General features: G+C 46.4%; 2 protein-coding genes across 2 annotated transcripts; one reads left to right on the forward strand and one right to left on the reverse strand.

Moving 5' to 3' along the window:
* Window positions 1-1,731: 1,731 nt before the first annotated feature.
* Window positions 1,732-8,110, forward strand: LOC121443023 (signal recognition particle 19 kDa protein). The gene is made up of 5 exons (XM_041644707.1): window positions 1,732-1,873; window positions 2,243-2,318; window positions 4,923-4,994; window positions 5,083-5,194; window positions 7,663-8,110. The coding sequence occupies exons 1-5, from the start codon at window positions 1,833-1,835 to the stop codon at window positions 7,794-7,796; spliced, it is 435 nt and encodes a 144-aa protein (XP_041500641.1). The 5' UTR covers window positions 1,732-1,832; the 3' UTR covers window positions 7,797-8,110.
* Window positions 8,111-13,094: 4,984 nt separating this feature from the next.
* Window positions 13,095-40,447, reverse strand: LOC121443039 (receptor expression-enhancing protein 5). The gene is made up of 5 exons (XM_041644726.1): window positions 40,222-40,447; window positions 39,475-39,568; window positions 25,286-25,424; window positions 16,101-16,269; window positions 13,095-14,501 (listed from the first exon to the last, which is right to left on the reverse strand). The coding sequence occupies exons 1-5, from the start codon at window positions 40,337-40,339 to the stop codon at window positions 14,452-14,454; spliced, it is 570 nt and encodes a 189-aa protein (XP_041500660.1). The 5' UTR covers window positions 40,340-40,447; the 3' UTR covers window positions 13,095-14,451.
* Between the last annotated feature and the right edge of the window lie 18,091 nt (window positions 40,448-58,538).

A 58,538-nucleotide genomic window follows, 5' to 3' on the forward strand; every position in this document is an offset into this window, starting at 1 on the left:
AAGATTACCACAGTATTTGCATCCCTTGGAAGGAAATAAAAACATCCCTTTTGTCTAAAGTGCTTTTATCACTTGAGATTCTCTCAAGTTTCTTAAGTCCTCTAAACAACAGGCTGTCTTAGTTAGGGTCACTATTGCTGTACTGAAACACCATGACCAAAGCAGTGAGGGCAGGAACCTGGAGTCAGAAGCTGTTGCAGAGGCCATGGACAGATACTGTTTATTGGCTTGCTCGGCCCACTTTCTTACAGAATCTAGAACCACCAGCCCAGGGATGGCCCCACCTATAATGTGCTGGGTCCTCCCCCACCAGTCTTTAATTAAGAAAATGCCCTGCAGCCCCGCTCTATTTCTCAGTTGAGGCTCCCTCTCAGACAACTTTAGCTTGTGCCCAGCACACAAGATCTGTTTAGAATATCAGCTCACAAAATGTGAGAGCTAGAAAAATAAGTCTTGAGAACTGTGATAGGAATGGCCTCCAGAACAGACCTACTGCAGTGAAAACCTGCTGCTCCTGACACCAAGATAAAAATGGGTATGGCCCTCATTTGGTGCTGCCTGCTCCCCACTGAAGTCTCGCTTCAGTGAGTGAGTGAGTGGCGAGTGATAGGTTACACACTGAGCTATCTCTATGGAGGAGGCGAGGTCTGTAAGACAAGGATTGTCTGAATCTCCTGGGGGCCCTTAGAAAGCACTGGGAAACCAGGGACCACGACACAGCCACATCGAAGCATCAGTTAAATACAAAGTAACAACTGAAACAATCAGAACAGTGAATAAAAAGGTAAATAATTGTGCATCTCAGTCCAAATTCTCCTGTCTTATTTAGGGCTCTTGTGCTTTGAGGGGAACCATGACCACAGCAACTCTTATGAAGGAAAACACTTCATCGGGTGGCTTACAGTTCAGAGGTTCAGTCCGTTATCATCATGGCAGCCTACAGACAGACATGGTGCTGGAGAAGGAGCTGAGAATTTTGCATCTTGATATGCAGAATATCAAGACACTGGGTGTATCTTGAGCACAGGAGACCTCAGAGCCCACCCACAGTGAAACCCTTCCTCCATAAAGCCACACCTCCTAATAGTACCGCATCCAATGAGTTTATGGGGGCAAATCACATTCAAACTACCATACTCAAGATGAAATGCTTGGTAATTTTAATCTTGTGCTTTTAGTCTTACACTAAAATTTAAATTATTTCTACCCAAACTGGGAAACAAGGGTTAGAAGTGAAGTATAAAAGCTTATAGATCCCTAAGGATTTCTCCACAGGTGACAGTGGAAGAACACTGGGGGGAGGAAAACACTGGCGAGATGGGCATTTTCCTGTGCACAACTCACTGGGTCATCAAAACAAAAAGACAGGAAAGAAAGGGGGGAACTAACTGGGAAGAGGAAGGCCATTCAGGAGTAGGAGAGAGACCAGAAGGTACTGGGGAGTTACTATCTAGATATGTGTATATGAAATTATCAGTAAAACACATTGTTTTGTGTAATTAATACATAGATATGCTAGTAAAACATTGAATTATTTCAACTTCACCGACTCCCCTTGGTGAACGGTCCGCTCTACCCGGTGGGCAGCCGGCGGAGGTCACTCCTGAGTGCCAAGGGTCCGGTCCCCAGCCACCCTGCACTCTTCTCGCGAGAAGACAGCCGCTCAAGCCACGTCACTCCGCGCCGGAACCAATTTATGAGGGACAACCCGCAGCCGGCCGCTTTGTGGGTAGGACTTCCGCCGGAAGGGCGGTCGGCCGGCGAGCTCCGAGTCAACTTCCGGCTGGTGAGCTGGGCTTCGGGCTGGCGGGGCCGTGGGGACGCCCGTGGAGATGGCTTGCGCTACCGCGCGGTCCCCAGCCGACCAGGACAGGTGGGTCCCCAGGAAGGCTGGCCGCCGGGCTGAGGCTTTCTCCCCCGCCGAACCCCGTGCACCGCGCTTCGCTGCTGCTGCGGCCGGCTGTGGCTGCCGTTAGAAAAAGTCAGGCCGTGACGATCGCTGCTGCGCTAGGGTCGCTTTCAGAGAGGCTCGCTGGTGTCTGCTGAGTTTTTCTGCTGAGTTTTTCCGTGTCGTGTAAGAGCGCGTCCCAGCCTCGGGAAATCTTGACGGGCGCTGTGTCAACTCACAGTCGCCGCCTTGTTCTGTGTTGAATAGATAATGTCTCTGCGATGACAATGAAGTTGTCCGCTTTAAATGACCACTTAAGTTACCAGCTGTGCTTTTTTGTGTGTTTTGTGGCAGGTTTATTTGTATCTACCCCGCTTATTTAAATAATAAGAAGACCATAGCGGAGGGGAGGCGGATTCCCATAAGTAAGGTGAGTGGGTGACGTCGGCATATGAAGGCTTGGGGGAGGTCGCCTCGTTACGGCCACGACTGCCCTTTGAGAATGAAGAGCACAGTAGCCAAGATTTGAAGCGCCTCCCATAACATTGGTGAGACCTAAAAGGCACGAAAGACACTTGCAAAACGAAATGGGATTCTTAATGACCTGTTTGTAAATGAAAGGAGGCAAGATTATGCCAGTCTTCTCAATAACAGCACAATGTGCTTGTTGCAGACTCAGGGTTTTAACGTGAGTTAAAATAAGAATAAAGGTTTGTACTAAGTGCAGCTTTGTTGAGTTTTGTCTTTTTTTTTCTTTAGAGTATGAAATCACTTTCAAGTTAGTACTTTTGGAAAGTAGATGTGGGGATGGGGTGTAGCTCCATGGTAGACCCATTAGTCCATCATGTGGAAGCCCCGCTAAGTGAGGGCAGGAGTAGGCAGGTTGTTGGAGTTATAGTTCTAATTTGGAGCTGATCTGCTAATTTAAGCTTAGAAAAATGTTCAGTGCTAAATGAGAGATCTCAGATTTTATTTTATTTTATTTATAAGACAGGGTTTCTCTGTGTAACAGTCCTAGCTGTCCTGGAACTCACTCTGTAGACCAGGCTGGCCTCGAACTCACAGAGGTCAGTGTGCCTCTGCCTCCTGAGTGCTAGGATTAAAAGCATGAACCACCACCACCTGACTTTTAGAGTCCTTAAGTTTTATAATCAAATGAGGTCTGAAGCAAAGAATTAGCTACTTTTATATGAATATGTCTTATGTGACTGTTACTTCGAAGAGAAAAATCCACCTTGCCTCTTCCCAGGCACTGTTGAGATAATACACATCTCGGCACTGTGACAGACTTTTGATAACCGCTTCCAGATGCTCTTCAAAAATTTCATTTTTTAAAAGAAAATTCATTGGTGTGTAGCTAACAAACTTAACGAAAGTCTGTACGTGCATAAATTGAATAGTTTTCATACAGGGAGCAGAGCTAGTTACAGCACCCATATTTAAGATACAGTATGCCTGGCCGGATGGTGGTGGTACATCCCAATACTTGGGAGGCAGAGGCAGGCAGATGAGTTGGAGACCAGCCTGGTCTACAGAGTGAGTTCCAGGACAGGCTCCAAAGCTACACAGAGAAACCCTGTCTCAGAAAAAAAAAAAAAAAGAAAGAAAAGTGAGTTTGCCAGAAGATTCCTTCTGTCTGTCTCCTCCCTGTTCTCACTAATGAAAGGGAACGTTGTTCCGATTTCCAACATAGGTTACCTTGGGCTGGTTCTTCATTTTCTATGTATGGTGTTATTCACTGTGTACCTTTTTATCTTTTTCACAGATCTTTATAAAGTTATGAAATTCATTCATACTGTTACTGGAATTTTTCATGTTTTGTTGCTTGGGAATGAATGGATGACCTCAAATAGGCCAAGCAAGTGCTCTGTTGCTAAGCAACACCCCAGTGTCGTTTAACTCTTAATTGCTCCAAGCATGAGTTTCTTAGCTGCAGCACCATTGACAGTTTTTGTATTTTAAAGATGTATTCTGTTTCTGTTGTTGTGTATATATGTAAGTGTCTATGTGTGGGAATGTGCACGTGTGAAGGCCAGAAGAGGGCAGCAGATCCCTTGGAGGTGGGGTGTGACTTCCTGATACTTGTGCTAGGGACTGGACTTGGGTCCTCTGCAAGAGCAGCATAAGCCCTCAACTGCTGAGCCATCTCTCCAACCCCTGTTGACATTTCTGAGTCGGATAATTGTTGTAGGCTACTGTCTGTGCATTTTAAGGTGCATGATAGCATCCCTGGCCTCTTCCTGCTAGATAACAATTGCCTTTCTTGAGTTGTCTTGAAGCAAAACTGTCTCCCAACATGACTAAATGTTCCTGGAGTAGAAGGTGTATAAACTTTCCCTGCTACAATGTATCTCTTTGCAGAACTGCAGATCCCACACTCCTTCTGTTTCTAGTTTGAGGCTCTTACAGATAGTGCTGTGGACTAAAGAGATGACTCAGCAGTTGAGAACACTTACTGCTTTTGCAAAGTACCTGTTCCCAGCACCCACATGGTGCCTCACAACCCTCTGTAAGTCCAGTTCCAGGGGATCCATGGACTCTATGGGTACTGTACAAATGTAGTGCACAGACATGCACATAAAATAAGTAAATACTAAAAATAAGCAGGACGAATATATACTATGATTATGCTTATATAGTATGAGCTTGCCTTTTGCACTTCTGTTGAATATATGCCTGAATTGCAGGGCCATAGGGAATTGTATGTTCAGCTTTAGGAGGTAACAGTCGGTGTTGTAGAATGCTTGTATGTGTTCCCTTCAACCAGCAGTTTGCTGTGTTCAGAATATCATACTAGGTGCTAGGAGATACACTGATAGTATCCTTTCCCTTACATATTTTATGTTGGAAGAGAAAGAAACACACACCTATGTTGTTCCCGAGGATTTTTAAAATAAAATAAGTGGACTTAATAAAAATGGACAGTAGGGTTTGGTCTGTGTTTGGGTCATAATATTAGAAATGATTTACACAACCATATAGTAATATTCACGTAAAACTCAGCTGTTGAGTGTTTTTGTTTTTAACTGTTCAGGCTGTAGAAAACCCTACCGCTACTGAGATTCAGGATGTATGCTCAGCAGTTGGACTGAACGCATTTCTGGAGGTAGGATGTAAGTCTCTCCTCACTGTTTTATACTTACCTCCCTGATATAATAACTCTCTGAAAGTCTATTTTCTTTTGTTGGTGTTAGAAAAACAAAATGTACTCCAGAGAATGGAACCGTGATGTTCAGTACAGAGGCAGAGTCCGGGTTCAACTCAAACAGGAAGATGGCAGCCTCTGTCTTGTGCAGTTCCCTTCACGTAAGCTTTCAGAACGAATGACTAGGGCTCTGGGGTAGTTATACCACACATTGTAGCCCCAGCACTTAGGAAGTTGAGGCAAGATTGCGGCAAGGTCAGTGCCTGTGTGGGCTATAGAATGAGTTCAAGACCAACCTGAGCAACTTTGTAAGGCCTCGTCCCAAAGTAGAAAACTTAAGAAATCGAGAGATGAAGCCAAGCAGTAGATTGCCTGGCATACACAGGGTCCTGGGCTCAAGCCCCATACAGCAAACAAGTAAATGGAATCTAAGGAGCAATATTGAAGAAAACAGTCATGTTCATAGTGTGGTACCACTCATGTCAATTTAAATATTAATACTACTCTTTACTGATGAATATATGCAATAATACTTATTGATAGAAGTGCTTCTTGAAAATGGACTGGAAGGGCTGGAGAGATGGCTCAGTGGTTAAGAGCACTGGCTGCTCTTCCAGAGGTCCTGAGTTCAATTCTCTGCAACCACATGGAGGCTCACAACCATCTGTAATGAGATTGGCGCCCTCTTCTGGCGTGTGGGCATACATGGAGGCAGAATGTTGTATATATAAGAGATAAATAAATCTTTGAAAAAAATATTTTTAAGAAAAATAAAATGGACTGGAAGCTAAAATACCCATTTTTAAGACAGTAGTTACCTAGTGGCAAGGAGTAGAGATCAAGGGACTAAGAGAACACTGAGGGCTGGGAGAGGACTAGAGGGTGAAGGTATTTGACCTGTGCCAATCCCTGTAGCCCATGTGAAGGTGAAAGAAGGAACAGACTCCACAGTTACCCTCTGATGTGTTTGCCTACACACATATCAGATGCGTGAATACATACACAGGATGATGGTTTTAGTTCAAGAACAGAGAATAATATCATCTTTAATATTTTCAATTTTTAATGTATATATTTTAATTTAAAGCTGTTCACTCTGTTTTTTCCTTTATTTTAAACTCTTCAATTTTAATTTAATTAACTTATTTATTTTGGTTTCTTGAGACAGGGGCCTTGGCTTTCCTGGCGCTCATTTTATCGACTGGGCTATCCTCAAATTCACAGAAATATGCCTGCCTAGAGGGGTGTTAAAGGCATACACTACCGGCCAGGCAGTGGTGGTGCACGCCTTTAATCCCAGCACTCGGGAGGCAGAGGCAGGTGGATCTCTGTGAGTTCGAGGCCATCCCAGTCTACTAGAGCTAGTTCCAGGACAGTCTCCAAAGCTCCAGAGAAACCCTGTCTCAAAAAACCAAAATAAGGCATACACTGCCACCACCTGGCTAAATTCTTCAATTTTATTAAAGTAAAAATGATTACATCGTCAGGCTAAATTGACAGTGTAATTGTTTGTTTTTAATGAAATGGATTGGTTCTTAAGTATCACTTGCTACCAAAAACTTCAGATTCTAATTCAAGATAGGCTGGGAAAAGTGCCTCGGTGGTGAAAACTCAGCTAGCAGCACACAAATGTGGACGGAGGCTGCTTGTTCATTTACAAGCCGCCCAGACCCAAAATAATCACTCAGAAACTATATTAATTACAACACTGCTTGTCCTGTTAGCTTATGCATATTTCTAGCTAACTCTTGAACATCTCTTATCAACCCATCTCTATTAATCTGTGCATTGCCATGAGTCGTGGCCTACCCGCAAGGTTCCAGCATCTGTCTCCTCCGGTGGTGGCTACGTGGTGTCTCACTGACTCCACCCACTTTCTCCTCTACCTCTGCTTGGTATTCCTGCCTTACTTTATTCTGCTCTGTGATAGGCCCAAAAGAGCTTCTTTATTAACCATAATAAAACATATTCACAGCATACAGAGAGGAATCCCATACCACACAGAAATGCTTTCTGGTTTGCGTTTCTCCTCAGCATTTTCCCTTACTGCCTCAAAGGACCAAAACTTGATACACACACACACCACACACATAAAACCTTTTGATTTGAAAAGCAGCTAAAAATGTTGAAAGATAATACTTATAATAAGACAGTAAAGAGACATCAAAGCTGTGTAGGTTGGTATGTTGAAGCAAAAAACACAGCTCGTAGTTCGAGCAGGAGTGTGTGTGTATGTGCGTGTGAGAGAGAGAGAGAAATCTGGGCCTAACAACGAGGCTCATTGTTGCTTACTGTTTTTTCAGGCTAAGAGCCCTATGTTTCAGTGAAAGGTATATTGATGCTCTATTTTTGCTGTGTTTAGTTTGTTGAGGTTCATGCCAGTTGCTGGTGCCAAGACAATAACTCTTGGTTCAGACTTAGTGTTGGAGATGGAAGTGCTCACTGAAGCCTCCAGTGTTGCTCCTGCTCTTACACCCTGCTCAGGAGGTGCCCCTTGAGCAGACCACAGTCCTCGGCAGTTTGATTTTTAAAATAACTGTCCAGTTTCTAACCCGGTGATGTTCAAGTCAGTGACATGTTATGTCTTATTTCCAAGATTGTTGCACTAAACCTCACTTCTGGTTTTTAGGTAAGTCAGTGATGCTGTATGTAGCAGAAATGATACCCAAGCTAAAAACAAGGACACAAAAAACAGGAGGTGCTGACCCAAGTCTTCAGCAAGGAGAGGGCAGTAAAAAGGGGAAAGGGAAGAAGAAGAAGTGAAGTGTGAAGGCAAAGCACACGTCCTACTGAGACACGGGCATCTCTGTGTCTGCGGGAACAGCTTTTGTGTCGTTTAACTGAACTGTGAACAAGTATGTCTCCCATCTTCATCACCAGAGCTAACAATGAGATAAGTTTACATCAAAAGTTTGCATCTAGCTTTTATACTGTAAAAAGAAAAGATTGTGTGTGTAGAAGAAAGAAGAATATTTTTAACAGATAATGACTGTCCCATAAGTTACTTGAAATCCTGTATCTGTCCTCTCTGTAAACATATATTTCAGGTAAATAAGTTTAATAAAATTTGAAATACACATTTTGTTCACTTTTTAAGTTAATGAAATAAAAAATTAAACTGACTTTTGTAGCTTTCACTTACGAGGCAGTTAATACCAGCAGCGGAGGTGAATGAGAACAGAACTAGCTGAGGTGTGGCCGGTGTAAGTGAAGCAGAGGACGGTCAGGAGGGCAGTGGAAGCTGCACCCTTAGCCTGCTCTTCCGCCAGAAGTTCTCTTGGAAGCTCTAAGCTTGCTTATCTGTCAGTCTTAGGGCCATTGGCTCTGGGCCGGAGAGAGCTTAAGGGGCAAAGGGCTTGCTACACAAACACAAAGACCTGGATTTAAATCCTGATACCCACACAAAAGCCAGGTACAGTGTTGTGGGTAAAAGACAGGCAGATCCCAAAGCTGAGTTACAGGTTCAATGAGAGACCCTGCCTCAAAATAATACGGGGAGTGAGAGAGGAAGACACTTGATGTCATCCACTGGCCACCTCACATACATGTGCATGAACACACATCACATACAAAACATGTCAAAACCAATGTGACATCACCTGCTATAATCTAACATCCTAGAGGTCGAGGCAGGAGGACCAGAAATTCAAAACTGCTCTCAGCTACATACATACTCAGTTCTGGGTCAGCCTGGACTACATGAGAAATGGTCTCCAAACAAATCAGACATTGTTTCCACCAGAGTTCTCAAAATGACCTGCACTTGAGCACCTGGAAGTGCACTTTCTTTGAGGAAACTAACTCGGAATGTGATGTGGGAGTCCCCTCTGTGTGCTGTGATTACCATTAATGAATAAAGAAACTGCTTTGGACCTGTAGCAGGGCAGAACTTAGCTAGGTGGGAAAAACTAAGCTGAATGCTGGGAGAAAGGAGGCAGAGTCAGGGAGAAGCCATGGAGCCACAGCCCAAGACAGATGTGCTGAAATTTTGCTGATAGGCCACAACCTCGTGGTGATGCACAGATTAAAGGAGATGGGTTAAACTAAGATGTAAGAGTTAGCCAATAAGAGGCTGGAGTTAAGGGCCAAGCAGTGATTTAAATAACACAGTTTTTGTGTGATTATTTTGGGGCTGAGCAGCCAGGAATGAACAAACAGCCTCCAACAACCGGAATGCATTTCAAAGCACTTGGTGTAGTGGTGGCTGGAGCTGTTGTGGCACCTGTCCTCTGCTCTGCTGCCCTCTTGAACTCTGGCTGTGGTGAGTACCAGCAGGAGGCCTCACTGAAAGCCCACCCTAAAGACATGTAGGGAGTTAGGGGGTGCTCATGGGTCCCACCCCTCCCAGAGGATGTCAGCAGTGGCTGGGGTGGGGCAGTGGTAGTGGTAATGTTTCCTTCTGCAGTGTAGTCAATCATCAGTTACCCATGCTCCTGTAAGGAACCTGTTGTGATGATTTGAGTAAGAATGCTTTGCATGGACTCATCTATTTGAATGCTGAGTCATCAGGAAGTGGCACTACTTGTAAAGGATTAGAATATGTGGCCTTGGAGGAAGTACATCACTGCGGGCTTCAAAGGCCCAAGGCAGGCCCAGTGTCTCTTCCTGCTACCTGCAGATCCAGACAGAATTCTCAGCTACTTCTCCAGCACCATGTCTGCATGTGTGTCAACATACTCCCACCCATGATGTCACAACTAAGCCTCTAAACTATAAGCAAGCCTCAATTAAATGCTTTCCCTTCTAAAAGCTGCTTTGGTCATAGCCAGATGATGGTTTAAATTAATTTAAATTAAACTAAAGGTTTAAATTAAATTAAAGGGTGCAAGCCTTTAATCCCAGCACTTAGGAGGCAGAAGCAGGCGGATCTCTGTGACTTCAAGGCCAGCCTGACCAGGACAGAGTTCCAGGACAGGCTCCAAAGCTACAGAGAAACCCTGTCTCGAAAATCAAAAAAAAAAAAAAAAACAACTTGCCTTGGTCACAATGTCCCTCTCAGCAGCAGGATCCTGGCTAAGACACTAAGCTCACCAAACAGACTTGAGTGAAATCATTATTGCGGACTGTTAGTTTTGCCTGGGGTGAATAGATGTGTGCTCATCTCCCCAAGAAAACCTCACATAATGTTTGCTGCCCGATGTGGAGCACGACAGAGCTACGGATGAGTCTGGGGGTGCATTGTCTCCACTGTTAGTGAAGAGCCGTGCAGCTGAGGTTATCTGAAGGTGGGATGCTCACAGGGTTAATCCCAATATTGTCATCTTTTCAGCATTAGCAGTGGCATTGCCCCTGCCCCAGGAAAGGCATGCAGCTAAGCATTGCCCCTGCCCCTGGAAAGGCATGCAGCTAAGCATTGCCCCTGCCCCAGGAAAGGCATGTAGCTAAGCAACCCTTACGAAGGTCGAATGTCCCTGAGAAGAATCCCAGGGCAGCAAAAGAAAAACACCTCCTCGATGAATGGGGCCCACCCGGTGAGCACAGAGATGCCCCCAAATAGCTAATGTCTAAAGAATATTTTACAGGGCTGGAGAGATGGCTCAGCAGTTATGAGGACTTGCTACCCTTGCAGAAGACCCAGGTTTGAATCCCAGCACCCACATGGCAGCTCACAACCTCCTTAACTCCAGTGCCATGGTATGCAACAGGTATGGCCTCTGTGGGCATCAAGCACATATATGGTGCATAGACACACATGCAGGCACTCACACGAATTTTTAAAGAAAACATACATATCTCACAGTCCTTGAAAGCAGTGTATGTGGGACAGGATCTTAAGCAGGCTAAGATGTCAGTCAGCACTGTGGCCTGTGCTCTGGGCAATAAGACATGCAACTGAGGCTGAGGTATTCCTAGAAAAAGAATTACCTGTATACAGGAGGAACAGACATGTGCAGAGACAGACACGCAGATGTTAGTGTCCACACTGGCCTCTGAGTTGGCCAGAAAAGTGAAAGGGAAAAAAACGAGATGGAGGCATTGACTTGCTCTGCCTCACAGTGGGGTGCACATGGGAAAGTACAAACTAGGTCTTCTGTGTCAGGTGTCCCTTCCTGGAGCCCAAAACTCAGAATCAGGAAGCAGAGAGGGAGTAGAGGGACAGGAGACAGCCCGGGTCTGACCATACACACAGAGGAAGGGACAATAGAGGGACAGGAGACAGCCCAGGTCTGACCGTACACACAGAGGAAGGGACAATAGAGGGACAGGAGACAGCCCAGGTCTGACCGTACACACAGAGGAAGGGACAGGAGACAGCCCAGGTCTGACCGTACACACAGAGGAAGGGACAGGAGACAGCCCAGGTCTGACCGTACACACAGAGGAAGGGACAATAGAGGGACAGGAGACAGCCCGGGTCTGACCGTACACACAGAGGAAGGGACAGGAGACAGCCCAGGTCTGACCGTACACACAGAGGAAGGGACAATAGAGGGACAGAAGACAGCCCGGGTCTGACCGTACACACAGAGGAAGGGACAGGAGACAGCCCGGGTCTGACCGTACACACAGAGGAAGGGACAATAGAGGGACAGGAGACAGCCCGGGTCTGACCATACACACAGAGGAAGGGACAGGAGACAGCCCGGGTCTGACCGTACACACAGAGGAAGGGACAATAGAGGGACAGGAGACAGCCCGGGTCTGACCATACACACAGAGGAAGGGACAGGAGACAGCCTGGGTCTGACCGTACACACAGAGGAGGGAACAGTCCATGGTACATCATGAAGGACACTATGAGAGAAAGAAGTTTGCCTTCAAACTGGCTGGTTTGGGAAAGACTTAACTGTTGGGTACAAGGACTCAGGAAGCCCACGTGGGCCAGAAACAAGCTGAGGCTAAAGGTAACCTTGAACTGACCCCGCCCGCCCCCTTCTTCCTCTTCTACAGGATTAGGATTACAGGCCCGAGTGCCACCAGTCTGGTGTACGTGGTACTGGGGACCAAGCCCAGGCCTAATGCACACTAGCCCAGCATTCTACCAACTGAGCTACACCCAGCAGAAAAACTAAAAGAATGTTTTTATTATTGTGTGTGTGTGTGTGTGTGTGTGTGTATGTGCGTGTATGAGCACGTGGGACATATATATGGAAAGAATGACGTGTGTGTGTGTGCGTGTATGAGCACGTGGGACATGTGTATGGAAAGAATGACGTGTGTGTGTGTGTGTGTGTGTGTATGAGCACGTGGGACATGTGTATGGAAAGAATGACTTGTGTGTGTGTGCGCGTGTATGAGCACGTGGGACGTGTATGGAAAGAATGACTTGCAAGAACCAATGCTCTCCTTCCACCGTGTGGGTCCTGGAGATCAAACTCAGGTTGTCAGGGTTGACAGCAAGTACTTCTACCCACTGAGCTATCCTGCCAGCTCCAGGAAAGACTTTTCATTGTTTCATATTTTATTTACTTGTATGAATGTCCCGTGATGTCCCGTGGGGCAGACTGCAGTGAGTGACGTCCCGTGGGGCAGACTGCAGTGAGTGACGTCCCGTGGGGCAGACTGCAGTGAGTGACGTCCTGTGGGTGCAAACTGCAGTGAGTTGTTGTCTCCCAATCCACACTAATCACGGGTAGATGTGACCGGGTGAACTGCTGTCTTTAGGAGCCTACCTTTCACACACCAGCCTCTACAGAAGTACAAATCGAGGCGTGGGGTTAATAAAATTCAATTTTCATTCAACTATTAGATTTTACTTTATTTTGTGGGAGTTTTTTTTTTTCCTAACCCAGATTTTAGCAAAATTTCAAGTAAATATGGTGAACGAACACAGACTGTGGCTAGTTAGTTATGGGAGGATGGTCACTCTGAAACAGCGTGGCACTGCAAGACGTCCTGAGGTCAGAGAGGGCTCTGTATGTAAGGGCGTTGGCCGCCAGCCCTGACAGCCTGAGCCGGCCCCACCACTTGGTTGAAGGAGAGAGACAACGTCTGTAAACTGTTCTCTGACCTCCGCAAGTGCACTGTGGCTTGTACGCCTGCACCACACATCTCTCTCTCACACACACACACACACACACACACACACACACGAGTATAATAAAAACGTCTTTAAGATACTTTGAGACCAGATAAACATAATCTTTATTAGAGTGTATTGTCGTAATTCTTCTCTAATTCTTACTTTGTCACAGCTATACACGCACAGGAAAGAACAGTCCACACAGGTCAGGACTCTCAAGCTTCAGGCAACAGGGAGTCTGGGAACACAGAGGAAGGGACGGCACACGCAAGTCTGTCTGGTGGAGCACACCAGGAGGACAGGCTATAATCACGTTCTGCAGGTGTGGACAGGGGGCTCTTTCCCCAGAACAGCAGCGATGCTCATCTGAATGACTGAGGCGGGAAATAACCGCTGCACTGTCTGGAATATTTAGTAGGAATTCCGTAACTTTACATGCCTTTGAATATCATTCAGATGCAAACAAATGCTTTGCCTCCAGCCAGACACAAGCTCACACCATTCTCGGTTCTCCAAGTCATGCTGTTATTCTATTTGGGAAAGACGGGCAAGCAGAAGTCAACTCGGACCTTCTCCCATGGACATCACTTGCGCTGCGGGAAGCAGTAACAGGGTTTCTGCAGCAGAAGTGGGCATGTCTGGGAGGTACCTTGAGTTGGTTTTAACAGAATATGGAGAGGAGAGACTAAGACACTTGCTGCCCAGTTTTTAAGGTGAAACAGGAATGGTTGACATTTCAGCATCAAAACCGGACAAATGTACAGCAGGTGAGATGGTATCACCATTTCTGCAGGGAACCGGAGTTGATCACCACTGTGTGCGAGTATTTCCCTAGTGCGGCACCTGCTCGACAGACTGTCCGGAACAATCACGGCCACCTTCCTTGCTGCATCACGCCTTACTGTGCTCGTCCGCGTGTTACTCGGCTGCAGCATGACCTGGACGCTCACACATGAGAGCAGGTGCCTCACAGGTTACAGGGCCTCTCCCTCTCAAGCACTAAGCATGTTCTAGCCAAGCAATAACATTCCCCTGTATATATGCACAAATATATATACACAAATACACTAAAAACACAGAGCTATATAAAACCATACACCACACAAAGCAGAATCAGTAATTTCCTAGTTGTCAGTACCAGAAAACGCATGCAGGTGAGCCCTGCAGAGCAAAGCTTACGGACATCGATTCCAGTCTGTTTGTAGTTCCTGGAGTACAGTGGCATGTCTTCCTACTCAGCAAAATACTTAAAAATGTTTAGATATTGTCCACTGTGTTAGATGTAAATGAAAATGCTCCCTACATGTATGACAATAAAAGCAAAACAGCTTACAACACATTCCATTTTTAATACATCAAAAAGTTTCCAAGGCAACATAGTCATCGCCTATGCCACTGTCCCCAGTGTGCCGCAGAGCGCTGGGAGTGACAGCGGGTGGGGCCATCAGCCAGGGCTCAGGTGCTCTTCTTCTCGTCACCCAGTAGGTTCACCGTAGCTTTCTTAACTGTGGGAGAAAGAGAATCGTATCACAGGCTTTTCCGGTGTGAGTTCCACGCTTCCCTGGCTACTAGAGAACGCGGGAGACTAGGATGGGCACACACGGAGGCTCGTGACCAAGGCTAAGAGGGCTTCCAGGAAATGGACAGAGTGCCTCTTTAGAGCACAAGTCCTCAAGACTTAAGCAGACTTCTTGAAGGTCATCCAGCCTCAATGCTCGTATGACATCATCCCCTGTCCTGTCTCCTTCAGCGATGGAGAAGCAGGAGAGACTGTCATGGTGATCACAGGAGGAGAGAGGGCCCACACCAGCACTGGAAACACCTAGACTTGCTGACTGTGCCACTACTGCCCCCAGGACAGGACATGGCGGGTGAGGTGGAGGTGGGCAGAGTCTTCTGGAAGCTCCAGTGAGACTCCACAGAAGGCAGCCATTTTTGATGGAGCCAGAGTCTCCTCATGACAGCAAGGAATCATGAAGCTGTCATCTCCGGCCAGGTCAGGACACCCTAACTACAGGGCTGATTTCCTTCCTTCAGTGCCCCACCCCACCCCAGAGCTGAGGACTGACCCACCCAGAGCCTTGCCCTTGCTAGGCAAACTCTACTCCTGAGCTAAGTTCCCAACCCCTTCCGTCCACTCTTAATGCAGCGGGCACAGACGGCCCTGCCCTTCCGCTCAGCCTCCTCCAGCAGCCCCTCTCACACACAGCCTAAGCCAATGCCCCGCCCATGGCCCCGTGGGCGGCCCCCATCTGCCCCTGCCAGCCTCTCTGACCCTGATCTTGCTATCTTTCCATGTTTTCTTCATTGCTTCCACTTCCATCCAAGCTTTTTCACAAGCAGTTCCTAGACAAACAATCTACCCTCGGGTTCCCTATGCTACCATTTCAGGTCTGACTCAGGACAGCCTTTGTGACAGCTGATCTTAATTTTCAACTTGACACACCTGGGAAGAAGGAACCTGGCTGTGGAACCGCCTCTAGCAGATTAACCTGTGGACATGTCTCTGGGTACTTTCTTGATTCCTAATTGATCCAAGAGAGCCCCACCCACTGTCATAAAGAAAGGTAGCGCTCCACACAGCCTGGAAGCAGGCCAGCAGGCAGCACTGCTCCCTGACTTCTGCAGCCAGCTCCTGCCTGGGCATCCCTCAGCGATGGATTGTAACCTGTTCAGATAAAACAGACCTTTCCTTTCCCAAGCTGGTTTCTGACCCAAGGTTTTATCATTGCAACAGAAAACCAAATTAGCACAGCCACTTGGTGATGGTTCCCTGCTTTCTCTAGTTTAAAAAGCTGCTCACCTAGCTTCCGCCTCCCAGATGCTGAGGACCAGCCATGTATGGCCACACCCAGCAGCAGAAATGATAAGAACGGCACACTAAACAGGTCAACCTGAACTGATTGCACAGATATAGCTAACTGTAGACGAGACTCTAAAACATCTGCCTGCAGGGGCCGAGCCATTTTTCTAATGTGGTGACTGAAGCTACATGTGTCACTGAGGAAGCAGAGGAATCAGAGAGGACAAGGTGGCCAAAAGTCTGCTGTGTGAGCCTGGGGCAGCACATTTCCACACTGCACCAAGTTGTCCCTAAGCCTCACCTTCTTTAGTGATGGCATCTGCGGTCTCTTTGGCTTTGTCTTTCACGTCCTTCACCACGTTGTCTACCTGGGACTCGTGCTTCAGGAAGACAGGACGGATGATGCGCCGGTAGAGCAGCTCGGCCCCGTTAGACGGGCTCGGGGCCATGCACCACAACAGGAAGCCACACTGTGGGGAGCAGAGCACTGGTGAGAGGGGACCTGGGCACTCTGGGACCACACTCACGGGGACCTGGGCATGCTGGGACCACACTCACGGGGACATGGGCACGCTGGGACCACACTCACGGGGACCTGGGCACGCTGGGACCACACTCACGGGGACCTGGGCACGCTGGGACCACACTCACGGGGACCTGGGCACTCTGGGACCACACTCACGGGGACCTGGGCACTCTGGGACCACACTCACCGGGACCTGGGCACTCTGGGACCACACTCACGGGGACCTGGGCACGTTGGGACCACACTCACGGGGACCTGGGCACTCTGGGACCACACTCACGGGGACCTGGGCACCCTGGACCACACTCACGGGGACCTGAGCACCCTGGACCACACTCACGGGGACCTGGGCACTCTGGGACCACACTCACGGGGACCTGGGCACCCTGGACCACACTCACGGGGACCTGGGCACTCTGGGACCACACTCACGGGGACCTGGGCACTCTGGGACCACACTCACGGTCCCACCACTCTGACATCTCCACTGCATCTCCAGATTTTCTGAGGGCTAACTGGAGGCTTTTCTTAGACGGAGAAAAACCACAACCACTAATGAAGCAGCATGAGAAACACAAAGAGACTGTCTCAAAAGAGAAGGAAGAGGAAAAGAAGGGGCTGGGGATACAGCTCAGGTGCTACAGTGCAAGCCTGGCACAGTCAAAACCTTGGTTCAATTCCTAGCACTGCAAAACCTAGGCATGGTGGTATCAGTCCATAATTCCAGCACTCCACATGGGCAGAGCCAGAGAATGAGATGTTCAAGGCATCCTCAGCTACACAGGGAAGTTAATGCTAACTTCCTGGGATATGTGAGACCATGTCTAAAAGAAATAAATAGAAAAATGAAACAAATAAGAATGGGCGATAGAATTACTGGAAAATAAGGGATATATGAGTAGGTCATAATAAAACCCATCATGCTTTAAAATTTGTGTATTGCATACGATTTGAAACACGGTGCATGTGTGTGAGTGCAGTGCACTGTGGAGGGCAAAGGTCAGCATTCAGGAATCAGTTCCCTCCCTCTACGGTGGGTCTGTGAGTCAAGTTCAGGCTGTCAGGCTTGCACAGCACTGTAAGCCACTGCACCATCTTATCAGCTGAAATCCTTTCTCCTAACATGAGTACCTGCTAATAAAAACCAGTACACGGAGGCAAGAGGGCTTGCTGCACAGTGTGAGGGCCTGAGTGTAGATCCCCAGCACCACGTAAGGCTGGTGTGCGTGTGCGTGCGTGCGTGCGTGCGTGCGTGCGTGCGTGTGTGTGTCTGTGTGTGTGAACACATGCAGGTGAGCACACACCCTACACACAGATGCACACACACTCAGCAGCAAGCTGAGGACCACTTCTAACATACAAGTTTGAGGTCAGTGTGGAATATCCTTTTCCACTGTGAATATATGTCACTGTGACTGGTTTACTAAAGAAGCTGACTGGCCAATAGCTGGGCAAGAGAGACTGGGTGGGAGAGCCAGACTGAGAGAATTCTGGGAAGAAGGGCGGAGTCAGAAGAGTCACGAGGAGATGCAGAGGAAGCAAGACCTGCTGGAGGAGAGGTAAAGCCACAAGCTAAGTGGCAAGACATAGATTAAGCAAAATGGGTTAATTTAAGTTATAAGAGCTATTTAGTAATAAGTCTGAGCTATTGGCTGGGCATTTATAATTAATAATGAGTCTCCATGTTGGTTATTTGAGAACTGGTAGGCAGGAAAGAAAAGTCTGTCTACCCAACGTGGGGCAATGTAGATCCACATAAAACCTGATAAAGCTTTTTTTTTTTTTTTTTTTTTAAAAAAAGGATTCTGACTAGGATCTATTCCTGGTGCATGAGCTAGCTTGTTGGAGCCCACTCCCTATGGTGGGATGCCATGCTAAGCCTGAATGCAGGGGAAGGGGGGCTTGGTCCTGCCAGAACTTAAATGGGCCAGACTTTGTTGACTCCCCAAGGGAGCCCTTACTCATAGGGAGGAGTGAATGGGGGGGGGCAGGCTATGGGGGAGGTAAGGGGAAGCAGGAGGAGGGGTGAGAGGGAGGGAGGGAGAACTGTGGTTGGAATGTAAAATGAAATTTAAAAATAAACTTTAAAAAGGATTCTAAACACACAAAAGTTGAGTTAAGTGTGGCTTCTCAGTAACTGCCTTTTCTCAGTAGGTTCTCTTTGCTAGTGGCAAGTAGAGGCAAGGCTGCTTTAAGAGATGGCTTCCTGGCTCACTGCTAGCAGCAAACACAGGCAAGGCTCTTTGAAGAGGCCCTGCTACTGAACACGTAAGTGGGTTTATAAGCAAGAAGGCAGTGAGCTACTTGGTGGAAGTGTGGACCCAACAGCTTCCCAGAGCTGGGATGGTAAACGTGGCTCCTGCTGATACCTCCACCATGAAGCTAAGCTCTCAAGAAACCAGTGGGGGGGGGGGGCAGCCTCCAATGCCCTGTGCTAAGCTGATCCATGTCATTGATTAACAAAGGAGTTTAAGATTTGCCTTATGCGATCAAAAATCAATACAGATGCTCGGTATAAACAGACCCAGACAGAAAAAAGTCTCTGAACAGGTTATAGTATGTATATATGTGTGTGTGTGTTTGTTTGTGTGTGTGTGTGTGTGTGTGTGCGCTTCAGAAAGAAAAGAGAAAAAATATATATAGTCATAGGTTTAAAAAATAATAATAAAGTCCTTAAAAAGGAATAAAGTAATATAAAAGCCACAAAAAGATAAAAAATATACAGAACCTGAATACTGTATGTTATTGTGTTGTCTTTGGATCTTTTGACTGCTGAGGGAGAAATAGCAACCACTAAGACACACTGGGTTATGAAAACTGCTGGATTAAACCAACCTATATATTTTAAAAATGTCTTGACTTCAAAATGGAAGTCAAAAGATATGTTACTGTGTGGAAAACGTTATGCTTTTATTTCCACAGAAAACGAAAGGCTGTGAATTCATTCTAAGTTAAAGATGATCAGGTTTGATCAAGGGAGACCCCCTGAAAATCCTGGCTCCAAACATAAAGAAATAAACCTAGAAGAACTACAAGATACGTGATGTATTATTTTACCTGCTCAAACATAAAACAAAAAATCATCTTTGGGCCGGGCGGTGGTGGCGCACGCCTTTAATCCCAGCACTCGGGAGGCAGAGGCAGGCGGATCTGTGTGAGTTCGAGACCAGCCTGGTCTACAAGAGCTAGTTCCAGGACAGGCTCCAAAACCACAGAGAAACCCTGTCTCGAAAAACAAAACAAAAAAAAAAAATCATCTTTGGCTGACTTGTGTACAACACACAGTCTATACTTATATTAATATAGATATGTATGTTACCTTTAAAAGTTTATGTATTTTCAGAACAAGGGGCCAGACACCACTCAAAATGGATGGCCCAGGTAGTCCAGCATCCAGAGCAGCTTCAAGGCCGCTGGCTGAGATGACCCTTACAGAATACTCCAGTCAGGACTTAACAATCATCCTGATTTTCTCAAGGTTCCCCAAAGATTCTGATGCCCAAACATTAAGTATTCTAGAAATGTATGCCCATATTCCCAAAAGATGGACTATGGATTTTTATTATCATTTAATTTTCAAGAATAAATTATTCATGGAGAAACAGTCACTTCAAAAGAAGGCATCAAGGTGAAGTCCAAATGATTCAGCAGATTAATTAAGACTCACAAGAGGTCTGTCTCATGAGTTTAGGCAACTCAGCATGTTTGAGTCCTTTTTCTGTTCTGTAGGGTTTTAGGAAAATCATGATCTTTTAAAATGTTTTTCCTTACATTTATTCATTTACTTCATGTGTACAAATGCTTTGCCTGCGAATATGTATCGTGACATATGTGCATCCAGTGCCCACAGAGGTCAGCTCCCTCGGGAACTGGAGTTATGGAACCACCTTGTGGTTGAGGGGCACCATGTGGTGCTGGGAATTGAACCTGGGTCCTCTGGAGGAGCAGCCAGTGCTCTTAGCTGCTGAGCCATCTCTCCAGCTCCGTGATGTTTTTCTCAGCTGGCAGGAGAGCAGGCGCCAAAGTTCTCACTATTAGTGGAGCTCTGAAATGCCGTCCACCCACAGAGACACCACTTGTGGGAAATCAGCCAGGCAGATTCTCTTTTCTGCATGAATTAAGGCAAGGCTAACAGATGGGACCAGAGTCAAATGTCTCCAGTTCTGTCTTCCATGCGATCACTCCGTAGAATATACAACCAGTTATCCACTTGGTATTTCCTGGTGCCCTCTAGTTACTGTAAAATAATTACCACTCTCTACCTACATTCTCGGCATTTCCAGTTCTCATATTAAAAATTAGGTTAATTACTGTTCAACTCTCCAGGCAATACTCAGCCATCAGCTTTCTAAACTCCACCTTAATTTATGTAACTATTTTCACACAGACATGATCTCTCCTCTGAGTGCCGGCTGCTAATTCCCCCAGAGGACCCACACAAGCCCACTCTTACCCACAGTTCAGACGAAGAGCATAGATTGCTCTTGCTGGACCGCTGTGACATCAGCACTGCCACAATGAATCCATACACAAGTCAGACAAGTCTGTCTGGCTGCAACGCCATTCATCCAAAAGCAGGGATACACACTGACAGTCAAGGACCATCCTGGCAAGAACTTAAAGCTAATGCCAGAGAAAATATATTTCAAGGGCTGGAGATGCATCTCACATACAGTACTTGTCTAAAATGCACCAGGCCCAGGGTTCAATTGCAGCAACAGGGAGGGGTGGGGTGGGGAGGAAGAAGAGGAGGAAGAGGGAAGGAGAAGGAAGGAGAAGGAAGGGGAAGGCAGGAGAGGAGATAGAGAGAAGGAGAAGGCAGGGGAGGGGAGAGGGAGAGAGACGGATTTTATGTATCAACTTTTCCTACTACGCTACAATGAACTTGTCAGAAACTTAAGTCCACCATTTATGTTCTGATGATATGAAAGTAGAAGAGAATGAAGCAGGGAAAATAATGCTTAAAATATAATAAAAATGTGCAAACAATGGCTTTATGTAAATTTGTATGATTAAGGAAGGAAGATTTTGGAAAACCTTTCAATACAGCCACAGAAAGGTGACAGGCTAAATTTAAAATCAATTGTTCAATAAATAAATAATTAAATAAAAATTTCAAACTGTGCACAATAATTTGAGGTCACCTGAACAACACAAGGGAAACCCTGTCTTTTGGAAAAAGTTAAAAAAAAAAAAGATTGCTCTTCCTGAGTCATAAATAAAATGAAAAAGAGCAGGGAAGGGGTAAGATCTGCCTGCTTTCAGGTCCTACTAAAGTATCCTATTTTCATTTCTGGTCCTCTGAGGAAAAGCAACTCAGGGAGCCAAAGGGTATGTGTAAGCTGACAGGTGCATCACAGGGAGACGGCAAGGCAGAAACTCATGCGGCAACTGAAGCAGACACCAGGGGGAGCGCTTGCCGGCTCACTCAGGCTCAAGCTCAGCTTCTAAAACAGCTCAGCACCACCTACCCAGGGAAGGGTACCACCCACAGGTCGGCTGGGCTCTCTGACAGCAATTAGCAATCAAAATAATCCCCCAGCCAGGAGGTGGTGGCACAGGTCTTTAATCCCAGCACTCAGGGAGGTAGAGGCAGGTGGATCTCTGTGAGTTCAAGACCATCCTGGTCTGCAGAGTGAGTTCCAGGACTGCCAGAGATACACAGAGAAACCCTGTCTCAAAAACACCAAAAAAAAAGAAAAGGAAGGAAGGAAGGAAGGAAGGAGAAAAAAGAAAGCAAGAAAGAAAGAAAGAGAAAAAGAAAAAATATCCCCCAAAGGCATGCCCACAGGCTAACCAACTGAAACCCACCTCTTTGGTCACTCTAGACGGTCAAGTCAACAAGGACAGAAAGTTAAAATGAGAAGTGCTGGGTCCGGGGAGAGACGGTGCAGTACATAAAGCATTGATGTGGGAGCGGGGTGGGCTATAAGCCCTGTGCCTGGCAGGTGGAGGCAGAGCAAGCTGGCTAGCCAGACTAGCAGAAGGGATGCGCTATGGGGTCAAGAGCCTCTGCCTCAGTGAATGAGATAGAAAGCAATGGAGGAAAACACCGGCACCAACTCTGTCCTCCACACACTGTGCCCATATATGTGAACATGGACACACACACACACACACACAGACACACACACACCAAAAGGAGATGTTATCATGTTCTTCCACAACAAAAGAAAAAGCATCCTTCTGCAACCATCATGCGCTGTGAACATTTCCCTGGGGCATCATTATGACAGCGTCATTTTCAATTCAACAGAAACTCTCAAATGTCTGTTCTAATGACAGCACTGCTCGCTGCAGTACGTTACATGTCCAATTCCTGTACACTCATCCTCACCAGGTATTTTCAATTTCTACTGTCTGCCAGGCCAGGCTTGGGGGCACACACCAATGTTTTCTCACAGCGAAGCCACAAGAGAGTTGTCAAAACAAAAATCTTGTCAATCTAGTGAACAAAATATTTAATTTTAACTCCATGTGTTGGTTGGTTTTTGTCAACTACACAAACCTGGGAAGAGGGAATCTTTTCATTTTAATTATTTTTTATTTTTACATGTCTGAGTGTTTGCCTGTATGCATGTCTATGCACCATGTGTGTGTCTGGTGCTGGTGGAGGCCTGGAGTTATAAACGGTTATGACCTGGCACATCGGTGCTGGGAATTGAACCCAGGTCCTCTGCAAGAACAGTCAGTGTTCTTATCTCTTCAGAAGAGGGAATCTTAACTGAGAAGATACCCCCACCAGATTGATCTCTGGATAAGTCTGTGGGGCATTCTGATAACTAATGGATGCGGGCGGGCCCAGCTTGTCTAAGAAAGCAAGCTGAGCAAGCCAGGAACCAGCCCCTCTTCTCCACGTCTCTGCTTCAGCTGCGGCCTCCAGGCTCCTGCCTGACCTCCCTCCAGATGGACTGACTGGCAGCTGTAGGGGAAATAAAACCTTTCCTCTCCAGGTTGCTTCAGCCAGTGTTTTAACTAAGAGCGCCCATGTCCCACGTCACGGGGAGGCTTCCAGGACACTCACAGTCACCTTTTCTTTTTAATTAAATATCTATATAGAAGTTCTGACTGGTTCTTTCTTCATTTACAGAAAGTCTAACATATTTTATGATCAGTTCCTCATTTGATACAAATGTTGTAAGTAGATCCTCCTGGTCTGTCAGAATTCTGACAGCTTTACACCTGTTCTCATAGAAACTCAGTTCTTAAAATGATTATTTAGTCAAATTTATCAAATCTTTTTCTGTGATTTTTGCATTTCTTCTTGTTTCTGAACTTTGAAGTTTAAAAAGCAAAGCAAAACAAAACAAAAACCCTCCTTCCTACATTTTCAGATTTTAGCACAGGAGGCTATCTCTGTGAGGCTCTGAGGAAAACAGGGAGTGGGGGCACTCACCAATCAAAAGTCAGGATTTCCCCACTCCTCAGGCTCTGCCAGAGACAACTCCCAGGCATCTTTGAGGGTGCAGAGGGGCAGCTGGAGGGGGAGTCATTCATTTGCTGTTTCCTCGGCTGCCTCAGTCTCCCCAGGCTAGCTCTGACTGGCCCACCCCAACTCCAGCATAAATGGGTGTGGCCTTTATTCCACGGCTGGACAGAGTTTATGAATCCCTTGGAGGAAAATTGGTTTTCAGACCAAAATAATAAGATACTTGATGAGTACACTGTTTCTAAGGAAAAACAACATAATCAATCACAGACTCTGTCAGGAGCAAACCCACAAGGGAATGATGCAAAATTCACAACAGACCGTGCAAGCCTAGCGGCCAGAGCGCGGCTGCTGACCATGCCCTCTGACCTCACAAGTGCACACTCACACACACTCACGCAGTCAAATAAAATCAAAGTAAGAGCCTAGCAAAAATAGGCTTGAAAATTATGAGAGCTGAAATAAAAATCCCAACACATGCATTAACTGCAGAGCGGCTGTAACTATGTGCCAATGTTATTTTATGTATGAGAGTTCAGCTTATGTGTGCCCGGTCCCCATGGAGGCCACAAGAGGCATCAGGTCCCCTGGAATTATAGGCTGTTGTGAGCAGCTCTGTGCGTGCTGGGAATGGAGGCTGGATCTTCTGCAAGTGCTCTCGCCCCCTCAGCCAGCTCTCCAGCTCCGACAATGGTTGTTTCTTAAGCAAAATGCAGATTTTTTTTCAAAGACTCTCAGAACGACTTGAACCTTTAAACTATGTCATGTATGCTGAGCAGTAAAATGCCTACAATGGAACGGGAAAGAGGCTAGCCTGGAGTCCCCAGAACTGGACACACCGTGACCTTCTCCAGCCTACAAAGTCTGCGCTCTCGGAACATCACACCCACTGACTGGACGACACCCGGGGATCCATCGAGGACAGCTTGCCATCCAGTGGAAAACCACCACCGTATCCACGAAGTCGACAACCTTCTCCCTCTCATTCACCTTTGGGCAAGCCAGAAGCCTATGGAGATCCAGTTATGAGTCTCCGTTTCCTGTCCTTTCCCCCAAATGTTGGCAGCCTGGGTTAGTCCTGTGCCAAATAGGTTTGGCAGGGCTGAGATGACTACCACAGCAGCCGAAGTTACCAAGATGACTTTCCCAACCAACTGGACATTTTCTTCCCCAAGTCTATTATGAGAATTACATGTTTTCCCCCCAAATCGTGACTCCTATTCAGCACCAGGAACACTAAAAACATGTTGACGCTTCTTTCTTTGGGTGGTACACGTCACAGCGCTTTCTTCCTCTTCTGCAATCACCAAACACAGCTTTGGACACAAACTGCCTAGCTCTTCCAAGGCCTTAAGTGGGGAGACATGAATCCTGCCTCCTTGGCTGTAATGGGGGACAAGAGCCACTGGGATCCAACATCTAAGCCCCTGCTCCTACTATTCCAGGTGTAAGGGCCCTGAAATGGAGTCTGAGAGAGAGAGGGCCAGGGAGGCACAGATGTGGAGGGACAGCCGTTTAGAGGCCAGGGTACCTTCAGCATGTAGTAGAAGGGGAACCAGGACAGGAAGAGGTCAGAGAAGAACTCGGCAATGCTGAACACACCATATACCACCCAGTACGTCAGCCACTGGGTGTCATCATCTTTGTTGGGACTCTCGATGGCTTTCATCCTGAAAAGCAGCACAAAAGAAAACACACTGTCAATTAGTGAGATCCATTATTGCCCCACAGCCCGCTCTCCAACATCAGGCAAATGCATGAACTGTGGCAAACCAACTCCAGCTCTCGGGAGGTAGAGGCAGGGAGATCTCTCTGAGTTCCAGGCCAGCCAGGGCTACATGACAAGACCCTGTCAAAAACAATAAAAAAATATATAAAACCTTGATAATAACCCATGGGATACCTTTTTTTGTTTTGTCTTTTAAAGAAAGAAACTGTAGCGTAGAGAAGAGAAACAGCACTGCTACAAGTAGCACAGCTGGGTTTACACCCAGGACCACCTCCGAAGCCAGTGCTTACTTCACTAGAGCAAGCCATTTTCTTAACTACGAGACCAATCCACCAGACTGGACAGACCTAGCACAACGTCTGGAGCACAGTGGACAGGTAATCTTTACCAGTTAGTGCATGTACAATGGGCGGGCTGCACCCTCGGCTTTGGAAGGTACCACTGAGATCTTATCCTGTACTAGAAAACTGGTCACAGTGCAAAAAGAGTAGAGAAAAGGTCACGGTCTCAAAGTCAAAATCCCCGGAAGACCACGCTATCCTCCTGCCTGCTTACTTGGGCAGGGGAGGGTTCCACCAGACATGACAGGATGGTGTTCTGAGTTGGTGTTCCAGTCTGCTGGAAACCACAAACCTAGAAGACAACCATCTACGCCCACCCAGAGGAGCTAGGTCTAGTTCCTTCTTGAGATCTATTGTTCAGCCTCTGGAAGGCAGAGGGCAGCCGCGTGCCCTCAGCTGCACAGGAGCTGGGAGTGACGCCACACACCTGCCACACCGGCACTTGGAAGGTGAGGGCACGAGAATCTGTTTCAAGCCAGACTATTGTTCCCAAAGATAATAAGAGGCGGAGAAGATGGCTCCGTGGGTAAAGCGCGAGCGGGGCCTGCGTCCAGATCCCCAGCACCATGCACAGCGGATTTGGTAATGTGCGTCTGACCCCACACTGCTCTAGCAGATGGGAGACAAACACCCACCCTCAGTAGCCCACCGGCCACCTAGCCTGGTGGACACCATGGCAAACAGGAGACCCTGCCACAAACAAGGAGGAAGGCAAGGACTGACACCTGATATTGTCCTCAGACCACTACAGAAGTGCCACCCCCCAACACATACACCAAAGATGACGGAGTCGTATCAAAATGCATTCCAATTCAATTGAAAGATTATAGAATCTCCACACAACACATTTTAAAGGGGGAATGGCCTGTTAAACACATCTTAAATATTCAGAAGCTTTTAAAAAGGACAGCAAAGATGTCCAACATACACTGCTGAGTATAAAACATTCTAATTTTGTGTGAAAACAAGACAGCAAACAAATAAAAGATGTGTTACGTGTGCTGACAGTACAGGTACCCAGAAAGATTCAGAGTACAAAGTGAGTCCTGACACTGGAGTGATAGACTTTCACTTCCTTAAGCCTCTGAGATGAGCGTGAGGAATGGGGCAGAGGAGACTCCATGCGGAAAGCTCTGAGCTCCACACAGTACCACTGCCTCCTAGGAGGCCATGCTCTCTGGAGCTTCACTAGAACAAACACTAAAGTGAACACACTCACTTAACTTCTCTCTTGAGGAACTACTAATAGATTTCCTTACAAACAGTCTTCTCTAACAACGACACGACCTGTGCTGTAGGGATTAAAAGCCTTCGATATTATACACACAGAGAAACAGAAGAGGCGCAAAGCCTATCAGATGAAATGGACTCCTCTGAACTTTCTACTTAATGAGCTGCCAAATATTAACTACACTCAGTCAGGATAGCAGGGGACTCTGAACAAGAGTCAACGGAAACAAAAACTAAGGAAACAAATGGATTTAAGCTCTTTCTGTTGCTCCTCCAGACGATGGTCTGCATCAAGACCAAGCTTCTTCCTTCTGGCTGTCAGAAACTCGCTCAGGTAGGTGAGGGCAAAGGTCTGAGAAGCCATGGCTGTGGAAGCTGCTGGCACCCTGGCATCCTGCTCCCAACCAGGAACTGGAGAGAGGAAGCCAAGTCTGTAAGGATACACTGTGGGTGCCAAAGTGAACTTGGTTATCACCAAGGGCGAGGGGAGATTCCTGAGCTGACAGATTCTACTGGGGCTCAGTAGGCCCCAAAAGCCAGCAGAACCTGAGAGCTTTCCCATCTCTCTAAAGAAAGTGTCGTCCAACAATCTGCTGGGAGCCCGGGACTAAGGCACGCAGGAATCAGTCTTCCTACTCCACGTGTCCTGTAACACAAACACGGACGTACTGCTCTGAAGAAGCAGTGCCCTAAGAAAAACGAGAGCCTGCAGAGCATGCTTAACTTCTGGCCATGAGAATGAAGGGTGCCAAAGAATGCCAGCAGGAACAGATTACCACGATGCAGGCCGTCCTCGCTGAGAGCTTCTACTGAGTCGGGTCCGGTCAAAGTAAGTCTTCCCCAGTAGCAAAGAAATGATCAGTCCCCACCCAGAAAAAGAAGGGAAGAAAGTGGATTTAAAATCCAAACCTTGTCACTCCAAGTTAGTTAGACTCTGCCTGGGGGCGACCTGTTCCTCTGAACCAAGGCAGAAAGAACCACAAGCCACACAGACTCACCATACTGAAGAATAAAACATCCCCACTCTTTCCAACTGTGAATAACGGTGGTTTTTAGCATATGGTTTAAGCACAGGGGAAAATGACAAGAAATAACAAAAATGAGTATGGGGAAAAGGAAAGGGAGAAAATAGTATTTGGAAACACTTGTAATTCGTAGCTTGTCTCAAAGTTTCATGAAGTAAAGTTGGGAAATCCAAAGTATGACAAAATCAGTTTTCCCCTGTAAGCTATAAAAAGAACGACCCTGAATTCAGCCATTACAGTCTCTACACACAGGAACAGGGAGTTGTATCAGTGAAAGCCGGAGGCCAGCAAGATGGCTCGGCTGGTGAAGCCAGCCAACTAACTCAGTTGCATAGGTGCAATGCACTATCAGACCGCTAGCCACTGCATCCAGCACCCTCCGGGAACAAGAGAAAGTGCCACAAAACAAGGTGGAAGAGGGGAGGGCTGCAGAGCTGGCTCAGCGGCCAAAAGTCTTTACTGCCCTCGCAGAGGGGCTGCACTCAGGTGGTTCACACCTCCAGAGTGCTCAGACACCTGCGTTCACACACACCACCCACAGATACTCTCATATGGACACAAGCTTGTGCACACATATAACTTAAAACATGAAAGATTAACTTTTAAAAAGTCAAAGGGGTAAACAGACGACAGACATGTCCTCTGACCTCCACATGTGTTCATTTGCCCTCTCCACACCCTCACCGAATACAAATAATTTCCTTTAAATTGGGCTGTTTGCCAAAGGGTAGCACAGCTGGTGATCATCAGCTCCACGTTAGCCTCTGTTGTCTCACACACCGTTACATAGTTCAGTTACAATTCAGTAAAATGAGTAAGTCTATCTCCAAAGCACAGACTTTACCATTGCGGTCAATCACGCCCATCCTTAGGATCTGAACCAGTCGACTGCATTAGCAAACTGACAGGTACGTCGGCTAAGCATAAACAGGACGAGGCTGTAATGCTCAGAGAAGCAAGGAAACCGGCACCTGTGGAGGGAGGTAGTGCTAGGCTCCACAGAACACACTTTGGAGTTCAAGGTCAATCCTCAGACACTTGAATACAAAGAATACGGATCACAATGTCTGTCACGCTTCTGGTCACCGCAGACACGAGCATTCCTGACACAGCAACACAGTTTTCCCATCACCAGTGCTTCACATACGAAGGCATTTTAGGAGGCTGACAGTGGCTCAGTGGTTAAGAGCATTGGCTGCTACTACAGAGGATTCAGGTTTGATCCTAGCACCTACGTGACCACTCAAGACAGTTTTGGGGACCTGGCACCCTCTTCTGGTTTCTGTGGACACCAAGCACACACATTGCATACATACATACATGCGAGCAAAATACCAATACACATAAAATAAGAATAGTTTTCTTTAAAAAAAGATATTTTAAAGTATATGAACTATTTTGCTCCTATGTAAATAAGGGAAATGTTCTCCTTCTTCCTAGAAAAACAAGAAGATAAAGAACTATGGTGGCCACAAGCTTCACCGTTTTGGGGGTAGGGAGGCACAGGGTCTCTCTAAATAGCCTTTGTCCTTATCCTGCCTGTCTTGAAACTTGCTTTGTAGACCAGGATGGCCTCTAGCTCAGAGAGATCTGCCTGCCTCCAAGGTATCCCAAGTGCTGGTACTAAAACACATGCTACCACTGCCTAGGTCTCCTTTTGCTGCTGTTTGCTGCTTTGTTTTCAGTGAAGAATATGTGTTTTCAAAACAAGAGATATGACCAAGAGAGCAAGAAAGGCTGATAGCAGAATGAGTCAATCAAATTAATTCACTTATTTACTATTTATACCATGTGCCACAAACCAAACAAAAGAACATAAATGAGATGGGTAGTGTTTAGTGGGTTTCTTAACTGTGGAGAAACTATTTTCCCAGTTAACTATACAAAAACAATGAAAAATGGAACTTGTTCCTTTAATCTTTATTTTTAAAATTCTTACTACTTATTTGCTTGTGGGGTGTGGTGTTGTTTACTACGGTGCACATGTGAGGGTCGGAACACAGAGAGCCTGTTCTCTCCTCCCACCATGTGGGCTGCAGAGACTGAGCTCCGGTCACCAGACTCGGTGGCAGGCGCCTTTATCTGCTGAGCCGTCGTATCTGCCCTCCTTTACTCTAATATTTTCTTAAAGGATCCAAGAGCCAACTTACTAATGACAAGCACACTGTGTAAATACGTCCACAGGTAAATCACACCAGGACAACCACTGTCAATAAAACCAAAGGCTGTGGAGCTAAGTATCTCTGTCAAGTATGGTGTCATAAAGTTTAAGTTCAGCCAAGGGGGATGGTACATATCTAAAATTCCAGGACAGGAGAACGGAGGCAGAGGGGTAATGAGTTCCAGACCGGACAGAGTTGCTTATTGAGACTGGTGTCAAAAGCCAGGTGCTGGGGTGTCGTCAACAGTAGAGTGTACGCATAGCGTGAGGCCCTGGCAGCGTCTCCAGAGCCTTGATAAATTAAAGCTACATGACAGGTAACCGAGAGTACTCTAGCACGTTCACGAAACACAGAAAATGCCTCCATGTGTAGGTATATGGGGCTGGAGGCACCTTACCTGAGAGATAGAGGACATTCTGCATAGTGTGTTCAGAGCTGATTTCATACAAAAGCTAACACCAGAGCTCAGTTTCCTTCACTGCATAAGGTCACTGCATGAATCCACAGGCCACATGAAAGGCCACACGGGAAGCATCTAACTAAGATCCAGATTAGGGAGCCACGCTCCATGGGGTCACACACCAGTTCCCACCCATGAACTGCTGTTGGGAGCTGTGAACCCCTGATCCTGAATTGCTTGTAAACAACTTGTTTTCCTCTGCTCTGAGACAGCCTGCAGCTGCTCTAAGCATGAGACCCTGATGGCAGGAGAGTGGTTTCTGGTGGGTTTGGCTGGAGCGTGGCTATCAGCTAAGGATCCCTATATAAGCTGCCCCTGAACACAATAAAAGGGGCATTCTTGGGGAATTCAAGGATGACCCGTATCTCTGTGAGTCTTTTGTGCGTTTCAATCTCCAGCCCCTTGCCCAGTTCACGAACTGTATGGTAATGTATGGAGCGCAGATGGGCGTGGTGCACTACAAACTGCAAAGTCTTGAGCCAGTTACTGTCACTTCTGCCCTCTGTCTGTAAAGGTGGGAATTACCATAGTATTTACATAACAGGATTGATATAAACATTAAATGAACTGTACTGTGAAGGCCTTAGACAGAGATATATGTAATTTTCAGCTAAATAAAACGCTACACAAATGTCCAGCAGCTCTGTGAAGATAAAACTCTCAGGGCTGAAGAGATGGCTCTGCAGTTAAGAGCTCTTACTGCTCTTGCAGAGGACCAGAGTCCAATTTCCAGCACCCTGGGATGGCTCACAACTGCCTGTAACTCCAGCTTCGGGTGGCCCAACGCCTCTGGCCTCTTCGGGTACCCACGGATGTTCACGTCTCCCCACATGGACTCACAATTTAAAATAATAAATCTCTCTCCTTCTCTCCCTCTCTCCCTCCATGTGTGTTTGTGCCCATCCCTGGGCTATCATTTCTCCTTCCTCAACTCCTTTATTTTTCTCTGGGGTGTGCAGGGTCTCAGGCTGGCCTCAGCATAACCTTGAACTCCTGATATTCCACCCTCACTTTCTAAGTGCTGGGGTTACAGGTGTGTGTTCCCCGTGCCTGACCAGAGAATGCCATTTCAAACTAAAAGGAATGTGCATTAGCTCAGTGGTACCAGGCTTTAGTAGCACGGCCATGTTCAACCCCTACACGACAGAAAAGAAAACTAAAACATACAAAACACTGAAGGAAGGTGATGCACATCTGACCTCTAACGCGGCAGCTCTAGGAAGGAAGCAGCCTGAGTTTTCTAAGCACGTATGAAACGAAGGGGAGAAAGACACAGATGCCTGTGCAGAATTTTAGACCAAAAGCTTTGTGCGTAGGACAGAAGACCAGCCCTCTCCACTTCTCCTCACTGCGGGGCAATAATAAAAATAGAAAATCAAGTCATTAGACTTTGCCTCACGATTCCACCTGTACAGAGAAGCAGGGTCAGACTCAAGCCCCTGGCTGAACTAGCATGGTACCAGCAACACTGCCTAAAGGTCCTCACAGGTCTCAGGCATGGGCTTGCGTAGGAAGGTGCAGACCACTCACTGCTGGTCTCAGGGCCTCTTGAGTATGCGCTGTCATTAAAGGCAGAGCTGCACTGAGTCACAAAAGCCACAAAGTGTATGACCCGCCTATGAAACGCTCAAGGCAGACCCACAGGAACACATTAGCTAAGGGTTCCTAGGAACTGAGCGGGGAGACATGGGAATGACTGTTAATGATTTCCTTTCAGGGGTGACAAAAATATTTCAAATTAGACAGTAGGGATGTTTCTACAGGTTGTGGACATGTTGGGCATGAAGTGTACATTGGCCTATGAGAGAAGATGTGGGTCCGTCCTTACAAGTTCTATTGTTGTCTGTTGTGGCAGAGGGAGGAGACGCAGGTGTACCTGCCAACAGTTCCTGGAAACAAAACAGGCTGGAATTCGCTTTCAGACTGCCTGTCCAGGTGGCCAAAGTGTCCAGAAGCATAGAGGTTAGGGAGCTCAAAGAAACTGCACAAAGAAAAGCAGAATGGCCCCAGGGAAGGAGGCCTGGGAGGAGGCCCTGTCTCCCCTCATCACTGTTTCCAGCCCCCCCCCCCACACTCGCTGAGTCCTGACCTGGGGCCAGATGCACCTGAGCCTCACCCATGAAGTTCTCAAGGGGGTGAGTAATGGAAAAAGGCAGGCAGCCAAATGAGCTTTTCCAAATTTCACTTCCACACCCTGCAATCTCTAGGCCCAATACTGACCTTTAGATGCAATCTCTGTGCCCCTTCCTTTAATGGGCACAAGGGGAGGAAACAGCAAGAACAAAGCTGAAAGGCGAGGAAAGAAGGAAATAAATTCTGGCAGACCTTTAGCCAGATCACCTATCCCTTCCAGAGGTCTCAGCAGCCATTTCCACTTTACCTGAGAGCTTCTATCACGTGACCCGTTATTCACACCCTCTCTGATGCAATCAGGAAAAATACAACCATCTGGAGCAGAAGGCGCACGCCATTCACCGCCAGCTTTGCCCTCGGCAGACCTACCCCCCTTTGGAATCTCCCTCAGCACTCTTCCCTGTCACACAGCCAGGCTGCTGCAGCCTCGGGCCGTGGCTCCCTCCACTGCCTCTGCCAGGCTGGCTCCAGCTCATTCCTAAATCCTAAATAGCATTGCAGATAAACTTCCAAAGAGCCCTTCCTGTGACTCTCTACCACACAGCTGCCTGCCTCTTTTCTTCTGAGAGCTCGCCATTTGGCCACTACTTTACCTAATTCTTGCCTGCTCCCCGCGGCAGTGTCCATGCAAATGGGAGTGTGTGTCTCTCTCGTTCCCTGCCGTATCTAAAGGGCACCAGCACCTGGCATGTGGCTGACGTTGACATCTGCTAAGCAGATGAACCTCAGTTTTGAAAAATAACTGTCTGGGGAACGAAGAGACCGGTAAGGGGAACAGAGAGTGACTGGGTGAAGGTGACCACTGGGGCCTGAAGCTCGGTACCCCACAAACTGGTTTGATGGAACCTAATACCCAATGTGACAATTCTAAGAGATGAGACCTTTAGAAGATGATTAGGTTTAAATGCTCTGCTCGATGTGAGCGGCTCGAGGAAGCTCATTCGCCTCTTGTGCCACATGACTATGCCACAAGCTGGTGCCATTTCCGAAGCAGATAACAGCTATCAGATGACCAAATCAGCTGGCAGCTTGGTCTTGGAATTCTCAGCCTTCAGAAGTCAGAACAAAAATGTCCTCACTCCTAAATCACCTCTGGTTATATTAGCCCAATGCGACTGAGACCAGCAGAAACCGTGGTGGTGGCGGTGTGTGAATACGGGTTAATATGGCAATGCATGCGCACACGTGTGCGGGTTTGTCTGTGTGCCCACGTGGAGGCCAGAGCCAGACTTCCGGTGTCTTCCTCTGCGTCTCCATGCTACTTCCTTGACACAAAGCCTCTTAGTGAACCAGAAGCCTGCTGTTTCAGCTAGACGGCTTGGCCACGAGCTGCTGGGATCTACCTCCCTCAACCCTGAAATGCTGGGGACACAGGCACATGCACACATATAGACCCAGTTTTCTTCGTGGGTGCTGGGCACCCATGCTTGCACAGCAAGCACTCTGACCCACTGAGCCATCTCCCCAACCCCAGGAACAATGACCTGAGTGCTACTCAAAACCACCATTTGTTAAAGACCTTCTCTCTCTTGAAAAACTGTACAATGACAATAGTCATGGCTAAACAATGAACAGACTTAATTAAATTAATATTGGCTGCCTGAACGTTTACTGACTTGGGTCTGTATGCTTTTTACTGTGCACAGATCCCCTTTTTCTTTTCCCTTGCCCCTCCTACACAGAGCAGAGCACTGAGGGGGTCTCTAGACTATTCTCGGGAACAGAAGGCTATTTTTCCCTCCCTCGTGCCCAGTCTTCACACTTAACGGCACTTGTGTGGTGGTCATCATTGCCTCTATACCAGAGGCTCTCAACACTCTCTGCACACTAGAACCCTCTAAAAAGTATAAAGGATTGATACGCCTTTCAGACCCCCAGGCCGAGGCCGTATCCCAGACTGCATAGATCAGAACCTTGGGGGAGCTACAGAAAGGCCAGTCCATACATACATACAAACACCAGTCCATACATACATACAAACACCAGTCCATACATACAAACACCAGTCCATACATACAAACACCAGTCCATACATACATACAAACACCAGTCCATACATACATACAAACACCAGTCCATACATACATACAAACACCAGTCCATACATACAAACAAACACCAGTCCATACATACAAACACCAGTCCATACATACAAACACCAGTCCATACATACAAACACCAGTCCATACATACATACAAACACCAGTCCATACATACATACAAACACCAGTCCATACATACATACAAACACCAGTCCATCATACATACAAACACCAGTCCATACATACATACAAACACCAGTCCATACATACAAACAAACACCAGTCCATACATACAAACAAACACCAGTCCATACAAACAAACACCAGTCCATACATACATACAAACACCAGTCCATACATACAAACAAACACCAGTCCATACATACATACAAACACCAGTCCATACATACAAACACCAGTCCATACATACAAACACCAGTCCATACATACAAACACCAGTCCATACATACATACAAACACCAGTCCATACATACAAACACCAGTCCATACATACAAACACCAGTCCATACATACAAACAAACACCAGTCCATACATACAAACAAACACCAGTCCATACATACAAACACCAGTCCATACATACATACAAACACCAGTCCATACATACATACAAACACCAGTCCATACATACAAACAAACACCAGTCCATACATACAAGCACCAGTCCATACATACAAACACCAGTCCATACATACAAACAAACACCAGTCCATACATACATACAAACACCAGTCCATACATACAAACACCAGTCCATACATACAAACACCAGTCCATACATACAAACACCAGTCCATACATACAAACACCAGTCCATACATACAAACACCAGTCCATACATACATACAAACACCAGTCCATACATACAAACACCAGTCCATACATACATACAAACACCAGTCCATACATACAAACACCAGTCCATACATACAAACACCAGTCCATACATACAAACAAACACCAGTCCATACATACAAACAAACACCAGTCCATACATACAAACACCAGTCCATACATACAAACAAACACCAGTCCATACATACAAACACCAGTCCATACATACAAACACCAGTCCATACATACAAACACCAGTCCATACATACAAACAAACACCAGTCCATACATACAAACAAACACCAGTCCATACATACATACAAACACCAGTCCATACATACATACAAACACCAGTCCATACATACAAACAAACACCAGTCCATACATACAAACACCAGTCCATACATACAAACAAACACCAGTCCATACATACAAACACCAGTCCATACATACAAACACCAGTCCATACATACAAACACCAGTCCATACATACAAACACCAGTCCATACATACATACAAACACCAGTCCATACATACAAACAAACACCAGTCCATACATACAAACACCAGTCCATACATACAAACACCAGTGGCAGCAGTGTTATAATCACTGAATATTACTTTCTGTTTTTTTTGCTGAAATCATTCAATGTCCTTTATTACATCTTTAGTGTTTTTCTAACTCTAAAATTTACTTTGCCTCAGAATATAAAAACTATAAAGAAAATACAGCAGATATACTTGTTGACTAAACTCTAACCCTGGAAAATCTAACCCCCTACTACTTAGAAATGACCAGCTCTACTGCTAGAACATCTAGCACCAAACGGAAACACTGAACATCTTGTAAGTAAAAAAAGCCAGTAATATGTAGACAATGAAGGAATAAACAAAGAAATAATAAGGCTAGAAATGGCAACTTAAAAATCGCTTTGACAGCCAGGACTACACAGAGAAACCCTGTCTCAGGAAAAAAAAATCACATTGAATATGGCTGAAAATAGCCCAGCCTAAGACTACTTTTAGACAAGGAAACACACAACCTAGTTCTGTCCCGCCCTTAGTCATATGCACTTGTACATGTATGTGGACCTACGTGCTCCATCCAGAACAGGTGTTTTTTTGTTTTGGTTTGGTTTTTGAGACAGAGTCTCACTGCATGGCTTGGAACTCTCTATGTAGACCAGGATATCCTTGAACTCACTAAGATCCTGCTGCTTCTGCTTTCCAAGAGCTGGGATTACAGGTGTGTGCCATCATGCCCAGTTTAGAAACAGACTTTAAAAGAAAAAAAAATTTTTTTAATTTTATTTTGTATGTTTAAATATTTTGCCTGCATGTGTATGTATATGCAACATGTCCGTGCCTGGTGCCCGTGGAGGCCAGGAGAGAGCTATGAGTCCCCTGGAACTGGAGTTACAGCCAGTTATGAGCTGCCCATCAGGCTCTGAAAACCAAACCTGGGTCCTCTACAGGAGCAGCTAGTGCTCCTTACTGCTGAGAAGGCTCTCCAGTTCCAAGAAACAGACTAAACTCTCTACAGCTCACATAATAATCTATTCATGCCAACAAAGAAGCTATGTTTATCGCACAATTATGTCAAGTAACACTGACGGAGAAAAAGAAGGTGATTATGTCATCAATGTTTTTTAAAAAAATCCATATTCTAGGGGAAGGAGCAGTGACTCAACGGGCAAAAGGCAAAAGGCTTCCGCCAAACCTACAGCCCCAGTTCAACCTCCAGAACCCACATGGTAGAGGGAGAGAAACAATTCTAAGACACACGCCTCAGAATGTTACCTTTTTAAAAGAATTACAAGTTAAGACACCCAAACAGAAAGAAAGAGTCCCAAACTGAGAGTCAGGTCAAAGAGGACACTGCAGGGTAACTTTGTTACCACACACATAGCTATTTTGGACAAGGCTGTTCTGAGCATTTTACATCAAATATCACTAAAAGGGCTTCTCTACCTTTATTGCAGCGAACCAATTTTCCTAGTCTGCCTCAGTGGTCCTTGGTACCATCACAAAACTCACATGATGCCTTAGCAGATAACGCCCTCCTCAACTTGGAGCCTGAGGGTCTCCAACTTCACAAGCAAGCATGTCACATCGGTAGCTGGCCTTTATCCAGAACAACCAACTTCTCAAAACAAATTTGCAAAACTAGCTGTGGTGGCACTGCCTATAATCCTAGCACTGGCCAGACAGAAGCAGGAGGAGCAGACGTTTACCGTCATCTTCAGCTACACAGCAAGGTTGAGGCCAGCCTGGGCTATTTAAGACTGCCTCAGAAATGAAACAAAACAAAACAGCAATAAAACATTTTCTCCCTTCCAGCATATGTTAAGTTCCAATCTGGCCAGTGAGAGTCCCGTGCTATAATATTATCTGTGTCTTGGCCTCCGAGTGAAATGTTTTCACCTTTATTTTTATCACTATGGGTGAGAGGATTCAGAAACCAAATGGATGAAACCACCAGCTTTGTTACACTATAAAACAAAATTCATTTGTGGAGAGAGGAGCAATTCTGATTTGAAGAGAGAAATGATAAATTCAAAAATAAACATTAAGTTATAAAATAATGAATACTCATTAAATGCTAAACTTATGGTTCATTTTCTAATTACATGAATAATTTATATAACCATGGAGCTACATTATGATGTCTTTTACAAGGTTTGTTATGGTATTTCCAAATTTGCTTTTGATATTTGGCCTTGGGGCTGGAGAGATGGCTCAGCAGTTAGGTGGACAGGCTGCTCTTCCAGAGGACCCAGGGTTGATTCCCGGAACCCACATGGTGACTCACAACTGTACAAAACTCCAATTCCAGGGACTCCAACGCCTTTTTTCCAGCCTCCTCCAGTGCCAAGCACACATATGGTGCCCAGACATAGGCATAACACCCATACACAAAAAATAAAAATTTTAAAAATTAAAGAAAAAATAAAGCCTTAAATTTTTGTCATTTCCTTTACTCATCTGTTGTAGGAAACAGCAAGCAAACGGCACCGGGCACGTGGAGGTGAGAGGGCAACGTGCAGGCGTCAGCTCTCTCGCCTGCCATGTGGGTGGCCGCAGACTCAACTCAAGGTGTCAGACTTGGTGGCAAACAACAAACCATTGAGCCAGCTCACTGGATCACTAATTAGCCTTTTTAAAAATCAAAAAGCTAAGCCAGGCCGGTGATTCACGTCTGTAATCCCAGCACTAGAAAGAACAGTTAAGGTGAGGTTATGTCAGTCTTTGCTCTAAGTATCACAAGTTCTAGGCACGTCAGGGCTACAGCGTGAGACCCGGGACCAAATAAATAAAGCCGAAAGTCTTCACCTGTCCCGACTATAACTCTGAATTAAGAAAGTGCTAGCATTCTTAATTGGGTTTTACTGTGTATAAAAACATATGGTGGAAATAACCGTAAGTCATCAATGGGATGCAGTTCACTCCCAATACTTGTTGAAGTCTGTCTGCCAGGAAGCGGAGGACTGAGCTCCACCACAGTTTGTGCTGCCTGGATAAGGTCAAGTTGTCAGTATAATCTGACATAAATAAATAAATAAATAAATAAAAATAACTTTTGGCTAGCTGACAGGAGATGGGAGAACAAGTTAAGGCTCCCAAATGTGTAACCTTAAGCAGTCAGTACATTAACCTTATGGGACTTTGTCTCAAGAACCTGGGCCAAGCAGCCCACAAGCCCTGAAAGTGGAGGGGAGAGCTGGTTGCAGGGTGAGCCACTTACGAGATGTAGGCTGGGTATCCGAAACCTATCAGGTTGCAGAGCAGAGAGGCTCCATAACCGAACACCAGATACAAGGCCACCAGTCCGATGACACCTGGAGAGCAGAGGAGAGAAGCAGTTGGGTGATCCTGCGGACATTCTAAAAAGACAGTCCCCGCCCACACCCACACTTCGAGGTTAGGCCTTTTCTAGGCGTTTTCCTCCTGCCTCGATTGCCAGAGAGAAACCAACCATAAGGAGGTCCGGCCTGCCCATTCACCGGCAGCTGTTTGGGTTGGGGACCCTGGGGAGGCCTCTGCTTCTACTCCCTGGGCACGGCCCTTCTGGGCTGGGTATACAGAGCATTCCCCTGCCTCAACTCTTAGGACAGTGCCCGCCTGGGCTGAGCATACCGAGCAATCCCCGGCCTCAACACCCCAGGGAGCGCCCACCAGGACTGGGTATACAGGGCAGTCAGTCCCCTGCCTCCCTTTCCTCCCAGCTGGCCCGCGCGGTGCATCGGCTGGGAAGCCCGGCTCGCCCTGACCCGGATCCCGCGCGCGGGCGTGGATTGTCCACGCCAGACCCGGCAGCCGAGGGGTCCGGGAGGTGAGGCCGGGCTCCTCCACCCAGCGGGACACCGGCTCGGCAGAGGAGACACGTCAGCGTCCCGCAGCTCCCGGCTCCCAGGCCCCGCTCCACGCGCCAGGGGCCTCCCGCCCGCCCTTCGTCCGCGCCCCGCGCCGCTCCCGGGGACCCATCGCCCACCGAGCGCGATGAAGCTCCGGTTCACTCCGGTCTTGGCCTCGAGCTTGGCCAGGAGGTCGGTCACGCAGTTCTTCTCGTGCAGGAACCGATCGAATCTCTCCCTCATGGCTGCAGACATGGCTGGGCCGTTCGCGCCGCCCGGGATGCTCCGCAGCCGCCTGGACGCGGAACCCAGCTGACCGGGGCGGGGCGGGGCGGGGCGGGGGCGGGCGGCACCGCGGCGCGTGCACGAGGATCCCGGGAGCGCGCCCCGGCTCGCCCCCGCCCTTCTGGCGCGCTTCCCACCCCGCCCCCGCCCTGCTCTCTCCGCAGCTGCCACGCCCTACCGGGCCTCCGCTTCGGCAGGGAGGTGTCCCCCCTCTACCCAGTAAACAGCAGGAGGTTCCTGGTGCCCGCCTGACTTTTTAAAATCCAACCAGTGCAAAAAAAGACCCAAAGGGACGGGCGACCTTGACGTCTGCAACGGATTAAGACTAGTCTGGAGGATACACTACTGAGCTGAACCTACGAAGGCATTTTAAGCTAAAAATGGAAAAGGGTGCAGGCCTGCTCCCCTCTTGGGCCAGCATAGTTTTGAAAACTCGCGTAGAGGAAGCTCACGTGCCCTATTCTGGGGCACACCGTTTCCAAGCTCTGCAGTTGAGCCTCCTGGTGGGCTAGTGTTACCTGGAGGTCTAAGGGAAGGGAAATGCATTGGTTATCTTCAATTCCCTAACAGCGCAGTTATCCTGAAGAAGAGGTAGACCCTGAATGTGAGCCTCACGACCTCTCTCTAGTTCTTCCAGCGTTGGGCGGCGTCCCAAACTCTTCCTCCACCTAACCCTAGGCTCTAGTGGTCTTTCACCCACATACCTTCAGAACACTCCAGAAATGGCCCTTTCTCCTACTCCTGCTAAGTTTTCCTCATTGCTTAAGACTCGAAGGCCTTTAGGGGCTGCGTAGGATCCAATTTCTCATTAGATAATGCGAGGTCCGGTGCACAAACTGGCCCCAAACGTTCTTTGTCCTACACCTCCACTTCCAAATTGATTAAGTTCCTATGCTGTTTTCTGTGAGGTAGATACCTTGCTCGCTCCATTTTCCTTATCTGCAAGTTTCCCTGAGGGTCTTCAATCAACTCTGTCTGCTGCCCCCACCAATATCCAATTAATCATTAATGAAATTGAACCATAATGTTAATAGCATTATTGTAATAGCATCCACGCCTACAATAGCTGTCCATTAGCCTACAATTAATTCACAATATTGCAGTCAGAGGCACCAAATGCGGGTTAAAGCCGGGCATGGTTGTGCATAACTGCAATCCCAGCTCTTGGAAGATGAGGCAGGGGGATCAGAAATTCAAAGATAGCCTCAGCTATATAATACTATAGGGAGTTTGAGAGCAGCCTGAGCTACGCTAGACTCTTTTGAAAAGCAAGCAGGTAGAACTGGGGAAATGGCTCGGGGCTTAGGAGCACCTACTGCTCTTGCAGAGGATAAAGTTCAGCTCCCAGCAGCCACCTTATACCTCTTGTCCCAAGGGCTCCAGGCCTTCTGGACTCCATGGACACCTGTGCTCACATGCACACCCAGATACAAATAATAATTAAAAAATCTAACAACAAAGAAATGTCAGTGTTTTTCAGAATAAACATTTGAAAAAGTGTGTCACACTGTGCTGTGTCCGTCCTTCCTCCAGTGACTTTTTGTTTCCTAAAGAATTGCCTCATGCTAGGCAGATGGCTCAACAGTAAAGGGCTTGCCAGGTGGCATGAGGTAAGAGCCACGTGTGACAGCATCTGGATGCCACCATGGGGGAGGTAACTTGCTGGAGCTTGATGGCCAGTCAGCCTAACAGAATTGGTGAGCTCCAGGTCCAGGGAGAGACGCTGGCCCTCACACTAAGCCGGAAAAGATCTGAGGGAGACATGGGATCTCAAGAGTAGACGCTGACCCCTCTCCTCCATACAACCTGCACACACCCACCTGCTGTGTGTAATGCAGGGGTTCGAACAAGGAATGTCCCCCGTAGGTTCGTGTGTGTGGATACTTAGTCCCCATTTAGGGCTAAAATGAATGAGAGAAATATTACCTAATATTTGCCTTTAGGTAATTGTAGTCAGACTGGAGAAGCATGAGACCCTTCGCTCATGCGGTCATCACAAACCTTTTGTAGATGAGAAGACCTCAGAGCCCTGGCCTAAAAGAGGCTATCTCCAAAAGACAAGACAAGGCTAGCAAGGTGGCTCACGTGGTAAAGACCTTGCCACTAGGCCTGACAACCAGAATTGGATCCCTGGAACCTTCATAAGAGAGAGCCAAGTCCATCAAGTTGCCCTCTGACCTCCACACAGGTGTATGGCCTGTCTAACCCCCTCAGTCATATACCTACCACGAATAACAAGTAAAATCTTTGAAAGTAAAAATTGCCATGCTTCGTTTAATACATTTGAATAAAATTGTTTTCCTCGTTTATCTTAGTTTACACATTTTCTATTGAAAATAAAGGCAAAGCTTTTTATTATAATTTCCCACTCTCAAACAGGAAGCTGAGTATAGAAAGTCAAGAACAAACCAGCATGAGACTAGCCTCTAGCTCAGCTGAAGTATTTTCACTCTGGATGAGCTGCCATGTGTCATGGCTATTGCTTACAAATCCATAGGTTTTTTTGTTCAACAGGCGTGAAAGTGCCCTTTGCTGCGTCCTTTCGCTTCCTAGTTGCACCTGCAAGGGGTCATCCAGCAAAAACAAGCCGTCAGCAGGTTGTTGCTCTGTGATCATGACTGGTCCGTCTAGTTTTGACAAACTCTGCCTTTAGATTTCTTGGCTGCAGCTGTCCACTGGCTCTGGGCTATGTGTCCCACCACCAGAGAACAGTCTGGATTTGCCTAAGAGTGTACAGGTGGCCTGCAGTTTTGACTGCCTCCCTCCATGCCCCCAGGGTGTGTGGTGTGTGTTACTGTGTACACGCGCTGCAAGGCCTGAGCCGAGGCTGGAGGAGAGCTCAGGTGTCTTAGTTCCTGTCACTCGCCTCTTATTCCTTCGAGGCAGGGGCTCGCACTTAACCTGGAAACCTGGAGTGGAGTGAGGCTGGTGGCCTGCAAGCCTGGGGAAATTTCCTGTCTGTGTCTCCCACAGCACTAGGGTTACAACACTTGTGGGGCCATGCCCAGTTGTTTTTGTTTGTTTTTTAATGTTGGTACTGAGAATTTGAATGGAGGGTTTCCCCGCTTGCACAGCCAGCGTCCTTACCCACTCCGGCACCTCAGAGGCACCCAGATCTCGAGGAGAACCAGAAGTTAGTCTCATGCACTTCTCTTCGTGACTAGTCATCAGGGAAATTTAGTTCACGTGGACAAAGAAACTGTCGATCAGCATTTTTATCTCCTATCATAAATGTGGTGACTTAACGCAACATAAATACATTATCTTAGAGCTAGTGTCAGAGGTCTGACCTGCGTCTTACTGGGCTAAAATCAAGGTCTCATTTTCAGGGCTTGGTTCCCTCCTGGAGACTCAAGGCAAACCCGCTTCTTGGCTCCTTTGAGCGGGTGACAGAATTCAGTTTCTGGAGTTGTAAGACTGCAATGCCCGTTTCCTTCCTCTTTTTCGAGGCTAGCAGTAGTGGGGTGGATTCCTTTCCTACTTCAAATCTCTCTTCCCCTTTCCTCTGTCTCGTCTCTGTGGCCCATCTATTTTTTACCTCCACTTTTTAAAGGGATTTGTTTTTATTTTATGTGTATGAGTGTTTTGTCTGCATGTGCACCACAGTGAACTGTGCCTCATGCCTGTAGGAGACCAGAAGAGCGCATTGGATCCCCTGGAACTGGAGTTAACAGATGGCTGTGAGCTACCGTGTGGGTGCTGAGAACAGAACCGGTGTCCTCTGCAAGAGCCGCAAGTGTCCTCAACTGCTGGGTCATCTCTACAGCCCCAGCTTTCCTCCCTGTAGGTTGGCTTTTCTAACAGAAAGCTCACAGTTGTATAACGAAATATATTCATAGGTTCTGACTATTAGGACATTGACCTCTGGGGAAGAGGTTCGCTATTCTGCCTACACAGTGGCCTTACATGAGGCACCGTAGGCAGCCTCCAGCTCTCCAGATAGAAGGAACATGTTGAGATCTGACAGCTGGTGGAGACCGTGTATTCATATCAAGAACCAGCCCAGGGCATGCACAGGCTTGTGGTGTAGACTTTGGAACTGACAACCTGGCTCCATTTACTATCTGGGTGCTCTTGGGAAAGTTCATGCCCTCCAAGAGCCCAGCTTCTCTCTGGAAGAACAGGGGAAGAGAGCAACCTGCTTCATCCCATAGGTTACAGTCTATTATCTAGCAAAACCAAGGCAGGAACTCCAGTTGATAGCGAAGACTAGCCATCTAGAAAGAAGTAAGATCAACTTGCTGGGCTCCCATTTAACCCCCTTGGACTAACCTGTACCCAAGGGAAATGAATCATCCAGGCTTGCCAGACGTGGGCAAGAAAGGAACCTAACGCCGTTCATTGGTTAAAGTCGGGCTGCTCTCTGGCACGCAGTGAACTGACTGGTGTGGGTGGCTCCTTATCACTGCGCTGTCTCCAGACTTCCTGCTTCTTTGCTCGCTGACTTTCAGCCCTTTGGGGAGGTGTTTTGGCCCACAGGTCCTTCAGCTCTCAGCCGTAAATCATCACACGACCTTGCCAGGCGACTCAAGGACAGGCTTCTTTTAAAGGCAGAAATAGCGTTTGCTCAGTGATGAGAGCTGGCATGCAGTTCCATTTTGCAAGCACCAGTTCACCACACAGCCTTTCCCCGTTTCCCTTTGATGGTCTCCCTGCCAGCTAGAACAGGGAGTCTTTAGAATAAGTTTTGTTAGGACAAACTTTATTGCCCCCACCCACATTTTTTTTACCTAGCAACTCTTTAATTTGTATAAAGCAAACAAATAAACAAACAAACGGAAAACATGTACTAGACAAACTTGTAATTCTAGCACTTGGGAAGCTGATGCAGGAGGATTGTCATGAAGCTAAAGCTAACGTGAGCCATATTGTTCTAGGCCAGCCTGGGCCAACAGAGTGAGCCCATCCATTAAAAACAGCAACAAAACCTGCTAAAAAGCAAGGCCTTATTAGTCTCAAATCAAGTGTAAGTCCAAAAAAATCATGATCCTGTTAGATCGTGGGTTTGTGAGTTTAAGACACTCTAAGTGGCCAGATCCTTTAGATCTCTCTCTCTCTCTCCTCTCTCTCTCTCTCTCTCTCTCTCTCTCTCTCTCTCTCTCTCTCTTTGTTCCTTCTCCCTCTCTCTACGTGACAGAATTAAGAAGTGATGCTGTGTTGTGGCTTCACAAACTCTAATTTTTGTCCTACACAGTTAAGCTGGCTCCTCAACACTCCTCGTCAAGTCGGCCACCCCAGACTAAATCGCACGGTGTGGAATTTCCTACCATCACCTGAAATAATATCAAAGCCGGATATTTTCCTTCGTTCAGGGGATTTCCCTGAAGGCTCTCTCCCAGGTCTGCCCACTCCCGTCACCCTGTCTGTGACCGCCAGCTCTCCTACTCTTGTTTACCTATAACTGCTTTGTTTCTCTATCTCTCTTTAACATTTTATTCCTTGTTTATATGAGTATGGGTGTTTTGACTGCATGTATGTATAACACATGTGTGTAACGCACAGCAGAGGCCAGAAGAAGGGCTTCAGATTCCCCTGGGATTGGAGATACAGACAGTTGTGAGTTGCCATGTGGGTGCTGGGAATTGGACCCTGGTCCTCAGGAAGAGCAGCCAGGTGCTCTTAACTGTTGAGCCATCTCTCCGGCCCTAGCTTTAATTCTTAGTGAAGTTTCATTTCAGGAGTTAAAGGGAAGCAAGCCATCCACACTGTCTTCTTTTGAAAGCTTTCCCACCTCGAGGCCAGATCATGGATCTCGTGGTCACAAGGCCCTCTCTCCTGAAGGGTAATTTTGTGTCGGACCTTTTCCCAAACCAACCTTCATGCCATTTCCCCTAGTTTAACGTATGTTTACTGTCTCTAAACCATGGCAGCTATAGTATTCATTACAAATTCCTTCATAAAATATTATAAAAATTACAAGTGACCCTCTAACCTGTTGATCATTCTTATACATTGTGTGTACTTAAAGACATCAATAGTTATAATGGCAAATCGAATTGCATGCGGTAGTAAGTGAACTGATATTTAATACAATATACTCAATCTCTATCACATGTATATCAGACATGAGAATGACTCAAGACACATGAATAGAGCATTGTGCTGTTAAGCGGAGTCCTGTTGGGCAATATTATTTTCAGCTGTGTGACTTTTGTTTACGTTGCATTTGTTTAACTCTGTGAAGCTGTGTTACTGTGCCTGTCTCAAATGCCTGTTGCGCCTAAGAAAGAGCTGAAGGGCCAATAGTGAGGCAGGAGCAAGGATGGGCAGGGCTGACAGGCAGAGAGTATAAACAGAAGGAGAACTCTGGGAGGAGAAAGAACGAGGTCCTCCCACCCAACTACATGGCAAGCCACGGAGAAAAAAGCAAAGAAAGGTATACAGAGTAGAGAAAGATAAAAGCCCAGAGTCAAAAGGTAGTTGGGTTAATTTAGGTTAAGAAAAGCTGGCAAGAAACAAGCCAAGCTAAGGCCAGGCATTCCATAACTAAGAATAAACCCCTGTACGATTTTTCTGGGAGTTGGGTGGTGGGCCCCTCAAAAAGCCAAAAGAGTAAAACATCCTACTATAGGGTCCATTTCTGGTTTGTTTGTTTGTTTGTTTTTGGTTTGGGGGGTTTTTTTGTTTGCTTTTTTTGTTTTTGGGTTTTTTTTGTTGGTTGGTTGGTTTTTCATGATGGGATTACTTACAACTCATGTCTTTATAGGAAGACATACATCTAAGTTGTTTGTTATCAAGTTCATGGCTTTTATTTTACATATTTATAGTAAGCAATGCTATGAATTTTAGATGCAAACATTTTCAATGAGTCGCAAAAGACTTATCTTGTTTAATTTTTTTTTTTTTTTGATTTTTCGAGACAGGGTTTCTCCGTAGCTTTTGGTTCCTGTCCTGGAACTAGCTCTTGTAGACCAGGCTGGCCTTGAACTCCCAGAGATCCGCCTGCCTCTGCCTCCCAAGTGCTGGGATTAAAGGCGTGCGCCACCACCACCCGGCTTGTTTAATTTTTTTGAGACAGAATCTCACTGTGTAGTGCTAACTATCCTAGAACTCACTTTGTAGACCAAGCTAATCTTGATTGACCTCACAGACCACTTGCCTCTGCCTCCTGAGTGCTGGAATTAAAGTCATGCATCATTAGTCCCAGCTCAAAAGACTTACGTTAAATAGAAGACTCACGATTATGTTGATCAAATAAAACAGAAGCCAACATCGACTGGGTTTCAGGGTAACCTGTAGTTTTTTGAGCAAGGCTCTCATTCTCTAGCCTGATCTAGAACTCGCTGTGTAGCCCAGGCTGGTCCTGAGCCTGTAGCAGTCTTCCTGATCTCCCCTCCTAAGTGCTAGGGTTACGTGTGAGCCCCACATTTGGCTCAGAGTAATACTTTCCCAAAACAAATCATTTAGTTACCTTAAATCAATTTTCTAATTTGTTCTACTCTAAAAGAAGAACTTTTAAAGTCACCTTGGACTGAAGGCCAGCAGCAGTTTATATAATGGGATTGCATTTGCCTGAGACTGCTCTAGCCTCGCAGAGCTGAGTGGAGTTAAGAGGCCATCTTGGGCCCTAACTAGTAAAAGCATCAATAATTATTTGGTGTAGACAGTCCAGGCTATGACCTCCAGAGGACAAATGGACATAGGTATATACATATATATATATATATGTATGTATGTATACATACATACATATATATATATATATATATAATTTAGGTTTTTCGAGACAGGGTTTCTCTGTGTAGTTCTGGCTGTCCTAATACTCGCTTTATAGACCAGGCTGGCCTCAAACTCAGAGACCGTCATGTCTCTGCCTCCTGAGTGCTGGGATTAAAGGCTTGTGCCACCACTGCCTAGCTAAAAGGTTATGTGTGCCAGTTAATGTGGTGAGTTTTGTTTTATTTTTGGTTTTTTTATGTTTTGCTTTGGGTTTTTTTTTATCTTATTTTGTTATTTTGTCTTTTTTTCTCCCTGCAGCTGAGGACCGAACCCAGGGCCTTGCACTTGCTAGGGAAGCGCTCTACCGCTGAGCTAAATCCCCAACCCCACGGGTGGATTTTTCAGGATAACTTATTGTGAGACCAAAGACTAGGCAAGGCTGGGTCTATCACTTGTAAAATTGATTCCAGAAAGTCTCCTCCACCCCTGAAGGACCCAATTATTTGGAAATACTTGCTAAAGGCTTTATGTTGTTTTCAAAAAGCTAACGAGTTGTACTTGACTTTGGCCAGGGAAGAGACGTGAAGTAGTTGAAAGCAATGAGCACCAATTGCTCCTCACTCATTAAAGCGCTATTTACTAAGGACCTACTTTCTGCCAGGCACGGAAGAGACCCGGGAGTCCAGGCGGTGGGAACCAAGCTCTGGGGCTCATAATGAGCAATAGCCACCGCAGCACTTGGCAGCTCTCACTGCAAGGTTCAAAAAAACTTCAGTCACTTAATATTAAAAATTTTCTCATCACTAAGAAAGAAAACTATTATCGATAAAATCCCCCAATTTAACTGTTTCATGTGTGTGTTTGTACGTGTGCAAATGTGTGTACGTAGAGGCCAGAGGGGCAACCTTGAGGGGCAGTCCTCAGAGCCTTCTACCTTGCTTGTCTGTTTTGCTTTTTTGGAGACAAGGTCTCTCATTGGTTTGGAGCTTGTAGAGGTTTGAATAAGAACGGCCCCCATAGGCTCATATATTTGAATGTTTAGTTTCTAGGGAGCGGCACTGTTTGAAAAGATTGAAAGGACTAAGACTTAGGTGTGGCCTTGTTGAAGCAAGTGTGTCAGTAAGGGTGGGTTTTGAGGTTTCAAAAACCCATACCAAGTCTCAGAGTCTCTCTCTCTCTCTCTCTCTCTCTCTCTCTCTCTCCCCCTCTCTCTCTCTCTGCTTGAGGACCCAGTTAAATGCTTTCTTTCATAAGAGTTGCCTTGGTCATAGCATCTCTCCACAGCACTAGAACAGTGATGAAGACAGAGCTGAACTTGGCTAGGCTGGCTAGCAAATAAGCCCTGAGGAACTGTCTACACCCGTTTTTACACCTGAATTCTGGGGATCACACTGGGGTCCACAGACATTTACCAACAGAGTCCCCTCCCAGGGCCCCGTTTCGGCTCTTCTTACTGTCAGGTTCCATTTGCTCTCAGTGACGCTGAGCTCCGCCAGCAGCAGATGCTTTACAGCTCCGCTAGCTTTCCCTTCCACCTTCCCCAAGCCCCTGGGAGTTGAGAAAGCAGAGACCTTTGGTTGAGTTACTGTTTTTTCTGCATCTAATGAATTCATAAATACCAAGAGTGGGGAACCTACCCCCACTGTGTGGGGTCACGGGCACATTCCTCGCTCTCCCAGGACTTCCCTGGTGGCCTCCCTTGATGGAGGAAGGTCATTGGTTAAATAAAGAAACTGCCTTGCCCTGATAGGTTAGAACATAGGTGGGTGGAGTAAACAGAACAAAATGCTGGGAGGAAGAGGAAGTGAGCTCAGAGGCCATGCTTCCCTCTCCCTGGCAGACGCGATAAAGCTCCGACCCAGAATGGACGTAGGCTAGAATCTTCCCAGTAAGCACACCTTGGGGTGCTACACACATTATTAGAAATGGGATAGTCCAGGTGCGAGAGTTAGCCGAGAAGAGGCTAGATATAATGGGCCAAGCAGTGTTTAAGTGAATACAATTTGTGTGTTGTTATTTCAGGGCATAAGCTAGCCAGGCGACCAGGAGCTGGGGCGGCAGGAACACAGCCTGCTGCTCCTATTACACTTCCTTGTGAATTGACCGGGCCCCTGAGGACTAGGAGAGAGAGCTCACCAGGGACCTGACCCAGCACCTGATGGCAATAAACTCTTTTATCTTACAAGGAGATGCTCAAAACTGTATAAATAGACACTTGATTGTTCCATTTTAGTACAAAATGTGTTAGCAGCTGTTATGGCCCAGGCCTAACATCTGTTAGCAGGAAGATTCTGGCACACACTCTTGTGAGTATCTCTGAGGAAAGGAAGTCAGAGCAGCAGCTTAGTGGCCACCCCAAAATAACTCGAGGTGTGCAGCTTTGGGCAGGCCAGGCTGTAGACAAAGCCACAAAGTGAGCAAATCTGTTATCCACGAGCTGTTTGACACACATCTGAGGAAGGGCTGTGATGTACTAAGGATGCAGATTTCTTCCTGAAGCTTTTCCGCTCCCTTTTCTTGGCTTTCTAGACCCACACACACTCACACAGCCCATGTGCTAGTATCTTGCCCTTTGCTCTCTTCAAAAAGAAAATTGGGAGCCATGGTAGCAGTGCACACCTTGAATTCCAGTACTTAGGAGGCAGAGAAGGCAGATCTCTGTGAGTTCAAGGACAGCCAGGTCTACAGGACAAGTTCTAGGACAGCTAAGACTACACAGAGAAACCCTGTCTCTAACCCCACCTCCCCAAATTGAGATTTTATTTTCTGTGTATGGGTGTTTTGTCTGCATGTATGTCTGTGCACTGCATGCATGCACTGCCCACGGAAGCCAGAAGAGGGCATTGAATCCCCTCGAGCTGGAGTTACACAGTGGTGCTGGGAATTGAGCCTGGGTCCTCTGCTCTTGAACTCTAAGCCATGTCTCCAACTCCACCACCTTCTGTCCATTTCATTTACTAAAAACTCTTTAGTTAGCTGTAAACTGGGAAGAAAATGATGGTCGATTCCCATTGTCCTATAGAAGACAATAGCTTAAACATTTGTTTGTTTTGTTTGACAGTGTCTCACTATGAAGCCCTGGCAAATCTGGAGCTTGCTGTGTTGATCAGAATGTCCTGGAACTCATGGAGATCCGCCTACCTCCTGAGCACTAGTTCTAATGGCGTGCGCCTCTACTCCCTGTCCCTGCAGTCTGTTTTTTTTTTTTTTCAGCAGGATTTGCATTTTAGAGAAGGGACTCCCTGGTTTGAAGCAAAGGAACTAAGAAGTCTGGGCGCCAGTGAAGACTTGGTGGAGGCATTTCCCTTGCAGTGAACCAAACTCATCCGGCTGCACCAGGCAAGGGGAAGGCCAGGCCTGAGTTTGTGTCCTGAATACAAAGTTTCTTTGTAGATATCAGACTTGGCAAACCAACCCAATTACATTTTTTTTTTTAAATTTTTGGTCTTAGTATAATTACAGCAAAAGTTTTCAAGCCTTAGGGAAGTTTTTTTTTTTATTATTTTCTAGAATATAGTTAGAGACGATTTCATGACTTTCAACCTTTACTCTGTTGCATATTCAACTGAGGGTTTGCAAATTATTAGTCACACTGTTAAATACATTTTTCCCCCTGGACTGGTGAAGTTCTTGCCTTGCGAGCATCAGGACCTAAATTTGACCCCTGGTTCCCAGGGCTGATGGTGTACACTTATAAGCCAAGTGCTGGACAGGCGGAGAGGGGCAGCTCCCTGGGCTCGCTGGCCAGTCAAGAGAGTCTGGTGATCTCCAGGGTAAAGAGAAACTGTCTCAAAGAAGGTGGATGCCATGCCTGAGGATGATACCCAAGTTGTCCGCTGACCTCATACCAATGTATACACACACGCACACACATGTACACACATTAATTTCTTTTCTATAGCCATTGATAACAAAACACAAAATACACTTCATTTTAATCAAAACGTCAAGAAATAATTTAATTTTTAAAAGATAGTGTCTCCCTATATGACCCAGGCTGACTTTGAACCCACAGTTCTCCTGCCTCAGCCTCCTGAACACTGCATGTTGCCAAAGCCCAGCCCATAAAAACGTAAAATAGATAAACACAAACTGATAAAATATGTAGTAGATATGTTTGAAACAATAAACCCAGGGAAATTTAGAGAAACATTAATTCTCTACAAATAGGTCCATAAGTGTTAACACAGGCTCAACGGTGGAGATTTGACAAAATGTGCTAAACTGCACCAGGAGTTACAAATGTATAAGGGAGAACAGTGGGCACACAAGTGGTGGGCAGACAGGCTTTCTGGCAAAACACCTGCACACATCCAATAAAATTGAAATAAAAAAATACAGAGTCAATTATGGGTACGTAAGGAATTTCTAGATGAGTTAGAACTTGTTTTTGTGGTTTACTCAGTTGTTTCTAATAAATCCCGCAACAGCAGGGCAGACGGAAGCTGCCGGAAGAGGAAGATGTGAACCACAACCTCCCGTTTTAGGCCATCTTTACATTGATTTCCTTTTACAGTCGGAGCACGGAGCTATAAATAAGCCTTCCAAGGTGGACAGAATGAGAACACCTCCATGGTGTCCTTCAGCAACAGTTGCCATCGCTGCCCTTGCTCTGGGTGCTGCAAGCAAGGGCCACTGGCTGCAGACTCACGCCCAGCTGAAGTGGGGTGCTTGCCCAGGCACCCCCACCCTTTATTCTTCTCCACAGACCAGTAAACATTCTTCTACTCTAGCCTTCATTTTCTTTGCAAATCAGCTTGCAAAGTACCTGGGGGTGGGGGAGGCATCTGCCGCCAAGCTGAATGACCTGAGTTCAGTCCCCAGGACCCGCACGATGGAAGCCAAGAACAAGCTCTCTGAACTTCACGCCTGTGCCACTGCATTCGCACATCCACATCCATACAAATAACATTTTCACAATATAACTGGAAATATGTTTCCAGAAAAAATAATAATCTTCACCTGTACATCACCTGTCACATCTGCCAAGGGTATTTGTACACACAGAAGGTGCTTGGGGCAAAGTAGCAGCTACAGTGACCACACGTGGGACAGTCTCCAGCTGTGGACTATGTGTCTGAGGAGGAATACACACCTGTATCCACATGGAGCTTGTGTAACTGCAGTGAGGGACTTAGGCACATGGGTGTGGTTTTCTTTATGCCAGTGGCCTCTCTCTTCCCTACACACAGCCTTGCTTTTGTGACTTGTTTCTGTCCGTTTCTGTCTTTTTCTTTGTTCTCTTAAGGGACTGTAGTATTGGGAATAGTTAAGGGTTTTTTGTTTTATTTTGGTTTGGTTTGGTTTTTCGAGACAGGGTTTCTCTGTAGCTTTGGAGCCTGTCCTAGAACTAGCTCTTGTAGATCAGGCTGGCCTTGAACTCACAGAGAACCGCCTGCCTCTGCCTCCCGAGTGCTGGGATTAAAGGTGTGTGCCACCACTGCCTAGCTTTTTGAAGCGAGGGCAGGGGCTCGAGAGATGGCACAGTGGTTAAGAGCACTGGCTGCTCTTCAGAGGACCTGAGTTCAATTCTTAGCACCCACACAGCAATTCACAATCTGTAATTCAGTTTCGGGGCCTCTGAGGCACCAGGCACATACGTGATGCACAAACACCCATACATGGTAAATAATAAATAGATTTAAAAGAGAAATACAATAAAGAAGTTTGGAGTAAGGGCTCAGTGGTTAAGAGCACCGACTGCTCTTCCAGAGGACCCAAATTTAATGCCACCTACATGGAGGCTCAGAACCATCCATAACTCCAGTTCCAAAGAACCTGGCCCCTTCTTCTGACCTCAGTGGGTACCAGGCATGCATGTGGTGCATATACATACATGCAAGAAAAACATTTATACACATAAAAGCAATATTTTAAAAAAGTTAAAGTCAAAATAACATATTCAAAAGAAATTGTTACCAGTTGATATCAAATAATTACATTTTGTGGATTTTATAGTGAGCATTGCTTAATTAGAGGCATGGGGCCAACAATATTTTCTATTTCCTTGTCTTTGTCACTGACTCTTGCAGTGTGTGCATGTTCCCAGAACTGTGTGCAGGAAAGCTGGTCCCCATACGGCTGTACAGAGAGGGGGCATCTTTGGGAGGTTATCAGGGATGCAGGTTCTGGTGGATTACTGGATGCCCTCTTGTCCTGCTTCTCTTGCTGCTGAGGTGACTAGACCCTCCTTGGAAGCCAGCACCACCCTCCAGAACTGTGAGCTAAGAAAATTCATTTGTGTATTTAGACAGTTAGTTATGAGACAAGTCTCATGAAGTCCAGGCCCCAAACTCCTTATGGAGCTGAGACTAGTCTTGACCTACTTGTCCTCTTGCCTCCATGCAAAGTGCTAGGATTGCAGGCTGTATCACTACGTCTAGCATCTTAGTATTGAGCCAGTCTGTGGCACTCAGTTATTTATAGCCATGGAAAACCAAGATACCGAGGCTGTATTGTTCACTTGTTGGTTTATCTCTCGGTAGGATGTAAATTCTGAGAACTAGATCTTGGTTTTATTCTCTACTAGAACTCAATTGGGTATTTTCTTCTGCTCACCGTACTCCCACAGGCCCTCTGCTCACCGTGCTCCCACAGGCCCTCTGCTCTCCGTGCTCCCACAGGCCCTCTGCTCTCCGTGCTCCCACAGGCCTCCTCTCACCGTGCTCCCACAGGCCCTCTGCTCTCCGTGCTCCCACAGACCCCTGCTCACCCTGCTCCCACAGGTCCCCTGCTTGCGTGCTCCCACAGGCCCTCCACTCGCTGTGCTCCCACAGGCCCTCCTCTCACCATACTCCCACAGGCCCCTCGCTCATCGTGCTCCCACAGGCCTCTGCTCACCGTGCTCCCATTCCAATTCTTTCCCCTTGAAAGTGAGCATATCTTGACTTTTGCTGTCAACCATCACTTGTTCTCTTCAGAGTTCCATCACATACAATTTATTTCTAAACCCTGCATGCGGCGGACTTCTCGACCATCGAGAAAGAACAACCGCCACATGAGGATTCTTCTCAGATCATGCTTTATTGGGGTGCCCTTGGTTGAGAGAGAGCATGAAGCAAAGGGGGCAGGTAACGAGGGGCAGGAGACGAGGGGCAGGAAACGAGGGGCCGAGGGGCACTGAGACAGCTGCTTAAATAGGGAATTGGCACACGGGTCGCCCTGTGATTGGCTGCCACCAACAGCTGACACCAGACCGCATCGGGATAGGCTCAAGGACCCTTATCCACTGCGCATGCGGGAAGCGGACGGGACACGCAGCTCTCAAAGGCTTAGCCAAATATGGAGTTGTTTATTTCCAACAAGACAGGATGTCGGCGCCATCTTGTAATGGCGATCTTGTCCGGCTCACTACACCTGCAGCTTAAGATGTCTTTTAAAAAATTATACCTCAAGCTAGCAAGGTGGCTGAGTAGGTGAGGGTGTTCGTCTCCAAAGCCTGACAACCTGAGTTCAACCCTCAGGACCTACAGGGTGGGAGGAGAAAACTGACTCCCTTAAGCTGTCCTCTGGCCTTCACACAAATGACACAACACATAATTATTGTTTTAAAAGAAAGGAAGGACAGGAAAGAAACACAATGTATATTCAACAAATGAGGGGAATATATTGTAGAAAACGCTGTGCTTCAGACACAGGAAACAGGACTGTGAGCTGGAGCTGACCTGAATGCCCTCCTCCCCCGAGGATGAGCTCTCATGGTACCAGAAGGATCCATGCGAGTCTCTCAGAGAGGGAAGGAACCCACAGTGCTACCCAGTTAAGATGCCCATGAACCACAGCAATGACCAGTACGTCACGGTCACCCGGCGATGCAGTAGTGGTACATGTACCCTGGCGTAACCAGCAGCTCTCTGATGGGCTTCAGATACACTCAGGAAGAGGGAAGTATGTCGGGTACAGGACTGTCAGAGACCTGGTCACATATGCAGCACCAGTGGAGGCATGGATCTCAGAGGAGCATCTGTCATGTCCTAAAGAAGAGAGAAAAAGAATAATTAAGCCGGGCGATGGTGGCGCACGCCTTTAATCCCAGCACTCGGGAGGCAGAGGTAGGCGGATCTCTGTGAGTTCGAGACCAGCCTGGTCTACAGAGCTAGTTCCAGGACAGGCTCCAAAGCCACAGAGAAACCCTGTCTCGAAAAACCAAAAAAAAAAAAAAAAAGAATAATTATAATAATAAAAGAATAGTAAAGCCATAGCCCATTAGATCTAGATCACTATGCATTAACTGGATAGATAATTTACTCAAAGATCAAAACCATCTATTTCATGAGTACCCATGCCATAAGCAAACAATAAAATTATGGCTCAGAGGCACATATAAAACCATCCAGAAAGTTGAAAACAAACCAATCAAATATAAATACATACAAAATATAAATACAAATATAAAAATGAAGAATATGTAGGTCTGTTGACAGCATTTGAGAAGTGGAATTTAGAAGGAGAAGCAGAGCTGGAGAGATTGCTCAGCTGTTAAGAACATTTGGGTCCTTTCAGAGGACCCAGGTTCAATTCCCAGCACCCACATGATATTAACCACCCACAACTCCAGTTTCGGGGGATCAGCTGGCTGTCTTATACCAGGCACACACATGGTGCACATACACAAAGTAAGAAGCATTGTTTAACATAAAAATAAACTTTTAAGAAAGTTTGCTTTTTATTTTATGTGTATACGATGTGTGTATGGATGGTGTGTATGTATGCTTGCCTGTACCATGGCACGCACGTGGAGGTCATGGGACAAGTTTGTAAAATTGTTTCTCCTACCTTGACATGAGTTCCAGGGACTAAACTCCAGCCATCAGGCCCATGTAGCAAGCAAGCACCTTTACCTGATGAACCATCTTGCTGTCCCTGAAAGTAAAAAAAAAAAAAAACAAAACAAAAAAAAATTAATGTTGAAAAGAATGATCCCTACAATCACTAGGAAAGATAGTAATTAGGGATCATAATTTTGGCTGGGCATGATGACATGAACATGTAATTCTAGCTGTCAGGAAGCTGAGGCAGGAGAATTTTGAATTTGAAGCCAGTAAATATTACATATGAAGGCCCTGTCTCAAAAAAATCAAACGTTTGGAGGCAGTTTAATGGTAGAGCCTGTGCCCAGCACACATAAGGGTCTGGCACAATTGTGAATATTGCAATAAAACAAAACAACAGTAATAATCACAGTTTGAAGATAGCAAGAGAAAATGGTACAATTACTGAGTTAACTCAAAACTCAGTCAAGGAAGATCTCCTTCAGTTGTCTGAATATATGAAGTAGGAAGCTTGGTGGCCCCAATATAACTGAGCAGAGACGAGCCAATGGACACAGGATGTCCACCCCTGTGAGTCAGACGTGGGCAGTGCAGGCTGTGGGACTGAAGCCTCTCTACCGTCATTAACAAAATCGGCATTAACCAACAAGGATGTGAGAGAAATGAGAGCCCTTGCACACTTGGTTATGATAGCCATTTTGGAGAGCTAGTCGGCGTTATCAACTGAGGATATATTTACCCAGAAGTTCTTTGTAGCTACACACCACAGAGGAGCTCCTGTTGCATAAGCAGATATGAGCAAGATTTCTTGCAGCATGTTTTGAACCTTGGAAAACCTGAAAGCTATTTAAATGTGCATCAATAAGAAAATAAATTTGCTAAAATTAAACCTTAGGTATCAAAATAAATGTTCTATTGTGAATATAGAGATTACAGAATGATAAAGAGAAAAGATAGCATTGCCATTTTTAAAACAATCACAGTAGTAATATATGAAATTATTGGTACATAAATATGTGGCCAAAATATGAAAAGATACATGAGAATGATATACAACAGCATTTAGAATATGATGGACCAGAAAGAAAGAAAGAAAGGCTACTACTAACATTTCAAAAAATAAATACAGATGGGTGAGACACACATGCTCATGGAGTGACCATATTCTGTAAACATACTTGCAAGATAGAAGCACATTTGTGCAAGTCTAAGAAAATGACTTGTGGGCCCAAGACTGGCACACACAGATGTGTCTGTTATTGGTCTTCAGAATTCCCGCCATTATCAACAGGCAGTAATCCATGTCCCTTGGGAAGTCTAACAATTGGAAACCACCTGTTTGTTTTAGGGGAGTTGGCCTTCATTTTGTAATGAGTAACTACAGCCAAGTCAGAAGTCAAGCTTGTCGCAACTTTATTGAAGGTCATCTCTGCAACGCAACTGTAGGCTGTTCAAGAGGTATATGAAAGATCTCCTCTAGTGTCAAAGACCTTACAAATATTAGCTTTAAAGATAAGACTCACGGGGAGTAAAAGTGAGATAAATATTTTAATACATTTAAGAATAATTACACTGGTTTAGGAAAGAGAGTACCCGAGACGAATTCCCTGTTGTTCACTAGGCCTTAAGTGCAATTAGACAGCTGTTGGTAACCCCCCCAAGATATAAGCGCCACTTTTGGTAAACCCCAAGATCTAAATGCCCCTATCACAGTAACGCAGGACTGATAATCACTGTGA

The sequence above is a fragment of the Microtus oregoni genome, unplaced genomic scaffold, assembly GCF_018167655.1.
Source record: "Microtus oregoni isolate MIOR12 unplaced genomic scaffold, Mior012 000098F_ref0000018, whole genome shotgun sequence".
In the NCBI taxonomy this organism is placed as follows: domain Eukaryota; kingdom Metazoa; phylum Chordata; class Mammalia; order Rodentia; family Cricetidae; genus Microtus; species Microtus oregoni.

Bases quoted from the DNA above. Each gene is read 5' to 3' on its own strand.
- LOC121443023 (XM_041644707.1), top strand. From the start codon at position 1,833: ATGGCTTGCGCTACCGCGCGGTCCCCAGCCGACCAGGACAG. The intron at 2,319-4,922 runs GTGAGTGGGTGA...TTAACTGTTCAG, and splicing joins GGCGGATTCCCATAAGTAAG to GCTGTAGAAAACCCTACCGC. The intron at 5,195-7,662 runs GTAAGCTTTCAG...TCTGGTTTTTAG, and splicing joins TCTTGTGCAGTTCCCTTCAC to GTAAGTCAGTGATGCTGTAT.
- LOC121443039 (XM_041644726.1), bottom strand. From the start codon at position 40,339: ATGTCTGCAGCCATGAGGGAGAGATTCGATCGGTTCCTGCACGAGAAG. The intron at 25,425-39,474 runs GTAAGTGGCTCA...GCTGCTTTTCAG, and splicing joins GGATACCCAGCCTACATCTC to GATGAAAGCCATCGAGAGTC. The intron at 14,502-16,100 runs GTGAGGCTTAGG...TTTCTCCCACAG, and splicing joins AGATGCCATCACTAAAGAAG to TTAAGAAAGCTACGGTGAAC.